The sequence below is a fragment of the Humulus lupulus genome, chromosome 4 (genome assembly GCF_963169125.1).
Source record: "Humulus lupulus chromosome 4, drHumLupu1.1, whole genome shotgun sequence".
Classification (NCBI taxonomy): Eukaryota; Viridiplantae; Streptophyta; class Magnoliopsida; order Rosales; family Cannabaceae; genus Humulus; species Humulus lupulus.
Window position 1 is genome coordinate 240,672,581 of NC_084796.1, and position 72,089 is coordinate 240,744,669.

The window sequence follows — 72,089 nt, forward strand, 5'->3', positions numbered from 1 at the left end:
AATAGAAATCTCTTCATTTCTAATAAGTCATTTATCCTTCAAGATAAATCTAGACCTATGATTCTCAAAGTTCATCGTGAGTCCTCTACGCCACATGATAAACTCTTAAGATAAAACCTCAATGTTTATCTTGATTTATTTACTTGCTAAAGCAAGGAATATTTCTTTCAAAGCAACTTTTACTTTTAGTTCTCTAAATAATCTCAAAATCACTTAAACAACTTTTGTGTATTTTCTAAGATTCTCTTTGAGATTCTTTTGAAAACATCAAGTTGACATCCATTGATTTTCTCATCAAAATCAAAATGAAAATGTCAATTTTCTAAACACTTTAAATCAAAGAAAATAAACCCTCATTGATTTATTTAAACACTTTGATTTCTTATGTTTTGTTTAAAATTATCTCCTCATTGAGATTAAATTAAACATATCACCATCTTTAACCAAAATGAATAAAGTTCTCTTTTAGTCACCATTGGTGTAAAGATTCAAAATTGCTTCTCCAATTTTGTAATGTCTCCTCATTGAGATATTCAATATTTAAGAATTATTGTCACTAAATAATTCTCAAATATTTTCTCTTTTGACCATTCTTTAGACTATAAGTCTATTGAGTCAATATGTCATCCCATAATTATTATTATTATTATTTTTTAATCCACTTTGATCCATTTTTCTTGCAATGGCAAGACACAACCATTAAAAGATGTAACCCCCCTTAGTTTCATCTTTTCTTATCTCATAAAATGAGATGGTCAACACTTAAATGAGAAATTTAATTTCTCAAATAATTCTCTTTATTTACCAAATAAATGGTAACTCATCACATTTCAATAATATATGATAAACATATTTATATTATTATCACCTTAATAATCATATTATATGGCACACCATAATAATCATGATAATTCTCATGTATATATCAAAATACATTTGTATATTAACATAATTATGTCTCAAAGAAATTTCACACAATTTGTCAACATATATCCATCATATTAGCATACATTGTTAATCTCATAATAATATTGTAAATATATCACAAATATCATACAATAATTCACATATCCACATATTGATATATTCTATTGATTCACGAAATCAATATATAGGCATGTCAAAAACTACCTAATTATCATGATTTATAAAAAATAATTTTCATGTCAAATGTATGTCTTACTATCTCACATATAACATACACATAAGATTAAAAATCACTAGATTATGTAGAGCTTCTCAAAAGTTCACTTCTAAAGATTTAACTTTCATAAAAAGATGTGTAACATATGTTACAAAGTATCTCATATTGTATGTTATCATTTACACAATTATTTATATTAATCACATATAACAAAAACTCAACATATTGAATTATCTTCTAATCTAACCACTAAAAACAAAGGAGATTAGAAAACAATGAACCTCATTTATAAAATTTTCTTCTTCTCATATATATCACTATATGAAAACTACTAGATCTTCTAAGAAAACCAAAGAAGAACATTACCTTATCTTACCATCTTTTCAAGGTTGAATCCTCACAAGATCTCTATGGCTTCTCCTTCCATTGAAAAGGAACTTAAGCTTTTGATTGTTAGAGAATATTATTTTATTGCTCAATGGAAAAGGTGGAAAAACCAAAAAATACAACTCTATGCAAAAAATACAATAGACAAGGTAATTGATTAAATAAATATTACAACTCAATTGCTCAAAATACAAGTAAATCCAAGGATGTAGAAGAAGAAGATTACAAACTCAATACTATAACAATACATGTAAATAAGAAGAACAAGAAGAACAAAAGAATAAAAAACACAAACAAACTCTCACACAACCAAAGTGTAGAGTAGTGGGGATCACCAACTTGAACAAGGTTCAAGACCTTTGTCCAAAAGCTTATTTCCCCCTATTCTCTAAGCACTAAGGGATCTCTCTAGGAAATAGCTCTCTGGAATTATCAAGCCTTTTGGTGTATTTTTCAGCCAAGTGCTTTGTGGATGAAAAATGGTGTGTCTTACAAGTGAGCATTAGGCTCCTATTTATAGAGTTTGAGATACCCCTTTGAATTTCAAATTCCACCAACCCCATGGCTGTTACCAATGATAAATTGGGTGTTTTATGGAATTAAAATAGAGATTTGGGAGTTACTTGGCTGTTGGAAACGTTCAAAATTGGATAAAAACCGACTTAGTATGAATCTGTCAGCCACTAGCGCCGCGGCGCTAGTTTCAAGCGCCGCGGCCCTTGGTCAGTTTCAGCAACCAATTTTTTGAGTTTTTTTCAAAACGTTCCAATTTATTCCCACTTGATTTTGTAACTTCCATACACAATATGGGAGTTAAAATCACATCTCTATCAGCCATTTCTCATATGGCTTTATGAAATCCAATCTCAAATGTGTAACATATAATATACACATTATTGGGTAATATTTGGGAGTTACAAATTTGTAACTGATTTTGTAACTCCAAAATATGTCACATTTGGACACACACATGTGTCCAATTTTGTGACTCTCAATAATATGTTACAAGGTGTGACAAATCACATTTGTGTGACAAATCACATTTTGTCACATTATTTAATCTAATATTATATTATATGAAATAATATAACATTCCCCCACTAGATTAAATAATCACTTTATGTAACACTTATTTAATCAATCAAACATTATATTAAAATATAATAGCTTGCGAGACCTGAAGACGTTCATATTGTACGCGAATTTATGGAAGTATTTCCAGAAGATCTTTCGGGAATTCCTCCTGATCGTGAAATTGAGTTTGAGATTGAGTTGTTACCTGGTACAACTCCGATTTCAAAGGCCTCTTACCGCATGGCACCTGCCGAACTGAAGGAACTAAAGACTCAACTGGAGGAACTTTTGGAAAAGAAGTTTATAAGACCCAGTCATTCACCGTGGGGAGCCCCAGTACTATTCGTGAAGAAGAAGGATGGCACAATGAGAATGTGCATTGATTATAGGGAACTCAACAAAGTGACAATTAAAAATAAGTACCCGCTACCCAGGATTGATGATTTATTCGACCAACTACAAGGAACGACAGTATTTTCAAAGATAGACCTTCGTTTGGGATATCACCAGCTCAAGATGAAGGAACAAGATATTCCCAAAATGGCGTTTCGAACTCGTTATGGACATTACGAATTCCTGGTGATGCCATTTGGACTAACTAATTCTCCTGCAGCTTCCATGGACCTCATGAATAGAGTATTTAAGGATTTCTTGGATAAATTTGTTGTTGTTTTTATCGATGATATCCTTATATACTCAAAGTCAGAAAAAGAACATGAGGAACATCTAAGATGTACACTGGAAACTCTCAAAAAGGAACAACTGTATGCCAAATTCAAGAAGTGTGAATTTTGGCTCGATAAAATTAACTTTTTGGGACATGTTGTGTAAAAAAGTAGGATTTTGGTGGATCCAGCTAAGGTAGAAGCAGTAAAAGGATGGTCCCAGCCAAGGAATGCAACTGAAGTAAGAAGTTTTCTGGGCTTAGCTGGATATTATCGACGACTCATAGAAGGGTTTTCCAAAATTGCAACCCCACTTACGGCGCTCACTAGAATGAATAGTCGATTTATATGGACGGAAGCTTGTGAGGAGAGCTTTATGGAATTAAAGAATCGACTCACTAATTCTCTAATCCTCACCATCCCAAATAGAACAGACGAGATTGAAATTTTCTGTGACGCTTCAAAGATGGGATTAGGAGCGGTGTTGAGGCAAGAAGGGAGAGTAGTAGCTTACGCCTCCAGACAATTAAAGGATTACGAGAAGAACTACCCCACACATGATCTAGAGTTAGCTGCGGTAGTTTTTGCCTTGAAAATTAGGAGACATTATCTCTACGGAGTAAGATGTAAAATTTTTACTGATCACAAAAGTCTGAAGTACTTCTTTACCTAGAAGGAACTTAATATGAGACAAAGAAGGTGGTTAGAATTAGTCAAAGACTACAACTGTGAAATTTTATACCACCCTGGTAAAGCTAACAAAGTAGCGGATGCATTAAGTAGAAAGATGTCGACAAGCTTGATGTTCCTTCAAGCCTTGTCCAAACCGCTGCAACAAGAAGTAGTAGGATCGGGCATAGAAGTAGTAGTCGGAGGATTATCCAATCTGACGTTGGAGTCGAATCTGCTGGAGGAAATAAAAGAAGGTCAAGAATCAAATCCTCACCTAGCCGAGGTCAAAGCAGAAGTCAAAGAAGAAAAAGTGAAGAATTTTAATGTTTCCGACTCAGGAATATTAAAATTTAACGGAATAATTTGCGTACCTGCAAGAGAGGGCATTAAGAATAAGATTATGAATGAAGCTCATAACACTCCATACACGGTACACCCAGGCTCAACACAGATGTATAGAAGTTTGAAGGAACACTTTTGGTGCTCTGGCATGAAGAAAGTGTTGGTTTTTATTGATCAAATCAGAGATTATACGAAGCGGAACAACAATCAAATTGTTAGTTTAATCCCATAAGATTTCTAGATCTACTTCTTCACATGCATATATATATTAAATCAAAGACATGAATAGAAAAATTACCTCAGGTCCTTCCTTGCTGCTATCTTTTTGTATGACTAAATCCTTGAGATCTCACACCAAGATCTTCCAAAATGTTCTCAGCACACAAAGAACGAGTGTGGGCTCGCTATACAAACAATAGGCAAAAAACTATTTATCAGATGTTCTCAACACATGAGATCTGATAAAGTTTGGACCTAGGTTTTGTGAAGAACAGTGACTTTTGTTTGTATCACTGTTCTCTTTCTCTGAGAGAGATTCCTATATATTTTTCTATCCCTGAAAAGTTACGTTCTGTAAAACTGATATCATATATTTAATAAATCCAATATATTAAAATATTTGTTATTTAAAACAATTTAAAATAACTGATCAGTCATCAGATTTTTGTTTAAATAATAATATTTTAATCATATTAAAATATCTCATTATTTATTTAATATTTAAATAACTAAAATTGTGGAACCATGAAACTGAACATAGTCTCTTATGTGTGTAGCACAGTGACTGTGCACTGTGCTACACGTGTACCACATGCCAGTGATGGCATGTGATTTTTCCAATTTTTATTATTATTTAAATACCAAAAATCCCAAAAATTAAATTAATTCAAAATTAATTATATTTTTGTTAAATCAAATAATTAATTAATTCTTAATTAATTAATTACACATAATTAAACAATAATTATGTTTGATACATAGAAAAATATTTTACTTATCACATAAGTCCTTTTTGCCCATTTTTGTGTTTACCTTTGTCAGTGATTGTTTGAGCCATTTCGGGGACTATGGACCTATAACATTAAGCTCCAATAAATAAACTAAATAATTAATCTCTTTAATTATAATAGTTAATTTATTATTTATGATATTACTCCACTATAAATTCATAATTGCACTCTTTATGTTATAGATATACTTTTACAGAAATCTTTTCTTAAGTCGTCCATTGATATAACCATATTACAATAGTTTAACCCTCTAATTAATTAGTTCATAAATTAGAATGGAAGAATTACCATTTTACATTTCTAATTTACTTCTTATTCCTTAAGTACCATTAATTCACTAGTGAATAATTAATCTATAATCTAATTATAGATTTGAGCTCAAAATCATTCAGTTCCAGAATTAACCCTTAAGGGAACTAATATACGATCCGTTCGGAAATATTAGATTCTGTATTGTTGATACATGTTCCCAGCCATCCATGATATTAAATCTCCAAAACAAAAGTCATTAACCTCATTCTTTGAAGAGACCTTAACGAATGAATTAAAAGATTTAATAAACATGAACAGGAGTTCATGAACACTCAGGATTTAGGTTGATCTATAAATGATCATCAGTTGTGATATGAATTACAAGTCTTTATTGTTAAATGGTTTTTGGATAAAGACTTTAATTCATATCGGTCCATGTCATATATAATCATATTATATAAAGCACCTTTACCGAGATGTCTTTCCACATCAATAATACGAATCTAGATTATTTGTATCATTATGATATTCAGTAAACCGTACTTACAACTCTAATTAAAGAATTCCATAACTTTAATTTGTTGTTGTTGACTATTTTTATTCATTCATGTGATCTTAATTCTCTCGTACTAATACAAGATCACATCCTCAATAATGAATATGGAATTTTTCTAATATTTACAAAATTATTCAAACAATAATTTAACAATCTAAATATAACAATAATAATAAACCGTTGTATTTATTTATTCACAGAAAAAAAAATGTCTTTACATGCTTTAAGGACACACTCCTAACAGAAAGATGTAGCCCAATATGTAACTCAGTATCTTACTTGTCAAAGGATTAAGGCAGAACATCAACAACCTGGAGGATAACTGCAGCCTTTGGAAATACCAGTTTGGAAATGGGAGCAGATTGCAATGGACTTCGTTATTGGACTTCCACAAACAAGCAAAGGATATGATTCGATATGGGTCATCATCGATCGATTAACAAAGTCTGCTCATTTCCTTCCGGTAAAGGTGACGTACACAGGGGACCAATTAGCGGAAGTTTATGTGTACGATTGCATGGAATTCCAATTTCTATAGTGTCAGATAGAGACTCAAAATTTACTTCAAAGTTCTGGCAAAGCTTACACAAGGCTATGGGGACAAGATTGAAATTTAGTACATCTTTCCACCCGCAAACAGATGGTCAAACATAAAGGACTATACAGACTCTTGAAGATATGCTAAGAGCGTGTGTCCTGGACTTTGAAGGATCATGGAGTAAATATTTACCGCTGATTGAATTTGCCTATAACAACAGTTATCAGGAAACCATAGGGATGGCACCCTATGAAGCGTTATATGGGCGGAAATGTCGATCCCCTATCCATTGGCATGAGGTGGGTGAAAGAAAGTACATAGAGCAACAAACTGGACCAGATATTGTGACGTCGACAACGGAAGTCGTTCGAAAAATTCAACAGAGGATAGCAGCAGCCCAAAGTCGACAAAAGTGCTATGCTGACAAACGAAGAAGACCATTAGAGTTCTAAGTTGGAGAAAAAGTATTTCTACGGACAACACCAATGAAAGGTGTTATGAGATTTGGACAAAAAGGAAAGTTGAATCCAAGGTTCATTGGACCTTTTGAAATATTAGACCGAATTGGAAAAGTGGCCTATAAATTAGCCCTACCACCAGAGTTGTCGGATGTGCATGATGTCTTCCATGTGTCTATGTTGAAGAAATATATTCCTGATTCCAGTCACGTGTTGCAACATGAAGTTATCCAAGTTGACAAAGACCTTACCTATGAGGAAAAACCTATCCAAATCTTGGATTGAAAGAATAAGGTCTTAAGAAATAAAGAAATACCTTTGGTCAAGGTATTGTGGAGAAGCCAGACAATAGAAGAGGCTACGTGGGAGCGTGAAGATGAGATGAAAGCTAAATATCCCGATTTACTCTAGATTTTCGTGGACGAAAATTTGTAAGGAGGGTAGATTGTAACTCCCATTTCTTTCTACAAATGCATTATAAAAATTATGAAAAATAAGAGAAGATGTTTTTATTCATACTTTTGAGTGCATTACAATGTGTTGACCCAGGATTTGGTCAACTGACACGGAGTCAGAATATGCTTGATATGAATGAGTGTGTTGAGAAGAATGTAATGACAAAAAGTAATAAAAACACGATATTTTTATAGTGGTTCGACCCTAGGATCTGGTAATAACCTACGTCCACTTAGATTGTTATTGATATAGGAATCAAAGGAGTGATCAGAGAACAAGGGTTCAATGAGTTTCACTAACCTCTGAAGAACAATATAATATTCCAAGGAGAATTACTCTAATCTCAAATAATTCAAAAGCCAAAAGTCCCTTCCTTGAGCTATCTTTTGCTATATATAGGCTCAAGGGGGATTACAAAAGATTGTTACAGATATTCTCTCCTGAATAATCGGATACTCAGGAGATTGTGTTAATTAAATTCGGGATCTACAAAGATCTTTACAGTAATGTTACTTTGTATGCGGAACCATCGACCAGAATGGTCGCAGGTAAGACTGGGCTGCTTACTGCTTCTAGTGTGTCCTCTGGTCGATACCCTAGCAGAGTTCCTCCAGGCATCAGCCACATGTCCAAGGATCACTTGCCATGTCATCAATGCTAATTTTTTGGATAACATTTGCCCCCCAAGTTTATTTATCACGAGCAATAAATAAAATTTTGAGCGAACGACTCTTCGGTAACCCCACCATACGTGTCAGAATCCTTCGTGTGTTCTTGGAAAAAGTAACCTACTTCTGTCTAATCATGACTTTTCGGTTCCCCAGTAATAATTCGACGGACATTCCGCTTCCCCATACTTTGAAAAAGGGAAACTGATGATTACACCTTTTTAATGCCACAGACAAACTTATATAATACCTTCGAAATCTTCCTTTTCTTTTTACGCACGCCATTGTTTTCTCAAGAAACCCTAAAAACCAGAGTTTTAACCTTCTCCAGAGACCGTTCTTCTGCATTTTCAAGACTTAGTCCGAGAGTTCCTTGACCTCCGAAGACCCTTTTTCCATCTCCACGATCATTTTCTTGGTAAGTTTTCAAATACTTATGCTTCAAATTTTCATGATGCATGCTCCTGTATGTTGACTGTTTGAGTTCATCTGCTTCTAGTTTGAAACGCTTGTGAGTAGAATGTTTTACGAGTTAGTTTGATAGTTAGGATCGTACTTTTAGGACGTAAAATCGAAGTAAAAATTCGATCTTTAGGCTAGTTGGAAAATAAGTTTTTCCCGTCCTAAGGGGAGTTGAAAAAGCTTTCTTGAAAAACTTTTTACTTTCACCCTTTAATTCGTCTTTCAAACTGTTCGTGCGGAAAATTTAGCTTTTTGTTAGAATGCTGTTGTATAAAAGCTTGTCTTTTATACTCAACCAGCGTTATTCTAAAAAGCCTTTAAAGATTCTTCATCCTCACCTCCCCATTTTTCTGTTTGCAGACATTGATGCCAGATTTGTGGGGAGGTGAATGGCCCATCGACGACAATCTTCTCGCCCAGCTGCTCGAAGGTGAAGAACAACCGGCCGCCCGAATCCACGAGATTCCCTTTTCTCGATCCTCATCCAGACCTCGTCTTTCTCCTCCTCAAATGGCCCGTTCCAAATCCGTAGGCAAGAAAAGACCTGAGTCTGAAGATAGTCCAAACCTTCCTGCCCAGCCTGATTCGCAGGCTAGGGCTCCCTCGACCAGTGGTCGAGACACTCCTGTTCCTGACCCTAACATCCAAATTAGAGCCCGCCCTCTCCATCAGAATCTGCCTGATGTCGAGTGGTATATTTCCCCGACCAGCGTAGTGACCCTTCGGATGGTTGCTAACTATTTCAGGAAGTATCCCCTCACAGGGGTCACCATCAAACTTCCTGCTGCAGACCAAAGGGCTAACCTTCCCGGAGGTATATACAGCGCCTGGTCTCGGTATCACATAGAGGCGGGGGCTTTCCTCCATCTTCATCCCTTTTATCAGGGGGTGGCGAATTATTTCGACGTCGCCCCCTTCAAAATTACTCCAAACAGATATAGAATGCTGGCCGCACTCTATATCTTGTACAAACTTAAAAAATGGCCAGAACCTACTCCCCACGAGGTCAATTATCTTTTCGACCTTAAATCCAACCCGCAACAATATGGAACGGGTTTCTTCCACTTCTGTCACCAGGAGATAAACCGAACATTTCTGAGTGACACTACGCACATATCTAACGTGGGGCAGTACAGTAAGGAGTACTTCCTTACTCCGGACATAACCAGCAACAACCTTGCCTTCGCCCGAGGAGGTAAGTACCGTCTTTGACTAGTCGATTCTTTTAATCAAGGAGTTTCCTTTCATTTTTCTCAAACTGCACTTTGTTTTTTAGGCCCATGGTTACGTCCGGCCCCAACACCAGACATGGTGTTGAGGTCCAATAGACTGGCCAGGATGACAGACGCAGAAAAAAGCGTCAAGTCCCTGGTTACTGATGAAAACTTGAGGCTGTCTGGCCTCCTGGCTCCTCGCCATGAAACAAGAGGGTCTGTGGTAGATGATGCCACTGCCGAGGGGGTTCTCGAGCAGCAACCTCCTGTGTCTCCTCCTCGAAGGAGGCCAACGGGGGTTACAATCAGGGAGCCCATGGGCAATCCTTCCGTAGAAAGGCCTTCTGCTCCCCAAGGCAAGAGGAAACAAAAGGCCAAAGAGCCAGTTGTGGATATGGGGGAATCCTCTGATGAGAACGGTAAAATTATTTTGCTTTTAAATAGTTTGCCAATTCCCTGTCATTTGTTTGACGGGGAGGGAAAATTTACATATACTCCAAATCTAGGGCCAGACTTCTTCATGCCAGATAGTGAGTGTGTGACGAATAGAGTCAATAGTATAGCGACCAGTAGTTGTAGCTCGGGTACTAACTTTGTGACCTTCTTTTTCGTTTTGATAAAGAGTCTTCATCTGCTTTTATCTTTACCCTTTGCATGTTTTTACTTGTGTGCAGATATGGCCACTCCCAACGTCTTCGACTTATACCAGGCTGAGGAGGAAGAGGAAGTTCCTCAGCTTCGGAGAAAGTCGTCACGGAGACACACTGGCGAGACGAGCCAGGGACCTGCAAAAAAGAGTCGAATAGAAGACCCTCCTAGGGACGTGCCTACTGGGCAAACTTCTGCTCATCCTCCGGCCCCTGTTGAGAAGGAGACTCCCCCTGCTCCAATGAACCCTCCTCCGGCCGTGCCCAGAAGGGAACAAGACAAGCGGGAAGAAACTCTTGGGGCCAAACTCTCGAGCCGTGCCGTACGAGCAGCCAAAGACTGTATTGCACACATCAGGAAAAATGACCGTGTCAAGGACGCAATGGTTGAGGCAGAGAGTATGACGGTCGACCTGATTCTGAACAGGACCCTGAACGAAATAACCAGCGTAAGTACTTCTTTATCTTTTTGGCTTCAGTCTTTTAGTCTTTGCCACAGGTTCTAACTTCTATCCTCTGTTCTCAGGCGTTGCTGTCTGCCACCACTGCTCGTACCCGCACCCAAGCCACCATCGAGCAGGTTAGGGCAAAGGCCATTGAGAGGTATCAGGTGAAGGCAGCCGAGGAGCTTTCGGCTACAGAGGCCAGGCATACAAAGGAGTTGGAGGCGATGGCTCAGCAGAGGGATGCCGCGGTGACAAAGTTATCAGAGGCTGAAGCTACAAAGGCAGCTGCGATAAAGTCGAGGCAGGAGTATCAAGATGCCAGCCGAACCCATCTTCGCGAAGTCAAGAGATTGGAAGAGGTGCTTAAGTCCAAGGACGAGGCCATCGCTACTCTTGAGGGCCAAGTGGAGTAGCTGAAGCTCGACAACTCCAAAAATCTGGAAAGGTATAAGAAGACGACGCTCTGGTGTTTTTACAACTTCTGGAAACACAATCAGGGTGCCGACTTCAGCTATCTTTCAGAGGATGTCCGGACTGCTGAGCTGGCTCGCTGCACTGCTCAACTGGCCGAAGAGGAGGCAAGAGCAAGGATTCCTGCTTCCCCAAGCCTGGCTAGTGCTGAAGAAGAAGGGGTCGTTGAGGACGGGACCAATCAGAATGCTGATAAAGACCCTCCTGCTCCCAGTGCTTCTTGAGATTTTTTACTATTTTCTTCTTTCTTTTGATTACACGACCCACGGGTCGTGATGTAAAGACAATATCTTTTATTTTAAACTTTGCTGCATGGGCAGCAAACTTTTCCTTTTATTTGAATAGTTACATCCAATCAGTGATGCTTGCGGTGTAAAAGATTGCTTCATGATGCTATAATATTTATATTTATTATAACACTTGTCCGTATGACCGAACTTAGCATAGTACTTTGGTCTGATTTGACAAAATATAAAATTTGAAAAATACTCTAAGTACCTTAGCATGCTTTCACTCATTTTGTTCATGTGTTTACATACCTCGTGGTACGCTTTGCTATCGATGTGCCTTATATGCCCCCCAAGTGATCAAGGAGCTTTAGGTCCTTGGTCACTTGCCTTGACCACGACCTGTTCGAACATTTCTGCTCGGGTGAAAAAGTAATACTTGTAATACAGCAAAAAAACACACGTAATGAACAAATACTTGTAAATATAAATTCACAAAGGTTGGCAAGAATGACTGGCTGCGCACAGTCCCTTATAATCTCGTATTAAAAATGGACTAAACATGTCTTTACGAGCAATTCTGAAATAGAATCTTACATATACGAGCGATTAGCCGTACAGCGTGGCTAACCCTCTTTGCTAAACTTGTAAAAAGAAAAATTAATACAAGCCAGTCCTTTAAAAAGGACTGTTCACTGATAATACTTGCGCAGGTGTTCTCCATTCCAATAACGTGGAACGAGATCTCCGTTTAAGGGCGCAAGTTTATAGGTGCCCGGATGAAGGACTTCTTTAATCTGGTAAGGTCCTTCCCAATTAGGTCCGAGCACTCCAGTAGTAGGGTTGCGGGTATTTAAGAAAACTCGTCATAGCACCAAGTCTCCGACGTTGAATTTTCTTTCTTTAACTTTGGAGTTAAAGTACCGGGCGACTTTTTGTTGGTATGCAGCAACTCGGAGTTAGGCCTTCTCCCGTTTCTTGTCAATCGAGTCTAGGGATTCCATCATCAGTTGGTTGTTCTGGTCTTGGTCGTATGTTAGGCGTCGATGTGAGGGGGGATCTAATTCGACAGGCAACATCGCCTCATATCCATAGGCTAAGGAAAATGGGGTATGTCCTGTCGCTGTTCGGTGAGACGTTCTATACGACCAGAGGACTTCAGGCAGTTGCTCTGGCCACGCTCCCTTAGCTTCTTCAAGTCTCTTCTTCAGGGTATCTTTAAGAGTTTTATTAACGGCTTCGACCTGCCCATTCTCTTGGGGGTGTGCAACTGAAGAAAAGCTTTTAATAACTCCATGTTTTTCGCAGAAATCGATGAATAAGTCACTGTCAAATTGGGTTTCGTTGTCTGAAACTATCTTTCTAGGCAAACCATATCGACAGACAATGTTCTTGATAACAAAGTCAAGGGTTTTCTTGGTCGTGATTGTAGCGAGCGGTTCAGCTTCGACCCATTTGGTGAAGTAATCGACTGCTACGACTGCGTACTTTACTCCGCCTTTCCCTGTAGGTAGGGATCCAATCAAATCTATCCCCCAAACTGCAAAAGGCCACAGACTTTGCATCTGTTTTAATTCATTTGGAGCCGCTCGTGGAATCTTGGAGAATCTTTGACATTTATCACATCTTCGTACAAACTCCATCGAATCCTCGTTCATAGTTGGCCAGAAGTAGCCTTGCCTTAGAATCTTTTTTGCCAAACTCTGCCCCCCAGCATGATCCCCACAGAAGCCTTCATGCACTTCTTTCATGAGTTCCTTAGCTTTTTCTGGTGTAACGCATCTGAGTAGCGGCAAGGAATATCCTCTTCGGTACATAACTCCATCGACCAGTATGTACCTAGCAGCTCGCCTTTGTAGAGTTCTGGCTTTGTTTCTATCCGTTGGTAGCGTACCGTTTTTTAGATACTCCAAATAAGGTGCCATCCACGTATCTTCCATTCGAATCTCCATATTGGATTCGACCGCTTGTATGCTTGGCTTACTCAGTCTTTCCATCGGCACAATGTTCAAAGTGTCAGCATCCTTCGCGCTCGCGAGTTTGGCTAAGGCATCTGCGTTTGAATTCAGATATCGCGGAATTTGCTGGAGGGTGTACTTAGTGAACTGGGCTAGCAGGTCTTTTGTTTTATTCAAGTAGGCCACCATTCTTAACCCTCGCGCCTGGTATTCCCCTAGAATTTGATTCACCACCAGCTGTGAATCACTATAGATATCAAGCGTCTTTATGCTCATATCTTTCGCCATTCTCAACCCAGCGAGGAGTGCTTCGTATTCCGCTTCATTATTTGACGTGGTGAAGTCGAACCTGATGGCGTAGTGAAATCGATGCCCTTCCGGCGTTATCAATATCACTCCCGCTCCAGCGTGGGATTTATTGGATGACCCATCCGTGAATAACTTCCACGAAGGAGCTTTGTCTTGGGGCTCAGGCGCTTTAGACTGTTCGCACTGTTCGCTGTCTGGGAGTTCGGTGAATTATGCAATAAGGTCAGCCAAGACTTGTCCCTTGACTATTGCTCGCGGTGAATAAGTTATGTCAAACTGCCCTAATTCGACTGCCCATTTTAATAATCGCCCAGCCGCCTCTGGTTTTTGGAGGACTTGCCGAAGGGGCTGGTCAGTTAGAACTGTAATAGGATGGGCTTGAAAGTAGGGGTGCAACTTTCTAGAGGCCAGGATTAAGCAATATGCTAACCTCTCGATTGGTGGATATCTCAATTCTGCCCCGATCAGTCTCTTGCTGACATAGTACACTGCTTTTTGTACACCTTCTTCCTCTCGTACTAGTACCGCGCTAGCAGCAACTTCAGTAATCGCCAGGTAAATAAACAAAGTTTCTCCTTCAATTGGCTTTGATAAGATGGGAAGTTGTGCCATATGGGCTTTTAAGGCTTGGAACGCTTGTTCGCAGTCTACTGTCCATTCAAACTTCTTATTTCCCCTAAGTAGATTGAAAAAAGGGACACACTTGTCCGTTGATTTCGAAATAAATCTACTTAGGGTTGCGATCCTCCCGGTTAAGCTTTGTACATCTTTGATTCTTTCTGGCGACTTCATGTCGATCAGGGCTTTTATCTTGTCGGGGTTGGCCTTGATTCCTCTTGAATTTACAATAAACCCCAAAAACTTCCCTGATCCAACTCCGAAGGAACATTTAAGGGGATTTAACTTCATCTGGTATTTATTCAATACATCAAAGCACTTCTGTAAATCCCTTGCATGTCCTTCTGCCTTCTTAGACTTTACCAGCATGTCGTCCACGTATACCTCCATGTTTACTCCGATCAGCTCCTTAAACATGTGGTTGACTAGCCGTTGGTAAGTTGCACCTGCGTTTTTCAGTCTGAAGGGCATTACTTTGTAATAGTATAAGCCCGTATCGGTCCGAAAGCTGGTGTGATCCTCGTCAGGGGGGTGCATGCTAATCTGGTTGTAGCCCGAATATGCATCCATGAACGAGAGGATCTCGTGCCCTGCAGTTGCATCGACCAGTTGGTCGATTCTTGGGAGTGGGAAACAGTCTTTTGGGCAGGCTTTATTGAGGTCTGTAAAATCCACGCAGATCTGCCACTTGCCGTTAGGCTTGGGAACCAGCACTGGATTGGAGACCCACGACGGATAAAATGCCACCCTGATGAACCCATTCTCCTTTAGTCTTTCAACTTCTTCTTTTAAGGCTCTGGATCTATCTTTATCGAGCAGCCTTCTTTTTTGTTGCACGGGTGGAAAGGTCTTGTCTATATTCAGGACATGGCTGATAACTGCAGGATCTATCCCAGTCATGTCTTTATGCAACCAGGCAAAAACCTTCTGGTTTCTTCGCAAAAATTCCACCAGTGCGTGTTTCGTGGTAGGCTCCAAGTTTTTCCCAACCTTTACGACTCTGGTCGGGTCTTCTTCGTCGAGTCGGACCTCCTCCAGGTCCTCGACGGGTCCAACATTTTCTTCAAAATCCCCAAAGCGAGGATCTAAGTCTCTATCCTCTTTGGGCAACACCCTATTTGGCGACTTCATCACCTGATTGGGCTTGTGTATCAACTGCCATTTGCAACCTATCTAAGGTAGTGCTTTTCGACGCTCCATTCTTCGCCTTTGTGATTGAGGCGTTGTAGCACTCCCTGGCTTCCCTCTAGTTTCCCAACACGCGTCCTACCCCCACGTCTGTTAGGAACTTCATGGCCAAGTGCCACATAGAGATGAAGACCCGTAGATCAACCAGTATAGGCCTTCCAATAACGGCATTGTACGCCGAGGGACAATCGACCACTACAAAAGTGGCGAGTAATGTCCTTGTTGCAGGCGTTGTACCTGTCGTTACTGGCAGTTTGATCAATCCGGCTAGGGCGAGTCCTTCTCCAGAGAAGTCATATATCGTTTGGTTGCAGGGCTCCAAGTCCTTAACAGACAATTTCATGTGTTCCAGTGTTGATTTATACAGGATATTCACTGAACTTCCTGTATCTACCAGTACCCTCTTCACCATCATGTTGGCCATCTGGATGTCCATGACCAGCGGATCGGAATGCGGGAACCGGACGTGTTGGGCATCGCCATCAGAGAAGGTTATCTCACCTTCCTCTGACCGAGCCTTTTTTGGTGCACGGTCCTCCACAGTCATCATCTCGATGTCCTGGTCATGGCGCAGAGTCCAAGCATATCGTTCCCTGGCCTTTCCACTATTTCCCGCGAGGTGCGGGCCTTCACAGATGGTTAATAGTGTGCCAGTCACGGGGGCAGGCTGTAAGGGTGGCGAGCGTTGGCGCGTGGGCTCCTGCTCGTTGCTACCCGGAGCTTCTCGTTGGGAATTTCCTGAGGCCTGTACGTATCTTCTCAAGTGTCCTTGTCTAATAAGGAACTCGATTTCATCTTTTAACTGGTTGCATTCATTGGTATCATGTCCGTAGTCGTTATGATAACGACAGAACTTGGTAGTGTCTCTTTTCGAAATATCCTTTCGAATGGGGCCAGGTTTTTTATAAGGCACACTAGAACTTGTGGCCTGATAAACCTCTCCCCGAGACTCAATGAGGGCAGTGTAGTTAGTGAACCGAGGTTCATAATGATTACCCTTGGCTTGTTTATTGTCGGAGGTGGAAGGCTCGTTGTACGGCCGTTTCCCACCATTCTTGCCATTGCCATTGACGTTGCCTTTGCCGTTGCCATTAGGTTTGGACCCATTGGCGGCTTTGGTGGGTTCGAAAGCCTTTTTATCCTTGCCTGAGGGCTTCCCATCATTGGCAATGGCTTCTTCGAGCTTGATGTAGCGATCAGCCCGGTCTAAAAATTCTTGGGTAGTTCTCACTCCTTCCTTTCGGAGACTTTTCCAGAGGGGAGAACGACGTTTAACTCCTGCGGTAATAACCATCATTTTTCCTTCGTCCCCCACCGTTTTCGCTCCAGCTGCCGCTCGCATAAAGCGCTGGATGTAGTCCTTTACTGATTCTCCATCCTGCTGGAGAATTTCAACCAGCTGGTTTGCTTCGGTCGGATGCACACGACCTGCATAGAACTGTCCGTAAAAATCCCTTACGAACATTTCCCAAGAAACTATGCTTGCGGGAGGGAACTTAAAAAACCATTCCTGCGCGGCTTCAGAAAGTGTTGCAGGGAAGATCCTGCACCGAGCGTCTTCGGACACTTTCTGAATGTCCATCTGAATTTCAAACTTATTGACATGAGACAATGGGTCTCCATACCCGTCAAAGTTTGGAAGTATAGGCATTTTGAACTTGCTTGGAGTTTCGGCGTTAGCTATTCGTTGTACGAAAGGAGTGTCTTTCCTCCTATCGTGGTCGATATAAGATGTCCTTCCCCCGACCAGTTGTTGCACTGCTTGCTTGAGGGCGTCTATCTGGGCCTGTACAGCGGCAGGAATCGATGTGGCATCTGTTGCTGGGGGGACGTTCTCGCCATGCCGCTCACGGCGATCGTTGAGTACGTCACGCAAATCTTCGTCTCTTCTCCGCTGCTCGCTACCCCCGAGCCGGTTGAAGACATTATTTTGCCTGGGTTGCCCTCCAGCATCCCGTCTATCGGGTTGGTCATCTTGAGGTACCTGGCTCCTGCCTTTACCTCTTTCTTCATTCCTTCGGCCAGCGTTTCCCTTGCCTGAGTCGGCCTCATTATACCCATGCCCATCCCTAAACCTTGATTGGCTATGGTGGGACTGACTGTTCCCCCGATTTCCGTCCATGGCTGAAACGTTTCAAACGTTAGAGGGTGGCATGCACTGGTCTTGGTGTCCCCGTGCATTATCATGTCGTGGGGGACCCCGGACCGCAGAGCCTAACTCTGAGTCCCTCTTGTTACCAGGGGATATTGACCTCTGTTCGGTAGGTTTGGCTCATCGCCCCTATGGCGTCTAGGACTACGAGGCTGATGCTTGGCCCTATTCTGCCTCTGTTGCAGGGGATTGCCGCAACCAGCTTGGGATGGTGGCTGCGTCTTAGGGTCCTGCGGGACATCGTCATGGGGCACTTGAGGCTGCTCGGGCCTTTTTGGACTCGAAGGCTGGATCGATGGGCTTGGATTAAGACCCCTCTAGGGTGGCCCATTGACAGGTTGATCAGGCTGTGAAACAGGTGCGGCCTGATTCCTTGCCAGCTGCAAGGCCGCCTCAAGGGCTGCCATGGCTTCACTCTGGCGGCGGTCCATCTCCGCCTGCCTTTCGCTTAATTCCACGCGCTGCCGTTCAATCTCCTGCTGCTGCCGCGCCACAACTTCGGCAGCAATCTCTTGACTGGCTTTCAAACTAGCCAGCTCCTCCTGCAACGCCCCCAGGGTACTCTTCAGCGTTGCATCATCCATTTCTTCCTCCTCAAAGTCTAGATGTGGCTCATCCTCCACCACGCTTGCAGGGGGAGGAGGAGGTGGCTTTGATGGCGCAGCAGCGGTCGCATGTCCAGCTTTCCTTCCAGTTTTCGCCATTAGTTTTCTCAGCGATGATAAATCAAGCTCTCAATGAAAGCACCAGAATGTTGACCCAGGATTTGGTCAACTGACACGGAGTCAGAATATGCTTGATATGAATGAGTGTGTTGAGAAGAATGTAATGACAAAAAGTAATAAAAACACGATATTTTTATAGTGGTTCGGCCCCAGGATCTGGAAATAACCTACGTCCACTTAGACTGTTATTGATATAGGAATCAAAGGAGTGATCAGAGAATAAGGGTTCAATGAGTTTCACTAACCTCTGAAGAACAATATAATATTCCAAGGAGAATTACTCTAATCTCAAATAATTCAAAAGCCAAAAGTCCCTTCCTTGAGCTATCTTTTGCTATATATAGGCTCAAGGGGGATTACAAAAGATTGTTACAGATATTCTCTCCTGAATAATCAGATACTCAGGAGATTGTGTGAATTAAATTAGGGATCTACAAAGATCTTTACAGTAATGTTACTTTGTATGCGGAACCATCGACCAGACTGGTCGCAGGTAAGACTGGGCTGCTTACTGCTTCTAGTGCGTCCTCTGGTCGATACCCTAGCAGAGTTCCTCCAGGAGTCAGCCACGTGCCCAGGGATCACTTGCCATGTCATCAATGCTAATTTTTTGGATAACACAATGTTAATCGAATGCTAGAGCTATTAAGTAAAGTGAAAGAATAACTAATGCATATGCAACTATAATATTCATGGGCATTTCATTAGTATAATACCCATAGAATGATGCTAAATACAAGCAAACAGTCATTAAAGTTATGAACAATAAAGAGAAATTCATGATTTGATGATGAATTTTATTTAGAAGGTTAGGAGATGAACAAGTTATGCAAGTAAATGGTTGAAGGAACAAGTATTTATAGGACAAAAACTAGCCGATATAACCGTTGGAAACAGTAACCTGATCGTTGGGGATATAGTTGTATTTTATTATGGAATTTTAACAATTCTAAGTTGTTGAAGTAACTAATAGGTGGGAATAATTAATTTATGGATGTTAGAGAAACTTTTTTAGAAAAGTTTGTGAGCCAAAAATGCTGGACTAAGTAATATTGGGAAATTTTCATTTTTTTACTATTCACCCAGTACTATTCATAGTGGGTCCCACAGTAGGGTCCACATGGGTCCCACAGCGGGGTCCACCCCATGGTTCCCACATGATGATGCAGTAGTGATACAATGATGACTTTAGCAAACCACCATGCTTAATATTTTGAATATTTTATTATTCCACTATGCTTGATATTTTAAATATTTTATTAGCATAGTATCCCAAGTTTTTCCCATAAATAGCTCTTCCAAATTAAACTCATTTTGAATCACAAAACCTCATTTTCTTTCTCTCACTCTACCCAAAAATATTCTTAACACCCTTCTAAATTTCTAAACCTCGAAGATCTAGGCGAAGTTCTTTCCGTAACGCTAGCCTACGAAAACCTTTTAGGTAAGCTCTTTCCCGAGCCTTTCATTTCAGTTATTTAGTTGTTATATATATAGATTATTTTACTATGCTGTTATAATGCGAAAATGCATATATAGATTATTTTACTATGCCGTTATAATGCAAAAATTTATATATAGATTATTTTACTATGTCATTATAATGCCAAAATATATATAGATTATGTTACCATGCCGTTAAAATGCCAAAATTTATATATAGATTATTTTACCATGACGTCATAACTTACAATGCCAAAATTGAAATATAAACTAATTTTTTTTATAATACTAAATTCATATAGGCTATGGTCACACTTTTGACTATTATGGATTTTTATTATATGACCTTATTCCCTATTATTATGGATTGATACTATGACCTAGACATTTCCGTATGACCATGACCATGACCACGACTTTTAGACCGGGATCTTGCCATGGACAATTATAGTATGACCATACGCCTGGACATAAAATAAACAATAAAATAAGAAAAAACAGAATAACAACAATTATAAACTAAAATTACATCATGTAGATTTTATGTAAGTTAATAGTTTGTGTTTTTATCAAGAAGCTAACAATTTCGGTTGTTTTATCAAGACACAAGGTAAGTAGAATCCTCATCTACAATACAAGTCTTTTATGTGTCTTATGTGCATTTATATGCTTTATATGTTATCCTGCCATGTTGTTATGCATAAGTTATTTTTAAGAATGTTATATTTCTTATGCATAAGCACGCTTAATGTTCACAAACAAGTTATTGAAAGCGTTAAAGTAGAGGTGCTTCTTGGGAGACCTACGTCCCAAAATGTAAGGAGGGAGATGTACTTCCCTATATAATGAATGTTTATGAGGGAGAAATCCCCTATTATCATGTTTATGTTCAGGTGGGAATGTGATTCCCTAAGTAATGCCGCCAGTAGCATCCTCTAGGGCCCAAAAGAAAGGAAAGTGAAAGAAAGAAAATACATAACATGTTGCACGCTTATTTTAATGCATATGAGGTAGTTATTCTGCTTATTGAGCCTTAGCTCATCAGATAATGTTTTGTATTGTAGGTAAGAGGCCCCAAATATAAATCGTTGATGAGTATATGTGGAGCCAACATGATTGTACATATGGGGCTGACGTGAAGGGAGCGGAGTTATGCTATGCTATTTTATAAATAAACAAGAAACTTGATTTTATATTTATATTTCATAAAAAGTATTTTGTGAACTTTATAATTTACACAAAGCTTTAAAAGTATTTCATGAACGTTGTAATTTACATAAAGCTTTTAAATTTATTGGTTGGATACATCCCTAATTCTACATTAAGGTGTAGTAACGCCACGAAAAATTATTTATAAAAGTGTTAAGATTTGTATAAAGATAAAGTTTTTATTTAGTTTGTGGGTATTGTATGGTTTGAAGTTATGAACATTAGTTTATGTATTGTTTAATAAATTTTTTTGTAAATTCAGAATTTCAGTATTTTCGTATTCAAGTTAAACTTTGTTTTTACACTATATATGTATGTTAAGAAATGAGTTCATAATAATTATAATTTAAACAAAGAAATGTATTTGGATTGATGGTAAATCTATTGATTGTTAAAAAGATAGTGGAGGGTTAAATTCATTAATAATTTATTGGCTGGTTTGATTGCAATTAATTAAAAATGTTACATTATTTAATGCACCTCCAAATTAACATAACTATACCTATAGACTTACAAATTAACATTAAATGCACCTCCAAAACAGATCATTATCAAGGCCATCCTCATCATATTCACAAATAAAATAATAATTTTTCCTTATATAATACCTTATTCGTTTAGCTCTCTTTCCCATTTATAATTTTTATTATTCGCTCATTACTACAAAAACATGCTTTCAGGATACTTTTCTTTAAAGAATTTCTTTTAGGGCACATAATGCGAGCTCTAAAAACTTATGTATATTCTAAAAGTTTGAACAATTTTTTTAACTAAAATTTTAATCTATATTAAATCACAAAAGAAAAAAAAAACAATAGTCCATTCTCTTTCTCTCTCTTCCCCCATTTCTCTTTCTCTCTCTCTCCCACGCAAGCTCGTTGCCCAGCCACAAACGACAACTCTCCAGCCACCCGCCGCTACACGCGTCGGCCCACCATCTTTCCCGGCCCCCAAAACCCCCAGCCCCGCGAGCCAATGGCCTCACGCACCCCTTATCCCTCTCGACGGAGCCTCCAAAGTTTGGCGACCATGTGGGTTTTTGAAATGTTTTGGGCATTTTCCGATAACCTCGAGCCAAATGACAACCACCACTGCATTCTTTGTGCTTTGGGCTTTGAAACCCACTAAAGGATCGGGCTGAACCACCACCGTGGGGTGGTGGCACTACCGTCATCATCGGAGCTCCGACGAGAACTTTGACTACCAATTATTTTTTTTAAAATTAAAATAAAACTTTTCTGTAACGCCCTACTTCCTTAGAGCCGTTACTAAGTGAGTTTGAAAACGTGCTTTCATCTCGCTAATCGAGGTTTTAGGTCAAATAGTGTAATTAAGCTATAAACAGAGAGAAAACCTTAGAAATATTAATTCCCATAGAAAATCATAAAAGGTTTACACTTGGGATCCCAAAATACACTTTAGAAATGTTTACAACATATTAATTAAACCAGGTCAACTAGACGACAAAATCAGAGTTTTATCTTCAAGCATCTCCCAAAATCCTCTGGCCGTGGCGGCCAGGCTGGCCGAACATGTACACGACGCCTCACACCTGCTGTACTCATGGTTGGTTGATCATCTCTGTACCCTTGAACTGCACCACAGAGCACCTGTGAGCCGAAGCCCAGCAAGAGAACCCACAAGCAGATAACATATGCAGCACATATATATCAAACCTACCAACATGCCACCAATGGCTAAACACGTACGGCCTAGCCGTTCCAGGCATTTACCAAGCCCCGGGGTCGCAGACCATGCCGTAAGGATATCCCAGGTATCCTCTGGGGACTCGCCCTGGCAACTCGCACTCCACATGCTCAGTGCTGCTCCCGGCCCCTTTGCCGTTCTCGGCCTTGCACTCAATGTGCCCAACGCCGTTCCCGGCCCTTCGCCGTTCTCGGTCTACACCATTCCCGGCCCAAGCCGACCATTCACATCATAATTCACAAAGCATAACAAGCATACATAGAATTCTAGCATAATCAGATAAAGGGCTACGCCCCGCAGTTCTAACATATTGGGCTCGGCCCTGCATATTAATCCATTCAATCACACTGGGCTCAGTCCTGCATATCAGTTCGTTCAAACACATTGGGCTCAGCCCTGCACACAAGCTCTATGGGAACAAGGGTTCTCCTACCTGAGTTCCGAGCTTTCTGAGCAACGATACCCTGAGCACAATCCTCCAACGTGAGCCTCGCCGAGACCCTAGTCACAACACATTAACCATGTTCAATCATCAAGTTCTAATCTAGTGAATAACTTCAAGCCACAACCCTAACCTCCGGAACCTTGAATTCTATCAATCCGGATGATAAAATCCATCCCAAGCCTTAACCATTGAATTCCCAGGCCTAAACACACTTAAAAATGCAAGCTTGCACTAAGGGTCGCGGCCCCACCCGCAAGAGTCGCGGCTAGCCTCAAAACAGAGGCTAGCACACCCCTACAACACACACGGGCCACGGCGCGTGCATGAACTCTCGGCCATCCTCGGCTGCACAGGCCGCGACGCGCCCATCCTAGGGTCGCGGCCCTCCTCACCGAACCCAGAATTTCCACCATTTTTCCTCACCTTTCCCCAAGCTAACTCACCCAAAGTTCACCTATCAAACCCAGATTTTTAACACATACACTCCAGCTCAATAATAGCTCAGTAACAACATTAAAATCCATTAGAATTAACCCCAAAACTCAACTAAACCACACAAGAACAAATCAAACTTGCTAGCATGCATATTCTAATCACTAGCTGAAACTTTAGACTTATCCACCATAATCTAAACTTACCTCTTGCTGATTTGAGCCTTAGAACCAGTTCCCCCCATGCTTCAATCTTCAAGCTTCAAGTTCCCTTAGATTTCCCCAGCTGAAAACCCTTTAATCCCTAGCCAATTCCTTTAAGTTTCTTCTTGAGTTTTGTCTTAGGGTGAAAGAGAGAGAAAAGCAAGAGCTATCTTCAGTCCAAAGAAAGTGTGGGTCGGTTTCTCAAGTTTTCTAAACAGTTCCCCTTTTTGTTTTATTTAACTTAAGTCTAAAGGGTTACCTCAAGGCTCGGGGTACCGAAACGTCCCCGAGTGCAAAATGGTAAATTTCCCCAATATTCCCGCCTAGACATTCTATCGTTAAATATATCTCCAAATATTTATTTTCATGTCCGGATAATCCCATAACACCTAGTACCCAAATTACCCCTCGACTCGCTCCGAGTTGGAATCTCAACCCCGTTGTGACCCTCTGGCTAACCGCTCCCCAGGACTGTCTCGGATCGTGCTGCACAGACATTTCACATGTATACAACATATATCACATTCACGCCCCTAATATCCAGTGGGGGCCCACATGCACATTTAACTCACTAAACATGCATCACTATCATATATTCCCATTAATTCACCCATTAACGTATTAAGACATAATAAATCATTTATTGCCCTCCAGGCACGCTAATCAAGGTCCTAAGCCTGATTAGCAAATTCGTGTCGTTACATTTTCACTTTTTAAGGCTCTCAAATAAAAGACTCGTGCTAAAAACTCTTTTAGGCCTCAATTTTTGTAGTTTTGGCCAAATCCTACATACTAAATTATTTTATTTAAAAACAAAAAAGTTTTTACTGTGGTATCGCAAACTTTGAAGGAACCATACAAGAAATATATATACAAGATCATATTTGTTAGTATTGCTAATGCTATTATATATTGAAGAGTCGATTATTTTGTTTTATATGTACTTTAAATTTTTTTATTTATTATAATTTAAAAGAACAATGGATCAAATGTGATATGTATTTCACTTAAAATATATATATCTCTTTTATATAAAATATGTGGAGTTAACATAAATTTTTTGTTTTAACGATTTCTTTTGTTAATTTTATCAGAATATTCAAAATATTTAAAACTAATTAAGAATATAAATTTATTAATTATATTAATATAAATTTAAATATTATAAAATATCATTATTATAATAATATTTAATACTAGGTATTTATTAATTATATCCATATAAATTCAAATATTATAAAATATTATTATTATAATAATAATATATAACATATAATTTATATAATCCTAATTTTTAAAAAAATTTGCTAGAATAAATATTTAGTAATTACATTAATATAAATTCAAATATTATAAAATATGGGAGCGTCTACAACGCGTCCACTTTTTTGACAACACTGGTGTATCATTTTTCTATTTTCAGCATTTGGATAGATATAATCCCAAAAATTTTATATGACAATATCACTACTACGAAAAAAGTTTTTTAGGACTCACGGGATGCGAGTCCTCTATTTGAGAGCCTTAAAAACCGAGGTAAAAGAATGTCCGTGTGTCCTAAAAGATCCTGCTGAGTGCCTTTAAGTAAGGTTTTTAGGTGTCCTTAAAAGTTATATTTTTAATTTTTAAAAAACTTATTTATTGTTATTTTAAATTAAAAATTATGATTTAAATGAAACATTTATATACAAATTAATTAAAAAAATTATAGATTAAAATGACAAAACTTATACAGAGTATTTACAAATCTAATCAAACAAAATTTGGAACAAATATAACACTACTACTTGACTCAAAAATCATATAGCTTTGTCTATAAACATAATCGTCTTGACCTTAAACAAATATATAACTAGATTTACAAAGTAAATAATTAACCACTCAAACAATAATCATTTACTCTAATAAAAATTACAAATAAAATAAAACACTAAATTCATTGTCAAACAACATATCTTTCTTCTTCTTGTCCTTGTACTCACCCTCGTCACTGTATTTCCAAAGTAAGGATTGGCTGCCATGAATTTCTTTATAAAATCATCCCTGAAACATGAAAAATCACATTATAATACACCAAACATGAAAAATTATAACTAGATTTTTATTATAGTGTAAATAAATAAGTTTACTCACAATTGTTACACAACTCTCTTGCTACCAATGTCTCGGTCCAAGTGTGACAACATATTCATTGCGATATCATTTATAGGAGTATTGTCATTAAAATTTTGAAGAGAAAACATTGAAGTATAAAAGTAAATCAATCAGAAATCGGACAACATATCCTCTAATTTACTAGCCTAGTCATTTGTCACAATCAACACAAACAATTCAAACAAATCAAACAACATACATGTTTTCATCTTATCACCACAAGCACACAAAATTCTCAAAACCTACTTCACTAATACATGCAAGTTTTCAACCTTCCGTTATCACCGCAACACACATAATTCTCATAACCTACTTCACTACGGATGGATATCTAAGATATCCAAACTCCACTAAAGTTATACAATTTATATTAAAAAAATTTAAAAATCAAATATAACATACCTCTCGCAAGCCAACTACTAATCCAATGCTTTAAGACCAATCAAAATATTAACCTACACATTAATACCAACATTATATTTAATTTTGTAAAATTTCACATAAATATAATTATCCCCACATAATATTTCAAAATAATGAAATATTTAATATGAAATTGGTAATCTAAATCCTAAAAACATAAAACATAATACCCAAAATTAAATTCAATACAATATACATAATTTAAATAGAAAATAAATATAAATAATTATTAATAAAAAATGTTTAATGAAAAAAATACCTTCACGACGCCCCTACCGCCATCGCCCACCACCTGAGCCGTCGTCCCTGCTGTCGTCACCCAGCAGCCAACCCCCAGCTAGCCCCGAGCCCAGCCCAGCCGCATCAACCCCCACCCGAGCCCACACACTGCGCCGTCGACCCTCACCCGAGCCCACACCTTGCGCTCTCGACCACCACCCGACCCCCAGCCCAGCCTAGCCCTGAGCCCCCTAGCCGTCGACCCAGCCCCCGAGCTCTGCCCCTGCGCCATCGACCACCACCCGACTCCCAAACCGTGCCCCTCCCTGCCCGAGCCCCTCCCTGCACCGTCGACCTAGACCCAGCCTAGCTCCGAACCCCTCCCTGCGCCGTCAACCGAGCCCCCTAGCCACCCCCATCGCCCACCCCCTGACCCCTAGTCCCCTTCTTTTCTTTTTCTTTGAGGTTGTTAGATCTGAAAAAATAAACCCTAAACTACTTAATTCTAGCTTAAAGCTCCAATTAATTAAGTGTGTATATTATGATAGAAGTATTTTTACAGTCATTTATTTATCAATAAGATGTGTTGGTGAAATGGTAAAGACTTAACTTATAGGGTGAGGGTTCGAAACTTGGTAACAAAAAAAAAATCAAAATTGTAAAGATGGGATTAGAACCCTGGACCTTCAGTAAGTTAAATGGGTAGCAAACCACCACACTAAACTATATTTCATGATATATAAGTACTATTCAAAATTTTATTATTACAAAAAATTCTTTAAGCGAGCCCTAAAAAGTCCAAGATGTGTTTATTAAAAAAACAAAATAAAACTTTTAGGACACGCATCAGTTTTTTGGACTCGCTCCGCGAGCCTTCAAAGAATTCTTTTAGGGGCCGTTTGGTATGCAGGAATCTGGACACGGGAATGAGAATCTGAATATTTTCTCATGTTTGGTACTGGGTTTGAGTTTTTCTAACTTGGGGATCTGTGACAGTCAGAATCCCGTGATCCGTAAGGGGAAAGATCGGGTAAGCTGTGCAATCCCACACCACCTGGGGAAGGTCAAGTGTAATGATTCTAAGACTGTGTAGGTATGAGACTACACAGTTGAAGAGGGCTTAAATGGATTGATGGGTACTACCTATATCAGGAAGGTGCATCTTCTTTTCGGTAGCCCATCACTTAAGAACTCCATGGTTAAGCGTGCTTGGCTTGGAGTAATCTAGGGATTGGTGACCTCCTGGGAAGTTTTCCCAAGAAGTGTGCGAGTGAGGACAAAGCACGCTGGAAAGACTTGTCTTGGTTTGTAGGGCCAGTCGTCATTCCAGAAAGCAGCCATAGTGACGTGGGGCGTCACATAATGGTATCAGAGCCTTGACCCAGCCGGAAGTGTGGCCGACGGGGACGTCGGGCCCGTAAGGGGGGGTGATTGTGACAGTCAGAATCCCGTGATCCGTAAGGGGAAAGATCGGGTAAGCTGTGCAATCCCACACCACCTGGGGAAGGTCAAGTGTAATGATTCTAAGACTGTGTATGTATGAGACTACACATTTGAAGATGGCTTAAATGGATTGATGGGTACTACCTATATCAGGAAGGTGCATCTTCTTTTCGGTAGCCCATCACTTGAGAACTCCATGGTTAAGCGTGCTTGGCTTGGAGTAATCTAGGGATGGGTGACCTCCTGGGAAGTTTTCCCAAGAAGTGTGCGAGTGAGGACAAAGCACGCTGGAAAGACTTGTCTTGGTTTGTAGGGCCAGTCGTCATTCCAGAAAGCAGCCATAGTGACATGGGGCGTCACAGAATCTGTACTCCAGGGGTTTTAATTTTCCTTATTCTAGGTTCAAGTGAAACTCATTTGACAAGTGGTTTTCAGATACCCAGGAATGTGAAACACTTCAAAATTATTATTATTTAAAAAAAAAAAAAATCTTAAACCAATAATTTTTTAGTTAATAATGACTTATTTTATTTTTGAAGGTTATAATATAAAAACAAATATACATATATCAAACTATAAAATGATAAATAATAATTGTTTATTTAAAGAAATTGATTTGTAAAGCCTTTATATCATTACTTTAGTTTAAAATAACAAATGAAATATTATTAAAAATAAAATAAGGGTTTTTTGTAATTTTAAAAATTATACGTGATTCTAGTATTCAATAGATGTATTTTTTTAATTCTGTTAAAAAAAAATTCATGAGTAAAATTGTTTATAAATTATTTTGATGAAATATATTATTAAATTCATGAGTAAGTTTAATTTTATGAAAATATGAAAACTTAATATATTCCTATGCACAACCAAACACAGAAAGTGATATTCCCAGGAATCACAGATAAGATTACAGTGCACAACCAAACACAATGATGTAAGTTTCCAGACTATCAGATTACCCTCTTCAATTTTTCCAGTAATATGAAAATTATGAACTCCTCATACCAAACGGCCCCTTCGGACTCGCAACGCGAGCCTTAAAAAGTCTAAGAGGGGTACATTAAAAAAACAAATCAAACTTTTAGGACACACATCAGTTTTTAGGTCTCGCAACGCGAGCCCTAAAAAGTTCAGGAGATGTTTTTAGGACTCGCATCTAGGTGAGTGCCCTAAAAAATTGTCCTAAAAGCATGTTTTTGTAGTAGTGTATACATTGAAGTTATTTAAGAATATACTGCAAAATTTCAAGAAATTCAGAATAGTTTAAGAAGCCGAAAACAAGAGGTTCAAACTGTCAAATTTTATACGCGTACACAAAAAATAAGCACACGCGCAGCAGACAGTTTAAACCCTATTTTTGGTACCATAATTTATTCATAATTTCTTAAAAAATTGTATGATTTTCTAAATAGCTACAATGTCCACCGTCATATAAAAAAATTGAAATTATATCTATCCAGGTGCCGAAAATAGAAAAATGATGCATCGGTGTTGTAAAAAAAGTGGATGTGTTGTAGTCGCTCCCATTTATTTATTATTATAATAATATTTAATACAAAACTAGATATTTAATAATTATATTAATATAAATTCACATGTTATCAAATATTATTATTACAATAATATATAATTCATAAATACATTATATATAAGTGTCGTGTGTGTACAAATAATATAACTGTGTAACTAAATAGGAGATTAAAATAACATTTATTTTTTATCAAGAATAAATAAGTTTATTCTCCAATCATTGAGGTGTGATTTGAATAATATCATGAATGTTTTGTACCTTAAATATGGTAGTTTGTGATTTAAACTGTTATCGTATTATTTAAAAAAATATATAAATAATATTTTTGTTTAATTTTTCTTTTAATATGTCTATATGTCATTCTTTTACATATGATATTATTTATTTATTTAAAATTTATATGACAATCATAAAAACTTAATAAAAATAATTAATAAATTTTCTAAATAAAACTAAGATATGCATTGCACGTTATTTGCACCTAGTATGTATATATATAATTATGATTATAATATATATTCTTTATTTATTTCAGTAATGATAAGGACATAAATTTTCATTCTATTTTTTATTATATTTGGTATATTCTCTATTTTACACTGTAATTTATCTTATTTTAATTTTCTTCTATCTTTGCTATTCATATTCATAGTTACTTAATTTATAAATTAATGTATAAAAGCACTATATTAAATATTTTGTCTTTATATACATAGCCTTTTTTTTAGTCTTTCTGTCAATTTTTTTTGTTCTTCTCATTTGTTTATTATTATTATTTTTACTGATAAATACTGTTATGTTGTCACCTAAAGTTTTAATTATCTATATTTTTGTACCTTCTTTCAAGTAATTTAAGTTGTATTATATTTTCATACTATTCATTTAATGTAAAATCCTAATGAGAAGTATACTTAAGTATTTTTTCATTATTTCTTTGATCCTCATTTTTTTTAATATTTTTTTTCCATACTCCATTAAGCTACAAAGAGAGGAAAAAGATAGATTAAAAATAAAAAAATGAGTAACGATATTGAGGCCTTGAGAATAAACCACACAAACACACTACACTAACATTAAATATATATATATATTTACATATTACATTTCGTTTAATAATATGAAATTGAATTTAAATAAAAATATATAAGTATTTACAAAATGTAATAATAATAATAATAAGAAAAGTCATTTAATCTAATCCATCTAATCTTTCAATCATTAATATAAGTGGTGAAATTTGTATGTATATACATATTTTACAACTATAGATATTTTAAGTAGAACCACATCAATTTCAATGGTATAGTTGAAATTAAATATAATTATTATGTGTAAAAATATATATATATATATACAATTTATGTGTGTTTTAATTATTAGTTTATTTAAATATAATATCATTTATACTTTAATAGATATATATCACATGCAAAATGAGTGTGTGTGAAATTGGACACAAAAAGCTAATATGAATGGAATATTATAAATATATCTAACAATATTAATTAGAAAAAGCATAATAATTAAAAATTCTCAAATAAAGTGAATAGTAATTAGTAAAGTCAAAATAGATTTATAAATAAAAAATTACTTATTTATATAATCAGAATAAATAATATTTTATTCTACATTTTAGAAGGTATTAGTGTCAAATAATTTATTAATAATTTGAATTTCATCATTTTTTTAATGGAACTATTGATATATAAAATTTATTGTTGAATCCATGATTTTGTGGCTAGCCACGAATCATAATAAATTTATATATATATATATATATTTATAGAAATTTGAGCTTCTATACATATTAGTATGTTCTATTAATAAAATAATATGATGTTATGTCAATTTATATAAATGGATAATATTTATATATACATATACATATTGTTTTTATTTTCTCATCTTATTGCGCTTTTCATCAGTAAGAAACCGTGTTTTCTTTTTTCTTCAAAGTCCAGTTGTTCCTCTCAGTATCGCCATTGCTGATAAACATTCAGAGAATCATTTACTGCACTTGCAATTGAACAAGTGAGGAGAATCATGGCTGCAGAGTTGGTGGTTGGACCTGTTATCTCTGCTTCCGTTGAGTTTCTGCTGAAGAAGATCGTTTCTTCGGAAGTGGCAACCTTCTTAAGGGGAAAGAAAGATTCTTGTTTCGATAGGCTTCTTGACAAGCTGAAGACAACATTCCTCTCTCTTGCTGAGGTACTTGGTGATGCGGAGCAGAAGCAGATGAGAAACCCGAGAGTCGAGGAGTGGCTGGACAAGCTTCAAGATGCTTTGGAAGATGCAGAGGATCTGTTTGACGAAATTGAATATGATGCTCTCAAACGCAAGGTGGGAGCAGAGTACAAAAGCAAGGTAAGAAAGTTTTTCTCTAGTTTCAATTCAACTGATAAAGATAGGGAGAAAGATATGGGGGAGCTTGTTGAGAGGTTGGAAACTTTTGAAAAACAAAGGTACATCCTTAATCTGCAAAAGGGTGTGGAGAGAATCCAATCAAAGAGGCCACTTTCAATATCATCCATAGATGATTATGAATTTTATGGCAGAGATGATGAAAAGAAAATTTTGAAAGAAACACTGATGTCAGATGAGGTGGGTAGTGAAAAGATTTGTGTGATTCCAATAGTGGGTTTGGGTGGCATCGGTAAAACTACTCTTGCTCAAGCTGCTTATAATGATGATGAAGTTAACAAACATTTTGAACTCAAGGCATGGGTTTGTGTGTCAGATGAGTTTGATGTTTGTAAGGTAACTAAAATTGTCCATGAAGCAATAACTAGAGATGCTTGTGATGTTGAGAGCTTAAATGTGATGCAAGAGAAGATACAACAAAGGTTGAAGGAAAAGAAGTTCTTGGTAATTTTGGATGATGTTTGGTGTGAACAATATGATTTTTGGGATAAGATGAGGATGGTTTTCAAAGTGGGGGCTCAAGGTAGCAAAATAATCGTCACAACAAGGAGTCGTAAAGTTGCGTCTATCATGGGAACTACTAAAGTTCGCCATCTGAATGAGTTGAATGAAGAAGCTTGCTTGAAGTTATTTGTAAAAGTTGTGTCTCGCAATGAAGAATTTACTACGGAGTCAGACTTGGAGAGAATTGGCAAAGAAATTGTTAAGAAATGCAAAGGCTTGCCATTAGCTGTGAAAGCACTTGCAAGCCTCTTGTGTTTTACGGACGTCAAACAGTGGGAGAGAATAGCTAAGAGTGATATATTTGATTTGCCAGTTGGAGGAGAAAATATTCTTCCAGCTTTGACATTGAGTTACTATTATCTTCCATTATACTTGAAACGATGCTTTGTTTATTGTTCCATGTTTCCCAAAGATTATGCATTTACAAAGGATGAGTTGGTCTCGCTATGGATGGTGGATAATCTATTGGAACATTCTAGTGGAAATATGACAAGAAAAGAAGTGGGATATGAGTATTTCAATGATTTAGTTTCTCGATCATTTTTTCAACCTTTAAGTAGTACTTATAAGAGTGAACATTTTGTGATGCATGATCTTATGGTTGACTTGGCTAATTTCGTTTCGAGAAAAAAGTTTATTCACATAGAGAGAAACAAGTCGTGTGAAATTGGATTGATAAAGCATACACGACACATTGCCATAGATGGGAAGAATGATTTCCATGAGTTATTCAAGTCAATTTCTGAAACAATTTCTTTGCGTACATTTTTGCCTCTTGTCTCATCGTTGTACGAAATGAACAAAATAGAGCAGTATGTGTTGGAAGATTTGTCCAAGTTGAAGCGTTTGAGATTTTTATCTCTTAAGGGTTATATACACGTCAATGAATTGCCTAATTCAATTGGTGAATTAAGGCATCTCCGCTACTTGGATGTGTCTTACACTTCAATCAAAGAGTTGCCCAAATCTTTCTGCTTGTTGTACAATTTACAGACAATAAAGATACTTGGGTGTAAGGATCTCACCAAGCTCCCTAAAACATTTCATCATCTAGTTAATTTGAGATATCTCGACATCGACTGTCCTAAACTTTCTACTTTCCCACCACTCGGGCAGTTACCCGCTCTCGAAACTCTTTGGATTGAAAACTGTGATGCAATAGAGACAGTGGGTCTTGAGTTTTATGGGACTACTTCCACACCATTTGTATCATTGGAAACCTTGGAATTTAGAGGAATGTCAAACTGGAAGGAGTGGTCAATGCCGAAACCAAATGCTGAAGCTTTTCCAAAGCTAAAATCACTTGTTATAAGCGTGTGTCCAAGCCTCGGAGGAGATTTGCCATACCTCTTACCCTCTTTGACAGAGCTTCGAATTTTTAAATGTCCGGAGCTTGGTTCTTCGCTTCCAATGATGCCCAATGTTAATGAAGTAAGCATCCACCAGTGCGCGAAGCTTGCAGGATTCAAATCATGCAATGGTGTTCAGAATTTTGATCAAAGGTGTGTTCCTGCCAACTTGAGAAACCTATTCATCAGCCATTGCGACAATATAGAGTTCTTACCGCCCTACGAATACGAATCCCTTCAACAGCTTTCAATTGAGAATTTTTCAAGCTCCTTCGAATTGCTTCATATAGGTTCCTTTCCCAACATTAGGAAGGTAGAAATTCAAAATTGTGAATATGTGGAGTCTTTCTCGCAATTTAATAGCCCCATCAACTCTATATCTACTCTCTCTATCCATAGATGTCCTAACTTCACATTATTACCAGATAGCAACCTCCATTGCCCAATTCTGACTCAAATGGAGCTCTCTGATTGCAGCAAATTAAGGTTTCTCCCTGAGAAATTGCCTACTCTCCTCCCTTCTCTACAAGAACTAGTTATCTACGATTGTCCAGAGTTGGAGTCACTTCCGAGATTTGGGTTGCCTCTCAGTTTGCGTGAGCTCACCATTAAAGACTGCGACAAGGTGATTGCGTCTCGAAAGAATTGGAATTTGCGAGCACTTCCCAATCTGATAAGCTTTGATTTTGGATGGTATAAAGGTGAAGATATGGTGTCCTTTCTAGAGCAAGGGTTGCTGCCGACTAGTCTTACCTCCCTTAAAATTGATGGCGTTGCTTGTCTTAAAACCTTAGACGACAAGGGGTTTCAAGAGCTCACATCCTTGAAAGAACTACACATCTATGGCTGCCCCAACTTGCAGTCACTTCCAGTGAAAGGGGTGCCGCCGTCTTTCGAAAGTTCACTGCCACCCTCTTTCGAAAGTTTCATCTTGTGTGGTTGTTCTTTGCTTGAAGCAAACTATGAATGGAAGGAAGAAGAGTACTATAAGAAGATTTCTTGCATCCCTCAGTCTCAAGTTCCCATCAGCAGTCAGCCTCAGCCTCAAGTGCCCATCAGTCCGCAGAAGCAATCCTTTAGCTGGTTTGGGCCAAAAGCACTATTGTTTCAAATCGCTCTAACTCTCTTATGTATATATTTATATATGTACTTCAATCTGTGACAGCCGCATGTGTGAACTGTGAAGTGAAAGAAAGTCCAGCCTTCAATCTATTTTTACATACATGTATTGCTAGCAAAAATACTTCTATTATTATGTGTAAAGATACAAAAATTAATATAATCGACACTTCAGGACACTCTGATTTTGGAGGTCATGGTGGAAGGGACTCTTTTAGAGGTACGTCTTTGCATCTTTTATTGCTATGAATTCAGCATTTTTCAATTTTTGTAAAATGTATTTCATTTTTTTTTCCATGCATAATCTTTGATCTACATTATTTGAAGTAGTTGATATTTATGGTGGTGACAAAAATGCATTAGTAGATGATAATTTCTATGTCACGGTCCCTTTTTAAAATTTTGTATGCACTGTTAATGTGCTCCAATTCCAAGATGGATTTTCTTATGTCTATTCTTTTGTGGTTTGGATTGTATCGAAAACTAGCTTGTTCTTCTTTTGATCAATTATTAAAGTAGAAGAGCTTTTCCTTTTGTAGGTAGATTATGTTGAGGGTCTAATGCCACAAACAAGAGTTGTTTTGAAGAAAACTTTACATGCTGTTGTGGTTGTTGTCCACAAGACTGATGGACCTTCAGCTCGCCCAGATTTTGTCATTAATCTTTTGAAATTTTCTTTGAACTTATGTGACAGATGAACAGGTATTTATCTGTTAGGTCCCAAATAAATTCACACACAACACAGAGAATGCTACCAGAACAGTGAACACATAATAGAAGAGTATAGCTAAGAAACTCCCTTAGTATACACAAAGAACCTGGTGGTATTCGAGAGACCATCCCTCTCCCCAAGAGCAGCAGCTCCTAATCAAAATTCATACAATAGATGCCCCTTTTTCAATTACTCGCACTATTTGAATATACTAGAAAGACTCTTACACTTCTCAAAACCACCTACACTCTTTAATTACAAAATATAACTGACCTTCTAGAAAATCTTTGGCACTCCCCATTACTTAATTTATTTCTATTTCTTTGACTCTCGGGTGCCTAACAATATCCTTGTTCCTTCTTTTTTTCTTTCAGATATTTCTAGGAGTGGCATTGTTGCATTTCAAATATTAGAATTAGTGCAGAAGATTAAAGGAAGGCATTTTTTGAGACTATATAAAAAGATGCATCCCTGGATAAGGTATTAAAGATGGTTTCCTGCAAATGCTTGTTAACTTGTTCCCTTTTATAGCAAAATTTTTGTATCTCTTTTTTTTTGGTGCTTGGCTCTGTTTCTAAATTTGAGTAATGTTAAATTACTAGAATATATCAGCAAATAGTTGGAATAATTTTTTAACTATAAAGCTTTGATTTACAAACAAAGACTTTTAGCAACAAACTAACTAGGACTCTTAATTAGTATGAGGAACAAGACAATGAAACATTAATTTTTGATGTGGTTACAGGGTCTAAACCTGATAATCAGAATTGAGAGTAGACAAAGGTTGACACGATTACAAAGACTTCTAAGCTTGATTTTTATAATACCTGAATTTATTTGAGTAAGGAAGGTTCTATAAAATGTTTTGCGATGGAGCAGACCAAGGTTGATACAGCATCATCTTGTATCTCTTCATTGATTCATTTTCTATATGTATTCCTCTGGAATCTAAGTTTTTAGCTTGCAGGACTTTTATTTTGGCTATTGGATGTTAGATAGTAATCACACGACATTTTTGAGTTGCCCAGTACATCTTACAATGAGGCTTTGAGAAATATGTTCCTATGAACTTGCTTAATCTTGTAATCATTTGAAACCATAGTTATTTGCTTTAGAATGTTTAGCATATTATAGTCCAAAAACACTATCTAACTTCCATGGATGGATAACATTTCCTTTCTACTGATTTGTGAAGTTTGATTTTACTCTTGCTTAACCATATCTTGTTAGAAATATGTAAGTAGTGCAACTTTTGGGAATTTTCCAATTGAACTCTTGAATTGTATTGCTTTCCTAAGATTCATTAGCAAAATCACCTAAAAATGCAATGTTTGAGGACTGGCTATGAAAGTTGAAGATGGCGAAACAACAGAACAGATACATTCATTGTTAGTAGAATAGTAGATGTGGTACCTTAAATATTACAATATTGATAAAAAAACATATAAGTATATATATTGTTGACAGTTAGAGAAATAGAGTATTAATGATTTGATCTTTTGGGTTTCCTAGGGGCTTAGGAATCGTTTCCTATTCTGTATTTAATGGAGTGATACTTGTATAGCCTATATATAGTGCTAGCCATAAGGTGTATAAAAATATATCAGAAAATAAAAAGATAGTGGAGGTGATTAGTTCTCACCATTTTTCACATGGTAGCTCTTCTCCGACCCTCTCTGTCCATTCCAGCAACTGCCATTTTTTCCGGCGAATCCGTCTCAGTCACCGATCTCGGCAAGAACCAGTCCGACGTCCGATCACACGGCCAGCCCAACTGCTGAAGCCCTCGGACGGCCAGCCATGACGCAACCCGACCCCTGTCGCTCTACTCCGGCGTCGTCTCTAGTCAATACTCCGGCATCGCACAACCCCAGGCAGCTCTCCAAAGGTCTCGGGCAATCCAGTCCGGCGTTGCGACACTCTGGCAATTTTTTTTTTTTAACACTTGGCCCCCCGTATCCCTCAGAGTCTCTCTCCAGCTACTGTTCCTCCAGACTAAAGCCCAGTAGCCCAAGGTACTCTTCCAGGCCCAAGTTGTTGTTCCAAGCCCAAGCTTTTTCCCAACTGTTCCAGGCCCAATTTTTTGTTTTGTTTTGCTTACTGTTCAATTGCTCAGAGTAGTGCTGAGGCTTTCAAAGCAATAGCAAACAGACTATTGTGATAACAAGGCTGCCATCAGAATTCCTAATAATCTCGTCTAACATGATTGAACAAAGCATGTGGAGATTGATCGTCATTTCATCAAGGAAAAGCTTGAGGCAGGATCTATTTGTTTGCCCTTTATGCCAACGTCTTTATTGATCGCTGACATTTTTACGAAGGGATTGTTCAAACCAAGTTTTGAATCTTGTATTAGCAAGTTGGGATTGATTGATAACTTCAATCGAACTTGTAATGTCCCACGTCACATTGGCTGCTTCCTAGAATGACGACTAACCCTACAAACCAACACGAGTCTTTCCAGCGTGTTTTGTCCTCAGTCGCACGTTTTCTGGAAAAACTTCCCAGGAGGTCACCCATCATAAGATTGCTCCAGGTCAAGCACGCTTAACTTTAGAGTTCTCAAGTGATGGGCTACCGAAAAAAAGATGCATCTTGTTGGCATAGGTAGTACTCATCAATCTATTTAAGCCTTATTCAACTGTGTAGTTTCATACCTACACAGTATTAGAATCATCACACTTCACCTTCCCTGGGCGATGTGGTATTGTACAGTTTTTTACCCAGTCTTTCCCCCTGTGGATTACGGGATTCTAACCGTCACAATCACCCCCTTTAGGAGTCTGCCGTCTCTGTCGGCCACACTTCTGGCTGGGTCAAGTCTCTGATACCAACTTGTAACACCCTCGCTTATTTTAGCTAAAACCATATCTAAGGTGTTACGTTTTAAAACTATATCATAATTACTTTCAGAGGAAGTCTGAATTTTTTTTTAAAGAAAACTTATTTCACATTATTTATAATAAACATAACTCCACACTTTATTACAAACATACACACTAATAAACTGAAATAACCTACAAAAGGTCGATATGTTCATATGTGCAAATCAGGGTTAGGACCATGCTTCAGTTCTCCTTTGTCATTCACTCATTTCTTTCTCTACCTGCAACACAAGACAACTGTGACCTTAAAGCTCAGTAAGTAAAGTAATGCATGCAATGCTAATGATTACCCAATGTCAATGAACATACACAACTTTTTAAATTTTGGGCCCCTTAATATTGTGCACACTGTTTGATTAGGCCAATGCCTGCAGGACTTGTTACACATACAATATAAAATCCCATGGGTTCTCCTCCGGCTAGCCATCACCACAGTAGGGCGCATTAAAAACCTTATTCCATCGTTGCCTCATCGGGCTCAAGAGTTAAGGCGGCCACACACTGTGATGTCAATACATATAACAATAATTCGTATGGAGGAGAAATAAAAACGGGAACATAGCAAACAATATAATTGGTTCACTGAAACCTAGCCCAAATTATTGGGCTGCCACTATGAGCCTAACTATAGATCTATGTTTACACTTACAATCTCATTTGCCTTTTCAAAACAGTGGCACTGAACTTAAACTTCTTATTACAACTTACTTTTATGTTGCATAAAACTTGCCAATGCATCACATAATATCATGCATGGTCTTTTATCATACAATAATTCACCATATTACTATTATGTCATGCATACAAATTTATGATGAAGTGTCAATGTATGTTAATACCACTTACTCACAACATATTCATATAATGCATACTTTCACATAACATGGAATTCTTCTGTTGCAGTTGAGTACTTCACTTACCTTCTGTCCAAAACATATTTCATTGTGTAACAAGTGGTGTCTTAGGTGTTGATGTGCTTATCCTGCAAATGGCAAGAATTTCACATCATAATGATGGCAGTAAGGTATTGAACTATCATTTAAAAATATCCATAAAACATCATATCTAAATCATGCCTAAATTGCCTTAAACCACTTGGATCGAGCGTTAGATTTATCTTAGACACTTGGAGAAATTTTGACAGAGTTTCTCCTTAATTTTAGCTATCCCCAAATATCAAAATCAATCATTAGTCAACATCAAATAACTTTCCATAACCACATATCCCAAATACCAACATAATTCATCACAAATTTATCATATACCGATTTTGATAAAATTCTAAATTTCCAAGATCATCACCCAAATTAAATGAGTCAAAGTCTATTCAAACATTTCTAAACATATATATTCTCTTATAAACTCAATCAAATAATAAAAAATCAGTTTGTACTCCAAGAACCACAAAAACCTCATAATACACAAAATTTCACTTACCGAGCAACTTTTTGGCGAAAGCAATCTATTCTAGCTTTTCTAAACCTCAAACCACTTGGAAACCATTAAGAAATGTCTTTAAAAAAAATAAAACACCATCGATAAGCTCCCAGCAAAATTCAAAAACGTGGTTTAACTTCCAAGTACAAGAACTTACCATAAAAAGGCCAAAACTAAGCTTAATCCACTTCTTTGGCTTTGATTTAACTTGGATCTTCTTAGAATCTCTTCAAGCAAGCCAATAAATGTTTTTGGTTTTCTTTTCTCTCTATTTTTCAGAGTCTTTGGTCGTGGAAAGTGATAAGGTTGATGACAATCCTTTACTTTCAATGATTTGGCCTTATTGTATCAAAATTTGATACTTTTCACCTTGTCATTTCACTTTTTGACTTATGAAAATCTTATCACTTCAATAATTTCGACATAGTCATCTGCTAGGCCTATTTTCCTTATGCGTGAAACACTCACACCAAACCTTAGGTCCATATGAGTTCATACACAATAGTTATGATTACTCGATTGAGCGTAGTACACTTATGCTAAGCTCGTTTTGACTTTGCGTCAACACCACTGATTATGTATACCTCCCATCAAAACTTGATCTAATGGTTCTAAAACCATTTTTACTTAATCAATGAGACCTTAATCATACCTCAATTTTATGTAGTATATCCACTAATACTCAATTTTACACCGAAATACTAGTAATCAACATTGTACTATTTTTCACCGCTTAACATCTTTTGCCTTCTATATCTCACTTTTCTCACTTGATTTCATGTCTTGTCCATATTTGTCATCATTTCTTATATCTTAAGCACATAAAACACCTATAGAAACAACTCAAACGCCACAAGGTTAATAATATTAAACATACACATAGACATCATTTACACAACTTTTATACTTATACATGAAAATATTTATAAGAATAAGCATATGCTCAAATTACACATATTGTATGATATATAATGAAATGCAATCATGTGATTATTGGCTATATTATATCAAAATAATGTGGGTGCTACAATCCTCCACACCTTATAAAAATTTCGTCCTCGAAATTCTCTTACCCAAATAACTCTGGGTATTTGGATCTCATTTCATCTTCTCGTTCCCATGTCATTTCCTCAATATTTGAACTTCTGCACAAGACCTTAACCAGTGAAATCTTCTTATTTCTCAACTTTTTCTCTTTTCCGTCAAGATTTTTCACTGGTTTTTCTTCATATGTTAGGTCCTTTTCAACTTCTATTGGCTCGTAATTTAGCACATGTGAGAGATCTGGAAAATATTTTCTCAATAATGATACATAAAAAACATTGTGGACATTCGACAATGATGGTGGTAATGCCAGTCTATAGGCCACCTTTCCCACCTTTTCTAATACTTCAAAAGGTCCAATAAATCTCGGGCTTAACTTTCCTTTCTTTCAAAACCTCATTGCTCCCTTCACAGGGGCAATTTTCAGAATATCTTGTCCTCAACATTGAGCTCCACATCTCTTCGCTTTCGATCAGCATAACTCTTTTGTCTACTCTGAGCAGTTAACATTCTTTTTCTTATTTTCTCTACTGCTTCAGTTGTCCTTCTGACAAGATCTGGACCAAGATACTTTCTTTCTCCCATTTCATCCCAATGAATTGGTGACCTGCATTTTCTACCGTGTAACATTTCATATGGTGCTACACCAATCGTTGTATGAAAGCTATTGTTATAAGAAAACTCTATCAAACACAAATACTTCTCCCATGATTCTTGAAAATCTAAGACACAAGCTCGGAGCATATCTTTAAGAGTTTGAATGTTCCTTTCAGATTGTCCATCAGATTGGGGGTGATATGCTGCAGTAAACTTTAATCTTGTGCCCAATGCTCTTTGCAAACTTTCCCAAAACAATGAAGTAAATAGAGCATCCTGATATGAAATTATAGATACTGACACTCCATGTAATCTAACAATCTCCTGAACATATAATTCAGCCTACCGATCCATAATATAAGTCATGCATACTGGAAGAAAGTGTGCTGATTTGGTATATCGGTCTACTATAACCCAAATAGCATCATGTTGTTTAGAAGTCTTTGACAATCCAACTACAAAATCCATGGTAATCTCTTCCCATTTCGACTCTGGTATCTGTATTGATTGTAGTAATAGCCTGCTAATCTAAAAAAACTCCTTACTTCTGAAACCTTTGTTGGTCTATTCCATTTACCATCAGCTTCAATCTTTGATGGATCCACCAAAATACCATCTTTTGAGACTATATGGCCCAAAAATGCCACCTTCTCTAGCCAAAATTCATATTTCTTAAATTTGGCATATAGTTGTTTTTCTTTTAATTTCTCCAACGTGAGTCAGCCTCCGGGTTTTGAAGAATCTTTCTATACAACCAAAGTCTAAGCTAAACAATTCACTCTATGGCTTCAAACAATCTCCTCAAGCATGGTTCAATCATTTTCTGAAAGCAGTCAAAGGGTTTGGATACATGCAATATCAAACTGATCACACTTTCTTTATTAAGTAAACACTCAAGAAAGGGGAAAATGTCAGTGTTGATTGTGTATGTTGATGACATGATTGTCAATAGTAACTACACTAAATAAATGACTTCAAACTCCTTTGCCAACATTTCTTTTCAAGGATCTCGGTGCACTTGAGTATTTTTTTGGTAATGAAATTTGCTAGAAGCAAAAGAGGTAATAATGTGTCCCAAAGAAAATATATTCTTGACCTGCTGGTTTACTACAATCAATACAGATATCAGAGTGGAAATGGGAAGAGATTACCATGGATTTTGTAGTTGGATTGCCAAAGACTTCTAAACAACATGATGCTATTTGGGTAATAGTAGACCGATATACCCAATCAGCACATTTTCTTCCAATACGCATGACTTATACTATGGATCAGTGGGCTGAATTATATGTTCATGAGATTGTTAGATTACATGGGGTGCCAGTATCTATAATTTCATATCAGGATGCTCGATTTACTTCATTGTTTTGGGAAAGTTTGCAAAGAGCATTGGGCACAAGATTGAAGTTTACTACGACATATCACTCCCAATCTGAAAGGACCATTCAAACTCTTGAAGATATGCTCCGAGCTTGTGTCTTAGATTTTCAAGGATTATGGGAGAAGTATTTGTGTCTGATAGAGTTTTCTTATAACAATAGCTTTCATGCAACGATTGGTGTAGCACCATATGAAATGTTATACGGCAGAAAATGCAGGTCACCAATTCATTGGGATGAAATGAGAGAAAGAAAGTATCTTGGTCTAGATCTTGTCAGAAGGACAACTGAAGCAGTAGAGAAAATAAGAAAAAGAATGTTAACTGTTCAGAGTAGACAAAAGAGTTATCCTGATCGAAAGTGAAGAGATGTGGAGTTCAATATTGGGGACAAGGTATTTATGAAAATTGCCCCTATGAAGGGAGCAATGAGGTTTTGAAAAAAAGGAAAGTTAAGCCCGAGATTTATTGGACCTTTTGAATTATTAGAAAATGTGGGAAATGTGGCCTATAGACTGGCATCACCGCCATCATTGTCGAATGTCCACGATGTTTTTCATGTATCATTATTGAGAAAATACTTTCTAGATCTCTCACGTGTGCTAAATTACGAGCCAATAGAAGTTGAAAAAGACCTAACATATGAAGAAAAATCAATGAAAATTCTTGACAGAAAAGAGAAAGAGTTGAGAAATAAGAAGATTTCACTGGTTAAGGTCTTGTGCAGAAGTTCAAATATTGAGGAAATGACATGAGAACGGGAAGATGAAATGATATCCAAATACCCAGAATTATTTGGGTAAGAGAATTTCGATGACAAAATTTTTATAAGGTATGGAGGATTATAGCACCCACATTATTTTGATATAATATAGTCAATAATCACATGATTGTATTTCATTACATATCATACAATATGTATAATTTGAGCATATGCATATTCTTATAAATATTTTCATGTATAAGTATAAAAGTTGTGTATATGATGTCTATGTGTATGTTCAATATTATTAACCTTGTGGCGTTTGAGTTGTCTTTTATGGGTGTTTTATGTGCTCAAGATATAAGAAATGATGAAAAATATGGACAAGGCATGAAATCAAGTGAGAAAAGTGAGATATAGAAGACAAAAGATGTTAAGCGGTGAAAAATAATACAATGTCGATTACTAGTATTTCAATGTAAAATTGACTATTAGTGGATATACCACATATAATTGAGGTATGATTAAGGTCTCATTGATTAAGTAAAAATGGTTTTAGAACCATTAGATCAAGTTTTGATGGGAGGTATACATAATCAGCGGTGTTGACGCAAAGTCAAAACGAGCATAGCATAAGTGCGCTACGCTCAATCGGGCAAGCATAACTATTGTGTATGAACTCAAACGGACCTAAGGTTTGGTGTGGGTATTTCACACATAATGATAATAGGTCTAACAGATGACTAAGTCAAAATTATTGAAGTGATAAAGTTTTCATAAGTCAAAAAGTGAAATGATAAGATGAAAAGTGTCAAATTTTGATACAATAAGGCCAAATCATTGAAAATAAAGGATTGTCATCAACCTTATCACTTTCCATGACCAAAGACTTTGAAAAACAGAGAAAAGAAAACTAAAAACATTTCTTGGCTGGCTTGAAGAGATTCTAAGGAGATTCAAGTTAAATTAAAGCTAAAGAAGTGGATTAAGCTTAGTTTTGACTTTTTTATGGTAAGTTCTTGTACTTGGAAGTTAAATTGTGTTTTTGAATTTTGCTGAGAGCTTATCTATGGTGTTTTTTTTAAAGATATTTCTTGGTGGTTTCCAAGTGGTTTGAGGTTTAGAAAAGCTAGAAGAGATTGTTTTCGCCGAAAAATTGCTTGGTAAGTGAAATTTTGTATTTTATGAGGTTTTTGTGGTTCTTGGAGTACAAACTGATTTTTGGTTATTTGATTGAGTTTATAAGAGAGTATATATGATTAGAAATGTTTGAATGGACATGGACTCATTTAATTTGGGTGATGATCTTGGAAATTAGAATTTTATCAAAATCGGTACATGATAAGTTTGTGATGAATTATGTTGGTATTTGAGATATGTGGTTATGACAGGTTATTTGATGTTGACTAATGATTGATTTTGATATTTGGGGATAGCTAAAATTAAGGGGAATTTTGTCAAAATTTCTCCAAGTATCTAAGATAAATCTAACGATCGATCTAAGTGGTTTAATGCAATTTATGCATGATTTATATATGATGTTTTATGAATATTTTTAAATGATAATTCAATGCCTTATTGCCATCATTATGATGTGAAATTCATGTCATTGTCAGGATAAGCACATCAACACCTATGACACCACTTGTTACACGGTGAAATATATTTTGGACAGAAGGTAAGTAAAATACTCAACTGCAACACAGGAATTACATGTTATGTCAAAGTATGCATTATATGAATATGTTGTGAGTAAGTGGTATTGACACTTCATCATAAATTTGTATACATGACATAATAGTAATATGGTGAATTATTTTATGATAGAAGACCATGCATGATATTATGTGATGCCTTGGCAAGTTTTATGCAACATAAAAGTAAGTTGTAATAAGAAGTTTAAGTTCAGTGCCACTGTTTTGAAAAGATAAATCAGAATGTAAGTAAGTGTAAACGGAGGCCTATAGTTAGGCTCATAGTGGCAGCCCAATAATTTGGGCTAGGTTTCAGTGAACCAATTATATTGTTTGTTATGTTCCCATTTTTATTTCTACTCCATATAAGTTATTATTATATATATTGACATCACAGTGTGTGGCCGCCTTAACTCTTGAGCCCGGCGGGGCAACAATGGAATAAGATTTTTAATGCACCCTACTGTGGTGATGGCTAGCCAGAGGAGATCCCATGAGATTTTATATTATATGTGTAACAAGCTCTGCAGGCATTAGCCTAATCAAACAGTGTGCACAATATTAAGGGGCCCAAATTTTTAAAAGTTGTGTATGTACATTGGCATTGGGTAATCATTAGCATTGCATGCATTACTTTGCTTAGTGAGCTTTAGACTACCAGCTGTCTTGTGTTGCAAGAAGAGAAAGAAATGGGTGAATGATAAAGGAGAACTAAAGCATGGTCCTGACTCTGATTTGTACATATGAACATATCGACCTTTTGTGGGTTATTTCAGTTTATCAGTGTGTATGTTTGTAATAAAGTGTGGAGTTATGTTTTGAAAACAAATTGAGTTATTTAATACTTATGTATCATATTTTTGAGACACACTTTATGTTTAATGTGAAATAAGTTTTCTTTTAAAATAAAAATTCATACTTCTTCTGAAAGTAATTATGATATAGTTTTAAAATGTAACAACTCAGATATGGTTTTAACTAAAATAAGTGAGGGTGTTACAGAATTTCTGGTGGAGTGTAGAAAAATGTAAATTAATTAGAGATTATCTTCTCCTTATATTTTTTAGAAACTTTCTAGGAATAAATTGTACAACGATTTCCTTCCCAGTATAGTGCTGATTTTCCATAGCTATTAGTCAACTATGTATTCTTTAAATACCTATGTATTTTCTCAGTTTTAGAATCAATAAAAAGAATATATTTTTTCGTCCAAACTTATACCACATTACCCTATACTATTGTACAATACTCAGATGTAGACTTTCTATCATCAAATGACGCAACTCGGTTTGCATCTGTGAACACTTCAACCTTTCTTTCAGTTGTCTTTCTAAAGAAAATGCATTCTCTTAGGTGTTTGCTTAGAATACCTCAATGTAGAGTCCAAGAACTTTACTTAGCTAGTTAGATAGTAGTATAATAGTAATAGTAGTAGTATTTTTATGACTATGGACTTTGGTTCAGATCGGGATTTATTTGGACACTCATAGTAACACTTGTAGATTTTCTAAGTTTAACCTATAGTTAATATTAGTTTTAACCTAAGGTTTGATTAATATGACTGATATTGATGGTAATATTCATTATATTATAAGGTTTAGATAGACCCAATAAGAAAGTAACACTTGTCATGTGTATGTTTAATGATAATTAAGTATTTTTGAGGAATACGTTTATTAAGAGTAATATTTGAATATCCTAGGGTTTGTCAGCAGCTTTGAAAACGTTAGAGGACTTAGTCAAGGTTGTTTACTCAATTCAAATTAAGCTAAAATTGTGTAATTTCGTGTTTAAATATTCAGCGTATGCCGATATATCGCATCTATAGGGGGCGATATATCGCAGTACGGGGATACGAAAAACACGTAACTTCACACGAGCACCTCGACGAGCCTCGGGCATGCTGGCCCAGGCGATATATCGCCTACAGGGGGCGATATATCGACTCCTTCAGTGCATTTTGAAAGTTTTTGAAAACGTTCTTATTTTAAATCTTTAACCTCTTGATAAGTCCAGCATCTTTCTGAACGAGTCTTCAACCTCTGCTGAACGATAATTCAAATATTTTTCACTTAAAAAGCCATTATTTTTATTCAAGTTAATGAAAATCTTTTCATTCTTGAACTCTATAAATAGGACCTAGTACCCAGCCATTTATTCATTCATCAAGCTAAGTTCAGAGGCTGCAAGTTGCTAGGTTATTGTGAGAGTGTAAACACTTGGGTTGGGAATTATAAGCTTAATCATTATAAGCTTACCAAACACTTGGGAAGTAAGGCTTATAACAGATTTCGGTTCAAGGTTTAGATTTGTCATAAAAGCATTCAAGGTATTCCAAAACTCTAGTTCATTTGGTATTATTTTCTTCAAGTTCTTATAGTTTTCTACTCAGCACCCTAACCTTATTCTTTATTCTTGGATAGGAAATCTAAGATCTTGAACATAAGGATTTTGGTAAGTATAGTTCTTGATGGTATAGTTGTCCATTCTTTTCATCTCATTCTCTTTAGTATACTCACCTTTCCATTTATAGTTTTTAGGAGTGTTCCAAACTCCCAAATCTGTTCTCATATCCCGGTATTTTTGGTAAGGAAAATAGGATAGGATTCTATATGTTATGTTATGTGTTATCTTATAATATATGTGTTATGATTAACCTATGATTTATGTGATTTTATGTATGTTTGTAGACTTGGGCATATGACCTGTATAACTAACAAACCCCAATAAATTTATGGGCATATGACTTGCTTAGCTAGTAAGCCCCACAAATCTAATGGGCATATGACTTGTTTGTTTATGGGACCCCAAGTAATAATGGCCATTATAGTATGTATATGACATATGTTTATGATATGTTTTATGTTACATTATGAATTTTATGTATATGGTTTATGTGTTAGATTTTCCTTGCTGGGCATTAGGCTCACTCCTTTTATGTTTATATGTGCAAGAAAATAGCTTTGGTGGCGGGAAAGGTTCTTGGTAGTTTGGGCATGTGTATTGAGGCGGAATGGAATCGAAGGGCCGAGAGTTCGATTCGAGGATGAAGTTTCTTTATTTATGGTTTTTATGTATTTTTCTGCATTTTACTATGTAATCAATTATGTTATGTTTTTCTTTTTAAAACAATGGGATCACATATCCTACTTTGAGTTTTATGTAGTTTAACATCTGTTTTTACAAGTTTTTAATGAAGTAATATTTATTTTCCTTGTAAGTTTTATTAAGGATTAGTGTCTATGTATAGTTATCGTTAATGGTCCAAAGTCTAGAGTAGTTGGGGCATTACACTCAAAATTCTATATACTGCATTAAGACATCCTTGACATAGATCATGCATATATTGACTGACTAGACTTACTGCAAAGGCAATGTTGGGTCTAGTATGTGAGAGATAGATTAGCTTTCCTACTAGCTGTTGGTACCTCTCTTTGTCAATCAGACTTACTTCAAACATTATTCTCTTGTCTCCAAGCTCGATTGGAGTCTTGCTAGGCTGCTTCCGAGCATTCCTATCTCTTATAAAAGGTTAAGAGTGTATTTTCTTTAGAACACAAAAATACCTCTTTTGCTTCTACCAAATTCCATTACCAAAAAAAATACCCAAGTGCACCGAGATCCTTGAAAAGAAATGTTGGCAAAGGAGTTTGAAGTCATATCTTCAGTGTAGTTACTAGTGACAATCATGTCATCAACATACACAATCAATACTGACATTTTCCCCTTTCTTGAGTGTTTAATAAAGAGAGTGTGATCAGTTTGATATTGCATATATCCAAACCCTTTGATTGCTTTCAGAAAATGATTGAACCATGCTTGAGGAGATTGTTTTAAGCCATAGAGTGATTTTTTTAGCTTGGACTTTGGTTGTATTGAAAGATTCTTCAAAATCCAGAGGCTGACTCATGTACACTTCTTCTTCTAGTTCACAATTCAAGAATGTATTTTTTTACATCAAGTTGATGCAACTCCCAATCTAGGTTAACTGCTAGCGAGAGTAATACTCTGATAGTGTTGAGTTTGGCAACCGGAGCAAAATTTTCAATGTAGTCAATTCCATATTTTTGAGTAAAACTATTGGCAACTAACCAAGCTCTATACCTCTTAATAGATTCATTTTCATTATATTTGACTGTGAACACCCACTTGCATCCTATTAACTTCTTGTCTAGTGGTAACTCCACTAATCTCCAAGTTCTATTTTGTTCAAGTTCTCTTATCTCTTCGAGAATTGTTGTTTTCCATTGAGGAGTACCAAGTGCTTCGTTGATATTTGTGAGAATCACAACATCTAATAAACTAGAGGAAAAATCTTCGAATGGAGATGAAAATTTTGAATAAGAAATGAACTTTGAAATGGGATGTTGAGTGCAACTAGTTCCTTTCCTTGATGAAATATTAATATCTAGATCTAACCAAGTGTCTGAGGGAAGAATACTTGGATCTTTTGAGGAAGTGGTTCTATCATCGAATTGGACTCTTGACTGTGATGAGGATCCACAACTTGTTTTTTTCTTTCTCTTTTGGAATATACCTGGATCTCATACTAGAAGTTTTGGTCTTGAGGATGTTCTTCTATTTCAGTGATTTCCTTAGAGGATAGATGCTCTAAGGATTGATCGATTCCTGTCTCAGGAGATGTTGGAGGGTTTTTTGGCTTAGGAGAAGAGAAAGAATTGATTTTTGGGTCATAAGAGAATGGAATGGCTAGGGGTAATTCTAACCGCCACGACCATTGAGCTTCTTGCTCGTGATGGTTGTGCTCCCCCTGAAGCGAGGTGGAAGTGAAGTAAGGAGTATTTTCAACAAAGGTGGCATCACTTGAGATAGATGATTTTTTGGTGAGGTGACAATAACACCGATAGAATAACCAAAAAAACTATCTTAATGTCTTTAGGATCAAGTTTACTCCAATGTTTGGAATGAACGTGCGCAAAAGCGGTATAACCAAAGACTTTTGCTGGCAAAGTATTTGTAGAGATGTTAGGATATAAAGATTGAAGAACAAAATACGATGTCTTGAATTGAAGGGGCCGGCTGGGAAGGCGATTAATGAGATAAGTAGCATTGAGGACATCATCACCCCAAATATATTTTGGAACATGCATAGTGAACATAAGAGCACGAGCTACTGCTAAGAGATGATTTTTTTTTTCTCGGCGACCCCATTCTTTTGCGGAGTATCCACACATGAGCTTTGATGAACAATAACATTTTGTAGAAGATAGGGACCGAGAGTGGTAATGAAATATTCAATACTGTTGAGTAATTCAAAAGTAATAAATCAGTCAACTTTAGTTAGAGTTTTTATTCCTAGAAAATAGGAGTTTGTTATTTTTTCTCTTAGTGTCTTCCTAGATATATATATATATACATACGTGTGAATTGTAAATCTCAAATAGACGATGAATACAAATTAATAACACTTTCAAGAGTGAATATAATTTATTCCTGGATTGAATGCCTTTATGGTATCAGATTATTAGAAGCCTTTTTTTTTCATTGAAGAAATTTTATGGATCCTCCCTCCGATGATTTCTATGGTTCGAGCAGAGGTGTAGGCTCTGATGTTTCTCGAGATGCAACCTGTTAGGAAACTTATACATGATCTTTATTTATTTTCATATAAATACAATATTAAACAAATTAATATGAGATAACCTAGAACATGTTTCTAAAATTGAATTCAAAGAGAAACAATGATAATAATACATACAGTTTATGCAGCGGAATGAAAGAGTCATTCCTTCAGTTTTTCTAACTCTTGTATCATTTTTGTCGCAGAGTATTATAAAGGAACTGAACCATTCTTCTATAATCTTCACAGTCTTCCAAAGTATCCTTAAAATCACCTAGACTAGAGTGAGAAATTCTCAACACATGACATAGATACAGAGAGAAAAAAAGAAAATAACAAATAGGCTTAGAAAATGACTTGTGTTTAGAGAGAATCTAAAACTATCAGAAAACCAGTGATTAAACTTCTGAACTTATGTTTTTGATTTCTCTCTAAGCACACCTTTTATAGACCCAATTAGGTCATTTAATTTAATTAAAAAATTAATAAAATAATAGCCAATTTGAAACCCTAGGTCGAAATTATCATGGGCTTTAGACCCGTGAAATTTCCCATTTGATTATAAGTCAATTGGACTTAAAATCAAGGCCTGAATTATTTTCTATTGATTTAATTAATTAATTAATTATTTAAATTCTTTATCAAATTAATTATTTATAATTTGAACCTTAATTTAAACTTATTTATTAATTTAGATACTAATTTATCTTAATTAATAAATCTGCCCTAATTTCTCTTTTATTCTCAAAATTACATAACTCTGTGAAACTATCCAAAATTGACCTGGTCAACTTTGATAATTCTAATTGACAATTAAAACAATTAATTGAGACTACCTAAATGATTTTATCCAAGGTACAATGGATACCATGGGCCTATGAAATCAAGCTTCAATAAGTTATCATAAATCTAACAAATAAGTTTATCAACTTATTAATTCATCGTGACTCCACTACAGACTCAGAATTGCATTATTGAATTCATAGAACGCTCTATAACAAATATAGATATGCTATTAATTATTCATTGCTTCAACCACAATTGTCACTCAATCCACTATAAATGGTCTACAATGAGATAGGACTAAAATACTGTTTTACCCCTTATTGTATTTTATCCTTAAAACACTTAGTTCCTCGTAAATGATATTTCAGTAAACTAATTTATTTATTGAAATGAGATCTCTATCATTTAACATCTTGAACCAAACTAAAAAGAAACCATCATTTCACTTCTTCATCAGAAGCTATAGATGTTCATATCTATGATTAACACTCCCACTCAATTATACTACCGAGTTCCCAAGATGTAAGTATGGGCTAGTCCGTAAGGTAAGCTGGTAACGAACAAGTCAAAAAACTCAAATAATAAAATCAATTAGAATACTAACCACTCAGAATTGAGATTGAATTGACCTATGGTCAACTATATGATATGACTAGAATAGATAATAACGGTATGTTTACTTATTTTATCAACTGTCAATATCGATCCTGTCCGATGTAACAAATACATCCGATCTTATCTACTTTGCTAATGTTCTGGAAAGAACATAACACTGTAATGTGTAAGTAGATCATATCACAGATTGACAAGTCAATGTAAATCCTGTGTACTGACTAGTCTTAGGACTAACTTGTTTTGAATATATAATCATATTTATATTCCACTGTGATTACGTCACTATAAATAAGATTAGCTATATACTCGGGATTTAATAGAAGTTTATATTAAACAAATAATCATGAAAATAAAATAAGTGAGCAAAGTGATTGACCAAGTCAAAAAATATGATTTCTATTCTTTTATTGATAATAAAATGAGATTACAAAGAATTTGAGTTTTAATTAGGGCATAAAACCCAACATAACCTCCCCCTAAAATCATTCCCACGGCTTATTTTGAAAACAACATTTCCCTTTGTACGCCCTAAATATCCACGGGCTATTAGCGAGCTGAGAAATGACATAATTATATCAGCCACGTGGATGTCACGTACCCGGAGCTATTGTTACCAGGTCCTACTTCCCTAGCTCGAGGTAACTAAAGGCTTGACGAGATTACTAAGGAGTCGGGTCAGAAGTATGGACACCACGGGCTAAGAGTACACCAAGCTTGAGGTACGAGCTTGAGTTGGCACCTTTGACCCCTTATAAAGTCAACCACGCAATGTAAACGTGCATATATCAGACATCACGTGTCTGATATATCCCTGAATTCTTGGACACGCAGCATAAACGTGCTTGTTCAGGCACCCACAACTGGGTTGGGCCATGCGGCCCATTATCCCCCTTACATATTGATTAGACCACACTTCATTTGTCAGGTTTTAGGAATTAATCATGAATGTCACAGAAGTGACATGATGGGTAAGAAGGTCACGGGATGACCCCCCTTGCCAACCCCCAGGTGCCCTCTCCCTATAAATATGGAGACCCTGGGATTTGCAAAGGGTTGGATTCTATTTTGTAGAGAAATACCCTGTAAAGAATATCAGAAAGATAGCAATAATATTAGCTGGTGGACTAGAAGGATTTTAACCTTTGAACCACCTAAAAGAGAATTCGTGTTACTATTTTACTTTAAGATCATTCATCTATTACGGTTCATTATTTAGCACTAATCGCACTCTTTATTCTATTAATTATCTGTTGTCGAAGAACCGGGTCAACATTTTGGTGCTTTCATTGAGAGGCTGTTAGATTGGTGCTATCGCAAATACCCAACCATGGTAATCACTCGCTCAAGACATGGTAACGAGGCGGACCAACGTGATGGGCAGGAGGCCCATTATGCCACCATTTCCGATGACCAGAACCCTGAGGTTCAGCAGCGGCTGGGCAAGCAGCCAATAGGCCAAGATGACACTGGAAGTTCGGCTCCCTGGCCGCCCAATCCGAACCCAGATTTTTGCACGGCGGTGGAAATGAAGAATGCACAGCTGAGGAGTCAGCTGGCAAAAGCTAACCAGCAGATTCAAGAGGTTTTGGCCCGACTACCCCCTCTTGCAACCGACGCTAACGTCGGAAAGAGGCAAGGCGAGACTCATAACTCCACTCCCACATCGCACCACCAGGAAACCACTTTTGAAGAACTACCTAGGGCCGAGCAACAGTACAGCCGATCGGTCCGGACCTCAACTCCTAGCTCACTTTCGCCCTCGAGCGCCCCCAAGAGGGCTCGAGGGAGCTCGCGAAGGAGATCCGGGGAAGGCTCACAGTGACAGCCCGCCCCGGCCAGCCGTCCTGCACCCCGCTCAGACCGCCGAGCACAGGACGCGGAGGATGGTAGAGCGGAGCGGCCCCGACCTAACCTGATCCGTCCTAACGGGACTAGGATTGCATCTTCGGTCAGGCATCCTCCTTCACCAATAAGATACCCATCTCCTCCCCGGCCAGTCCGAGACATTCCAGCTCATGGGAGCAGTAGGAGAAATCCTCCTTCCGTCGGGCCTTCCCATCGTAGCCGGGCACCCAGAGAAGTCCCGGATCCTCATCCCCAGAGGCGGGCTCCAAGCTTCTCAAATGGGAGCTATTGGACCGGAAGCCGTCGAAGTGACCTCTCCAGCAGAGACCTGTGCCAACGCTTGAGCTCGGCGCAAAGTCCCCAGGCCGCCTCGAGTCGCGACCTCCGAGATCGTCTAAACTTTCAAAGGGGAGACCCAGTGGGAAACGGCAGCCGTGCTCGCCAAAGGGAAGACCTGTCCGAAGTACGCGACAGCGGGAACATCCCATATAACCTATCTCAAGATAGTAGGGACAATAACCCGCCAAACGCATACAATGGATCCGGAGCTGTTGAACAGCCCCGGAACAACCAAGGAAATCAGGAGAAATCCCTTGAGCGTCTGGCTCAGATGTAGGAGCTGATGAGGAAACTCTTATCAGAAAAAGAAAAAGATGAATATGATTCAGGGGAAGAACTTGAGCTCTTCGCCCCCAGCATAGCAGCAACGACATATCCACCCGATTTCCGTATGCCGCACTTGTCCAAATTCAACAGAGACGGGGATCCATCAGATCATCTGGGTATGTTCAATACTTTGATGATGGCCCACAACATTGGTCCCGAGCAGAGGTGTCTAATATTTCCTTCCACCTTGACTGGGCCGGGCAGACAATGGTTCAAACAGAGTAAGAAGCAGTCAATCAGTTCGTAGAAAACTTTCTCTACTGACTTCAAGAGAGCATTCCGAGCTTCCCAGGCTGCCCGCGTCAAGGCCTACAACCTGGCAAACGTAAGGCAGCAACCCGACGAGCCTCTGAAGGCTTACTTGAGCAGATTCGCGAACGTCGCTGCTCGGGCCAGAGACGCAGATGACAGCTCTAAGCTCATGGCTTTGAGGACTGGGATCCTCGTCGGAGGGGGACTCTGGAAATATATACAAAGGAAGGGAGTCAGCACTGTAAATGAATTCCTAAATAGGGCCCAAGGATGGATTAACCTGGAGGAGGCGCAAGCCTCAGCCGCAGGAACCAGCCAGGCTCCTGAACAACCCGATGGAGTGGGAACGGAGGTCGTGACAGCGACCCAGACCGTTACACAGAATAACCAGTTTGGTGGAGGCAAGAGAAAGGGGAGCAGCGAGGGAACCCAGCACGGCCCAAAGAAAAACAAGTCTGTAGAAAAATTCAAGCCGGTCTACGCGACTTATACCGAGCTCACCCACTCTAGGGAGAACATCTAGCTAGCAAATTCTGTTCGCCTCCCCTGGAAGAAGCTGGAACCGTTAAAGCACCAGAATGGTAAGCGAGACCCTTCCAAGTTTTTTCGGTTCCATAACGACATTGGCCACAATACCGATGATTGTAGACACCTGAAGGATGAGATCGAAACTCTCATCAGAGCCGGACCCTTGGCTCAGTATGCGCAGAATAGAGTTCCTGCAGGCCATCCAGCTCTGGAAGTCCCGACCAGTCAGCCCAGGTCTCGGGTAGATCAGGACGTCCCTCCTCCCGTGATAGGAGTAGAGATCTCCATGATCTCTAGAGATCCCCATTTGGCTGGCACTGTAACGACCCAATTTCGCTAATAAGGCTTAAGGGCCTTGATTAGTGTGCCAGGAGGGCAGGTTGGGATTTATTTGTGATTTTATGAGTTAAATGCATGGTTATGATTTAAAGCATGTTATTTGGCTATTTGTTTAACTGAGATGCATGGCTATGTTTACTAGTATGCATGTAGGCCCGGATCGTGTTAGAAGGGCGTAATTGTAATTTTGGCCATGTTGGGCATAACTGTACTGATATGTGATAATTGTATTCTGTGAATTGTACCACGTGGGTGTGGTTGTATTATTGTGATGCACGTGCCGAGACGGTCCTAGAGAGCTAGTTAACTTAAGAGTCACAACGAGATTTCTATACCCGGCTCGGGAGGAGCCTAGGGGTATCTCGGGAATTTTATGGCTAAGTTGAGATTTAGCGGGTAATGGTTATTGGAGATTTAGTAACCTGGGTAACCATTAGTTACTGCTGTGGGTAACAAGTTTTAAGGTAAAAAGTGGTAGAAATGAAAAGACTTAAGTGTCCTTTGAGGTTTAGCTAAGGAGGATTAGTAGGAAAGGGTAAAATGGTCATTTGGCAAGGGTTATAGGCAATTCTCAGCTGGGTTTTTAGTGGGTCACGGTTTGGGCATTTAGGATATATGTTGGCTTTGCTAAAATGAAGAGGAGGAGAGTTAGGGCAAGGAAGAGAAGAAGAAGAAGAGGAAAATGGGCTGAAGTGGGAACTTAGGAGATGAATCAAGGGAGCTTGGGGAAGGGATTCTCTACTTGAGGTAAGGAGTTTATTCACATTTAAGACTTGATTATGTTATGGGTTAAGAGATTTGAGCATGGTTTAAGTTTGAACTTTGAGTTTTTAATTTTCTGAAATTTAAATCAAGGATGTGGATTTTGGGGATTTGATTGTGTGTTTGATTGCTTTGATGATGTTTATGGGTTGTTAGATGGGTCATATGAAGTTTGGATTTGATTTTGGGGTTTGGGTATTGGTTTGGTATGAATTGGGAAGGTTTTAGCTCGGAGAAAACGCAGGAGAAAACCCAGAATTCTGGGTCTGCGAAGGCGTGCCGCGACACAGCTTTTTCGTGCCGCGGCAAGGAGCCCCTGTCTGATGGGTGCCGCGGCACAACTTTCTTGTGCCGCGGCACAAGGCCATTTTCAGGGCACCAAAAGTTGCATTTTTGAGCTTTTGCTCCGGGGGTTCGGGGGATGTTTCCGGTGAATTGTTTTAGGGATTTGGGAGTCCCGAGAGTGCGGGATTGGTCCCGGGAAGTGGTTTTGGGTTGATTAGTATTGAGGGATGTTTCTTGCGTGTTGTGACTAGGTTGTTGGTGAGGCTCGTGCTTGAGGACCGTGCTCGCGGCTTTAGTGCATCAGGAAGCTCGGAATACAGGTAAGAAAACTATAACACCCGTAGGATAGGGCGTGGGCCCGTAGTGTGATGGTCGGGCATGGCCCTTTATTGCATGTTGCATGATGAGATGATTGTAAGGCGTGGCCCCGGATTGTATTATGTGTAAATGTTTAACCTGAAATGAACCGTGATGTGTGTGAATGTTTATTTCGAATGTACTATATATGTGATTATGATGAAATGTACGGCGTAAGCCGGGGCGGCCGTGGGCCGAGTACGGCGTAAGCCGGGGCGGCCGTGGGCCGAGTACGGCGTAGGCCGGGGCGGCCGTGGGCCGAAAGTAACACCTAGCACATGGGATGCTATATTCAGGGTGGGACCCAAGGGATACATGAGTTATCCTCGCGGTGAGAACCGATACCCCAGGGCTTTGGTAAGGGTCCTGGGGCGGCATGGCCGTGTTTGCTTAGTCTAATGATTGACTTGTTTATTGTGGATTATCTGTTATGATAAACTGTATACATTGCATATGTTATGTTCTGCATGAGTTTTCTTGCTGGGCTTCGGCTCACGGGTGCTCTGTGTTGCAGGTAAGGGCAATGACTGAGTCAACCAACCATGAGTACGGAGAGCGTGAAGCGACGCGTACATGTTTGGCCTGCCCGACTGCTTTGGTTGGGGGTTTATTTGAAAATGGCTGTAATAATCTATGATTTTTATGATTTATCAACTGTGAACTCATTTTTTTAGATGTAAATAGTTTTCAAACCTTATTTTGGGATCTCAATGTTTAATATTATGAGTTTTATTGAAACAACGCATTTTTCTAATATTACAGCCTTAACTTTTAATTAGTCACACTTTCGTTTCAAAACCTCGGTTAGCGGGATCTTTGCACACTGATTTGTCTTAAAACTCACTAAGTAACGGCTCTAAGGAAGTAGGGCGTTACAGGCACGAGCAAAGGTGCCCAAAAGAGATACGTCAACGAACTTAAGGCTCATAATGGAGTGGAGTTCGTCCCTAAGTAGCATCTTCCAAAGCAGCAACGATTGGAGAGGCAACCAATCATATTTACTGAAGAAGATGCCAGCCACATCCAGTTCCCTCATAACAACCCTCTGGTCGTAGCCGTGCAGCTCGCCAATTGGAGGGTTAGGAGAGTACTGGTCGACAATGGGAGCTCGGTAAACCTACTGTTCCGGTCCACACTGGAAAAGATGGGTTTGTCTGTCACCGAGCTGAAAGCCACCTCCATGATGCTTTACGGATTCTCTGGAGAAGGATCGGCGGCAATAGGAACGATCGAGCTAGTAATCACCTTGGGAGAGGGACCTCGGACAGTCTCGAAACTCCTCGAATTTGTGGTCATCGATTGTCCCGCCGCGTACAATGCCATTTTGGGTCGACCTACACTAATAGCGTTTGAAGCCGTTACCTCCATCCGCCACCTTGCGCTAAAACTCCCCTCTTCCACGGGGATATGCACGGTCCGTGGTGATAAACTTGCTGCCAAGGAATGCTACAACATTTCTATGAAGGGAAAATTAAAACCCAGGCAGTTAACGATGACCGTCCAAGGTGGAAATGAGGAATCTCAGGAACTCGTGCCTAATCCTGAGATTGAAAAACCTCAGAATGCCGAAGGGGAAAATATCATCTTAAGTGATGATATTGACCCCAGAATAGGCGAGGATAAATCCGAGCTCCAAGCTATCGAAGAGCTCGAGGACGTAAATATCGATCCACAGAATCCCTCGCGGATGGTAAAGCTCGGGAAAAATCTATGCGGCAAGAGGAAGGCGGAGCTGATTAAGTTCCTACAGGAGAACCTGGATGTGTTCGCATGGTCTCATGAGGACATGGTGGGGAACAGTCCGAGCGTCATCATGCACACCCTCCATTTGGATAAAAACGTGCCTGCGAAATCCCAGAAACAGAGGCGCCTAGGAACAACTCGAGCTGAAGCCTTAGAAGAGGAAGTAGCCCGGCTACTAAAGTGCGGCTTTATCTGTGAGGCTAAGTTCCCGGTCCGGGTCGCCAATCCTGTGTTGGTCCCGAAGCCCAATGGGAAATGGCGGACCTGTATCGACTTCTCCGATCTGAACAAAGCTTGCCCCAAAGACTGTTTCCCCTTGCTAAGGATCGACCAATTGGTAGACGCCACGACGGGGCACAAGCTCATGTCCTTTATGGATGCGTACTCGGGCTATAATCAGATCGCCATGAATCTAGCGGACCAAGAGAACACTAGCTTCATGACCCTAACTAACGTTTATTTTTACAAGGTCATACCGTTCGGGCTGAAGAACGCCGAAGCTACATACCAGAGATTGGTCAACAGGATGTTTGCCGACCAGATCGGGAAGAACATGGAAGTGTACGTTGACGACATGCTGGTCAAGTCAAAGACTGCCGATAGCCATGTTTCCGACCTGAAGGAATGCTTTAAGATACTGAGAGAATACTGTATGAGGCTTAATCCGCATAAGTGCACTTTCGGGGTCGCATAAGGGAAATTCCTGGGTTTCATTGTCAATACCAGAGGAATCGAGGCAAACCCCGATAAGATCAGGTCGTTGCTCGAGCTGTCCTCACCTCGGTCACGAAAGGACGTCCAAGGCCTGACAGGAAGGGTGGCGGCCCTTAATCAGTTTATCTCTAAGTCTACCAACAAGTGTCTGCCATTCTACAACCTACTCCGGGGGAATAAGAAGTTCGAATGGACTGAGGAGTGCGAACGTGCCTTCCTCGGCCTGAAAGCACATTTAGCCGCACCACCCGTATTTTCCACACCAACGGCGGGAGAGCCTCTCTTCCTTTACCTAGCTATCACAGAAGATGCAGCTAGTGCCGTATTAGTCCGAGAAGAAGATCGGTCTCAGAAGCCAGTCTATTACATCAGCAAGAGGCTTCTCGGAGCTGAGTCCAGGTATCCGTTGATGGAAAAGATGGCTTTCTGTCTCATTACAACCTCCCGAAAGCTCAGGCCTTATTTCCAGTCCCACTCAATACATGTCATAACTGATCAACCTTTAAGGCAGGTTTTGCAAAAACCTGAAGCATCGGGACGTCTGTTGAGGTGGGCTATTGAGCTCAGCCAGTTCGAGATTTTGTACACTCCGTGAACTGCAATAAAAAGCCTGGCCCTGGCTGACTTTGTGGCAGAATGCACAGGATTCCGAGAAGGTCCTGTGGAAGATTCACCCCAGGCCTCCTTAGTCCAGGCCTCATGGAAGGTCTTCGTAGATGGCTCATCTAACGAGAATGGCTCCGGGGCTGGAATCATTTTGATATCCCTAGAAGGACATAGATTCCACTCGACGTTGAGATTTGGATTCAAGGCATCCAACAATGAGGCTGAATACGAAGCTTTACTGGTCGGGCTAAGGGTTGCCCAAGAGCTGAAGGCTAGCTCTGTTCAGTGTTACAACGATTCCCAGCTCGTGGTAAACCAGGTGCTAGGTGAATACCAAGCATGGGGAACCAAGATGGCTGCTTACCTGGCCAAGGTAAAAGTCGAGCTGTCTGCATTTGAACGAGGCTCAATCGAGCAGATACCTCGGGAGCAGAATGCCAATGCGGACACCCTGGCAAAGCTCGCTACCTCCGGGGAGACGGACACTTTGGGGTTAGTACCGATAGAGTTCTTGGAGAAACCAAGTATAGAAGTCGGGGCGGAGGTCGAGATGATCAACGCCAGACCGACCTGGATGACCCCCATACTCGAATATCTCACAGATGGAAAGTTACCTGAAGAGCATAATGACGCAAGGCAGGTACTTTACCAGGCTCCAAGGTATATAGTGGTAGATGGGATATTATACTGGCGTGGGCACTCTCTACCTCTCCTGCGATGCGTTCTGCCAGGCGAAGCGAAGACCATTTTGCAAGAAGTGCACGAGGGATTTTGCAGAGATCACACTGGGGGGCAGAGCTTGGCCATGAAGATCTTAAGGCAAGGATATTACTGGCCCACTCTGTCAAAGGACTCGGTCTCCTACGTTAAAAAATGTCACAAGTGCCAGCGATTCGCCACAGTTGCCCGAGCTCCCCCAGTCGAGCTGAAGATGATCTCGTCCCTGTGGCCATTTGCGGTCTGGGGAATCGACTTGGTTGGCACCCTCCCTACTGGAAAGGGAGGAGTCTGTTATGCGGTAGTGGCTATCGACTACTTCACCAAGTGGGCAGAAGCAGAGCCCTTGGCAACAATCACTTCAAAAAGAGTCCTCGACTTTGTGGTCAAAAGAATTATCTGCCGATTCGGGCTACCAAAGAAGATCGTATCAGACAATGGAACGCAGTTCGACAGCGACCTCTTCACCGAATTCTGTGAGAGGCACGGTGTAACGCCCTGGATAGCCAAGACTGTTACACTGTGTACATATAAAGGTGCAAGACTCGTTAATCAAGTCAACATTTTAAAAACGTGTCACTAAACATGTAAGAGCTAGGGTTAAAACAGTTTTGGTCTCAAAAGACTCATTTCATATATTTAAGCTATATTGAACACGAGATCCCATAAGAAAGTGGCATTAAAATAAGTTTACAGACTCCAAAAAATACATGAGTATTCACTAGCCATACTAAGGCAAAACAAGGTTTCTCGTCCTTGCCTAGACCTCAACCGTGGCAGCCGAGCACCTGTCTATGTACATTTCGCTCGCTAAGCTCTCCAGTCAAGGCTGGTCCAATTTGCCCTTGCCTTTACCTGCACCATGTAGCACCCGTGAGCCAAGGCCCAACAAGAAAACATCTTAAACAACTCAATCAATGAGAACAGAAAATTAACTCATTATGCATGTATTCCCATCAAATAACCCCAAACAGATATTCAGTGCATATAATCAGATTCAAGATACATTCTATCACGTATAACACTCATATCACATAATATTCAGGGCCGACGACTTAGGCCGCACCCTCTGTTTAACCCACTGACTCTGGCCCACTTAAACCAAGCTCAGTGCATAATAAGCTGTCCTCGGCTACCAGTGGCCGAGCCGCGCCCTGTGCGCTAGTGAAACCCTTGGCACCCTTAGGCCGTTGGTTCACTAAATGGCTTGCATGGCATAATACCAACTTTTCAAGCATTTACAATAGGGAGCCCTTAGTCCCGTCACATATATTCAACCAGGTGCAGTTTTCTTACCTTTAGTCTGTGCGGTTATTGAATTACGAGCAACACCTCTCAAGCACGATCCGTTCTCGAGCCTAAGCCTTTATCACCTAGTCACAACCAAAGTATAAGGTTCCATTAATACTCCAATATAGGTTTCCAGATACAAAACTAACTCCCGGGATTCCAAATTCCACCAAGCACGGTGGTGAAACCAAACCCGAGCACACTATACCACTTTTCAGTGCCTAAAACCCTCAAAAACTCATGTGTGCAACCAAGGGCTGCGGCCCCTGAAGCCTAGCCGCGGTCCTTCCCCAAAACAGAACCAACACCCATGTTGAACCACACACGCACCCCGGCCCTTGCCTTGGGCGCCGCGGCGCCCTCCCATGGCCGAGCCTTCTTGGCTCTTTTGCATGCTAGGGCCGCAGCGCTCTAGAACAGAGCCGCGGCCCTCCCCTTCAAACCCATAATTTACACCATTTCAAGGCTCAAAACCTCAGCCACAACCACCCTTAAGCTCCCTACTCCAACACCCAACAAATCCAACACCTTTAACATGATCTAAACAACATAATTCCATAGAAAACTCAACCCAACACACACTAATTTTCTCCTTTCAATTTCTGAAACTCAAGAGCTATAAACATTCAAACCAGCCATTCAAACCCAATTTAAAACCTCTAAACCATGAGTTGTAACTTACCTCTTCTGTTGAATCACCTCACCAAGCCAAAGCCAAGCTAATCTCCAAGTTTCCTTCTTAATTCTGCCTTAAGACATCAAAACTATGTTTGCTTCAACACTTAACCAAAACCCAGCTAGAACTCAGAATTCAACCACAGAAAAGGAGATTAGATGCTTACCTTAATCCCTATTTTAGTTCTTGATTTACTCCTGAGCTAAACCTCCAAATCCTCACCACAAATCCCAAAAATTCCAGCTTGTTCCCCTTAGTTTTCTGTGTTTCCTTCCTTCCCCTTTGTTTTCCTTGAGCGTGAGAGAGAGCTGAGATAAGAGTGTTTAGTCGGTTTGTATTTTCTAAAGGCTTCCTTATGTCTATCTCACACATTAAGTTAATCCCGAGGTCGGGGTGCCGGAACCGTCCCCGAGGCCAAAATGGTAAAATCCCCCAATATTCCCGCCTAGACATCCTAACCTCAAATATATCTCCATATATTTATTTTCATGACCCGATAGTCCAAATCACTACCCGCTATCTAAATATACCCTCGACTTATCCAAAGTCATATCTTAAGCCCCGTTGTGACTTTCCCTGCTATCTGACCCTAGAATCGTCTTGAGTCGCGCTCTGCGAACCTGTCCACATAATAATGTGGTTCTCACATATATCACGTACTTATTTCATATCACTGATAACTCTACAAAATAGAGTTATTTTACCATATTTTATATGCTAATTGTTGCTTAGTTCTTGAGTTTTTAATTAATTTATTAATTTTTTAAGTAATTTTGAATTTATTTGGTTTATTTTGATTTTATATATTTTTGTGTGTTTTTATAGTTTTTTTGTTGTAAAATGTAGGAGTTAATTATTTAAATTATTGTGTCTAGTTAGAGGTAAAAAATTATTGTATTATTGAATTTAAATATAAAATAAATTAAGTTATAATTAATATTTTCAAAGTATTAACTTGATTCATTTTATAGTTGAAAATATTTTATTATGATTTATTTTATATTTATTTTGTAGGAAATTGTTCTATTGTTGGTGCTTAAAAATTAATAAGAGCAAAGAAAAGAAAGGTGTATTTTTGAAGGAAAAAGCTGAAAATTGGCATTTTTCCCCAGCTGCCTCCATCGTGGGCCTGCCCCTTTTGTTCGGCCCAGCCCATTTCCTCCCTGCCACCTTTGGCCCGCCTGCCAGCCCACATGCTCCAGCCGAAGACCCCAGCCTGCTGCCTTCAACATCTCCTTCAACAATTGCCAGCAGACCAAAGCCACGCCACCTGTCCCCACTTGGCACCACACTCCCATCACTTCCACCTTCACGTGCACCTCCAAGCAGCTTTCGGCCTTCACTTCAGCCAGCCCAATTGGGCCTCCTGCCCAGCGTGAAGCCCAACGCCCAACAGGCCCTAAAGCCCAGCCGAAACCACCTGCCACCAACACCATCAGCCACCTCTTGAGCCCATCATTTTGCATTTTGTCCCCTATGACAAAATTGCCAACTTTTTACCCTTTTGTCTACACATTTTCACCACAACATCATCATTACACCCTATATTTTACCTCTACATACCATATTTATTTTATTTAATTAATCTAATCAATTTAATTAATTTAAATTGATTATTTTAATAACCTCACTTTGGCTATAAATACGGAGTTTCAAGACCATTTTAGGGTGCTTAATTTTTGGTTACCATATTCTTTTCTCCCATTTTCTCTCTACCATTCTCTCTTCCATTTTGGGTTTTTCAAGAGCATTTTGCAAGTATGTATGTCATTTATTTTGTAATTTCTACTCTAGTTATGTGCTTCTAATCTTTTTCATAAGATTATTAAGATCATGATGAAGCAACTTGTAACTAGGTAATATTTATGTTGTATGTTGATTTCCCTTGTAATGCAACAAGTTTATGGATTCTTCTTCTTCATATATGTCTTTCATCTTTAATATCTCATATTTTGGATTGTTAGATAATATGCACTTTGTTCTTCATTTTGCAAAAAACATAATATTCTTTGTGTAAGATGTGTCATTAAATTGTACACATCCATGCTTAGAACAAAAATATTATGTTTTGCCTTATAAATAATTTTCATTGATTTATTTGTTATTTCATTAGATTGATTTACACTAAATGCTTTGAAATTATAATTTTGAAAAGTGAAGAAAAATCCTATCTTTTTAGAAGTAATTTGTGCTTAAAATTATAAATCTATTTAGAAAATGATAGTTTAAATTATTTTAACTATCACTAAAACTTGGAAATCAATATACTAATAAATATTATTAAACTTACACTTTGTGGATTCTAGTATCTTAATAATCTTTTCTTTTAACACTTATTTTCAAATCATTATTGGTTTATTTTTATTCTCTTAAATAACTTTATTTTTCAATCTTTTATTTTATGTTCATAATATTAAAACTCATCAATCTTTGGAGCTAGGTTAGAATTTATTAATTTTGATTTAAAATAGTTTTCTCTTTTCGATTTTAGACAACTCCTTTGGGTTCGACATCCTTGCTTACACGATCACTATTCTTTATGAACGATTCGTGCGCTTGGGATTTATAAATTTTTAAACATACCCGTTTTGGGTCTATCAATCACATTACCACATAATATCATCAATTATCATAATTACTCATTTAAATCACAATTATTCCATTAATGCCCTCCTGGCACACTAATCAAGGCCCTTAAGCCTTGTTAGCGATTTTGGGTCGTTACAACTATCCCCTCCTACTGAGAATTTCGTCCTCAAAATTTACCTGAATAGCTCGGGATACTGATCCCGCATCACCGTCTCTAACTCCCAGGTCGCTTCCTCGACCTTGCTATTCCTCCATAACACTTTCACTAGCGGAATCGTCTTATTCCGCAGAACTTTGTCCTTCCGGTCTAAGATCTGAACTGGTCTCTCCTCATAGGACAAGTCTGTCTGCAGCTCCAAGTCCTCATACCTCAACGCATGTGTTGTATCAGAAACATACTTCCGCAACATTGAGACATGGAACACGTTATGAACTCCTTATAGAGACGGTGGCAAGGCCAGCCTATACGCCACCTGCCCAACCCTCTCTAGAATCTCAAAGGGTCCAACAAACCGAGGGCTCAGCTTGCCCTTCACTCCAAATCTCCTCACACCCCTCAACGGTGAAACTCACAGAAATACGTGGTCCCCAACCTGGAACTCCACGTTCCTACGCTTAGGATCAGCGTAGCTTTTCTGTCTACTCTGCGAGGCAAGCATCCTAGCTCGAATATTTTCAATAGCCTCATTAGTCTTCTGAACCATCTCTTACCCATCTCATCCCAGTGAATAGGCGATCTACACTTCCTTCCATATAACATTTCATAAGGAGCCACTCCAATCGTGGACTGATAACTGTTGTTATATGAAAACTCAATCAATGGAAGGTACTTACTCCACGAACCCTCGAAGTCAATCACACATGCCCTAAGCATGTCCTCCAATACCTGGATCGTCCTCTCAGACTGTCCATCAGTTTGAGGATGAAAAGCTGTGCTAAACTTCAACTGAGTCCCCATGGCTTTCTGCAGAGCTCCCCAGAACTTAGAGGTAAAGATAGGGTCTCGATCAGACACAATAGACTTTGGAACCCCATGGAGACGAACTATCTCCCTCACATCACGTTCTCAGGGCTCCTTGTCTCGATCTCCTGCAGATCCCTCGCGGAGGCATTGTAACAATGGTCCACCATGTAGGTCGCGGTCTCGTAGACCGTTCCCCTGAAGACATCGGGGATTTTCTCTAAGGCCCGGGAGTTGACTGGAACACGCACCTCGGGGGTTGTAGTCGACAAGGTCCCAGTGGGCACCTTCGGTTCCCGAATAGAGATGGGAGCTCGCGGAGGAGGCGGGGGCATCTTCTCCAGTGCAGGAGGGGGTGGAGGCACTTTCTCCTAAGCAGCCGGGGCTTGGTTTTTCCCCTTTGCAGGAGACTTGCAGGTAGCCCCAATGGCTTTCTTCGCCATCCGAAGCTTTTTCACAATGGGCCCGGAAGCCCCGGAGGAAGGGTTCCCCCCAGTGAACATGGCTCGTAAATCGTTGTTCCTGGGCTGAGACATCTCCTCTGTTGAAGCAAAGACAACAAAGCATTAATATACATGTAAAAGTATTTGTGCAAAACAACAAAAGAAAAGAAAGCAGATCTTAAGTGTGTATTGAAAGGGGTCCTACCCTCCGAGCTAGAGGAGGAATCTATGGTCACGACCTCTGGCCCCGGAGCTTCGGCGGGGGAGTCTAAGATAACGACTTCTCAGGCTAGAATAGGCTCTGGGTCCGAATCTGCCTCGGGACTAGACTCTTCTACGTACTGCCTAAGACCCGAAGCTACTACACCCTCCCAGAGGGAGGGCCACGACCAAAGATTGGTCCCGTACTCCTTGAAAAAGGCCGACCTAAAGGCTAGGGTATTATCTACAACTACAGTACCCCTAGGGCAGCTCATGTCATAACCAAGCACGAGCTGGTCGACGCATTGGAGTAAGGTTATGTCGCGGTCTGAGTCATTTCGATGGCGATGAACGGGCTGGCTGGGATTGAACCTAGCAAGCCGAAGGTCTGCGGTGGCCCTATCTAAATCCCTAAACAGATAAGGACTACCTTGGCCAGAGGGGCCGACTGCTGCCCCGGACTGGGCCCGCTCCACGTTCACTTCTTGGGCGACCTCCAGAGCCCGCTTCCGCCGCACGAGGGGCACCTCCTCCTCCTCCTCGCCCGCGGCCTCCTCCTCGGGGATGGGCGCCATCTCGCGAGCAGGAGGGAGGTTCCACGGTCTCCTCAAGGCCAGAGTCTGGCCCGGAGAGATTAACTTGCACGCTAGCATCGTCTCGTCGAACACGAGCTGGTGATAATCCTTTTCACTTGGGGGGAGCCCCGCCAAGGTCTCATATTGACCCCCAAGGGTCATTGACTTGGCCGTCCTCGCGAAAATGGATGCATGATTGTTTCTAAGTCAGGAACGAATAAAAGAGGCTAATCAGCAAATTAACTTACGAGCTGAGAGTAGAGGGTACTTACGAGGACGATTGAAATAGTGGTGTTCGCAGTTGCGAAACCCCTTGGACATAAAGAACTGGTCTTTAAAGTCGTTGGGGTGGCTGGGCAGCTTGATGACCGTAGCCGAATTTGGAAAACGGGTCAGGTAGTAGAACCCGTCGCCTCACTCCCACTGCTTCGGGCTGGCCTTGAGGCAGAAAAAGTAGAGGATGTTCGCAGGCGTGGGGACCTCCCATTCCTGCTTCAGGAATAAATATTTCAGCCCCGCTAACAAACGATATGAATTAGGGGGGAGCTGGAAAGGAGCCAGCTTCACGTAATTTAGAAAATCCGCGAAGTACTGGTCCAGCGGAAGGAAGGCCCGAGCCTTGAGGTGCTCGTCACTCCAAGCGGCATACTCCTCATTGAGCGGTGCGCAGCTCCGCTCGCCTTCAAGGGGAGGTCAGGCGTCCAGGGCGCCCCTCCTTTTCTCAATGTTATGGGAAAGGAAGATTTTATTCACTTTCCCCTGGGTGGTGACCTTCAAGGCGATCCTCTCGGCCTCAAAGAAAACGTCGGGCCCCACCTCGAGCTCCTGCTCCATGGCTGGACCGAAGGCGGGATCGGGGAGTCCATGACCACCTCCTTTCCCTTGTTGGCTTGTTGGGAAGACGAACTGCCATCACTCTTCTTGGGTGCACTCTTCTTTGGTCCCATCTGGTCACCTAACGAACAAAAGAAGAAAATTTAGAAAGGGCGACCTAAGCATAAGAAAGAATCTAGCGCGAAGTGTTTCCTTTACACGGGCTAAGGTAATCTCAGCCCGTGGAGAGTGAGACCACGCGGTTCTGTGAACACGCGCCTGTGCTCCCCACGGGTCCCTGATTACTCGAAATCCGTGTGTCAGGAGGGTCAGAGTAAAAGTTTGCCTTGGAAGGAAAGTTTCAATAGGCAAACAGTGCAAAACCGCCTGTGAAGCATTTCCCCTGAGCTACCCGGTTTTTGCACCCTAAGAACTGGTTATTCCAAATAGGCATACAAAAAAATTTACCCAGAAAATCTCCCCAGAAAGTGTACCCTATGAGTCATGCTTCTAAATGGTTTTTCCTACGGCCGATGCCCCTAGGATAAAAGCCTACGCCTAAAATACCAACAAAAAACCAGTAACATACTGCATGTGATTACAGAGACAATTTACCTAAGCCACAGTGAAGGAAAAAATTTAAAACATGCACAAATAGAGGACTTACAGAAATGTTTTGCTGTGGTGAGACTGAAAGGGTCGTCTGGGTTAGAATCCTACTGGGATTGCTGGTACCGGAGTCTCGAAGGAGTTCTCGTGCCTGAATTTTTGGAACGCTGGGAACAGTGACCGGAAGAAAGAGAGGGTTTTGAGACTGAGAAGAAAGAAGAAGATGAGAAAATGAGAAAATTTTCAAATGAACGGGTAGCCCATGCGAAAGGTGGCCACCCCTTTTATATACGTAAAAGGCCAAAGGAGGAGGGCCGTCGGATCGCCTTGATGTAGGATACGAAGATCACTACTCGAAAGATGAAACGACAGCCGAGTATAGGCTAGGCCATTTAATGCGGTTCTCGGAAGACGTACCGTCACCAACCACGATGCTCCACATATTCGATGCCAGCGTAATGGGCGGAATGTGAAGAGTCCACACAGAAGCCTAGAAGCCCCCACTATGGCCCCAGGTGACGTCATATGCCACGAGCAGGGGCTTGGGGGGAAAATGTACGCCCTAAATATCCACGAGCTATTAGTGAGCTGAGAAATGGCATAATTATATCAGCCACGTGGATGTCACGTACCCGAAGACATCACGTGTCTGATATATCCCTGAATTCTCGGACACGCAGCATAAACGTGCGTGTTCAGGCACCCACGATTGGGTTGGGCCGTGCGGCCCATTATCCCCCTCGCCTATTGATTAGACCACACTTCATTTGTCAGGTTTTAGGAATTAATCATGAATGTCACAGAAGTGACATGATGGGTAAGAAGGTCACGGGATGATCTCCCTTGCCAACCCCCAGGTGCCCTCTCCCTATAAATATGGAGACCCTAGGATTTGCAAAGGGTTGGATTCTATTTTGTAGAGAAATACCCTGTAAAGAATATCAGAAAGATAGCAATAATATTGGCTGGTGGACTAGAAGGATTTTAACCTTTGAACCACCTAAAAAAGTATTCGTGTTACCATTTTACTTTAAGATCATTCATCTATTACGGTTCATTATTTAGCACTAATCCCACTCTTTATTCTATTAATTATCTGTTGTTGAAGAACTGCGTCAACACCCTTCAAATTACTAGCTTCAAACTTTATGGCCACAATTATCTTCAGTGGTCTCGTTATGTTCAACTTGTCATTCGTGGCAAGGGTAAATATGGTCTCATTGATGGCTCTGTTAATAAACCTTGGGCCACTGATTCCTCCTTTGCTGATTGGGATATTCAAAATTCCATGGTGATGACATGGCTCATCAATTCCATGCAAAATGGTATTGCTGATATCTATCTCATCTACCCTCTACCCGACTACAAAATCTTTTTGGGATGTTGTTGCCTTGGCATATTCAGATCTTGAAGACTCTTCGCAAATGTTTGAACTTCGAACAAGGTCACATAATCTGAAACAAGATACGGGTAATGTGATATGAACAACCTGCATAAATGGTAAGAACAGAGGCAAGAACCCAGAAAAAAAAATGGAATGATAATAGTCATTGTATAATGGAAATAATAGGATTTCGAGAGCCTATTTCTTTCCAAGAGTTACAACTCACACCAATTTCCTTCACACCCTCCAATGACTAACATTCCTCTAGATAACTAATTCCCACGGTACATCACAGCCTCCTACACCTCACCTTACTCACTTCACTCTCCTCTAACTAACTTTTACCATATTCCCATCGGTCACCCTTCTTCCCCTTCTCTCTCCTAGTGTAAACATAGGTGATTAGAGGCCTATCAATACCCCCTGCTCAAAGTTTCACCTTGTCCTCAAGGTGGAAGTGAGGATATTGCTCTTGAATGACCTTGAAATCTTCCCAAGTAGCCTCAAAGGCAGACAAGTTTTTCCATTTGATTAGAGCCTGTGGGGGAGTCTTTTGGGTGTCAGGTCGCACATCCAGGAGGTGTTCGGGCTCAAGTGTCCATTCCAACTCTGCAGACAAATCTGGTGGCAAGGCAGCAGCTTGCTAATGAGGACCTAAAGCAGTTTGCAACACTGAAACATGAAATAGTGGATGAATCAAGGACCCTGGTGATAACTGAAGTTTATAGGACTGGGAATGGCCCAAAAAATCTGGGGGACAACTTCTCATTCCGACGTTTAGCCACGGAGCGCTGGTGGTAAGGGCGCAGCTTGACATACGCCAAATCACCCTCTTGGAATTGGACATCTCTTTGTTTCTATCTGCTTGTATCTTCATCTCCAAAATCTCCAATATATCATCCCGGGCCTTCAAGTTCTCTTCTACAGTAGAGACGGAAGTACCAGAGTGTTCAAAATGAACCAATGGAGGGGGTTCTCTGTAGTATACAGCCACAAAAGGTGTCATTCTAGCTGAGGAGTGAAATGAAGTATTGTACCAATACTCTGCCCGTGGTAAC

At 39.2% G+C, this 72,089-nt stretch overlaps 1 protein-coding gene across 7 annotated transcripts; it reads left to right on the forward strand.

Moving 5' to 3' along the window:
• The first annotated feature begins 31,751 nt into the window (after window positions 1-31,751).
• On the forward strand, window positions 31,752-48,907 carry LOC133831417 (putative disease resistance RPP13-like protein 1). 7 transcript variants are annotated; one of them, XM_062261695.1, is made up of 5 exons: window positions 31,752-35,464; window positions 35,784-35,946; window positions 36,331-36,436; window positions 45,617-45,678; window positions 46,092-46,592. In XM_062261695.1, the coding sequence occupies exon 1, from the start codon at window positions 31,895-31,897 to the stop codon at window positions 35,285-35,287; it is 3,393 nt and encodes a 1,130-aa protein (XP_062117679.1). In that variant the 5' UTR covers window positions 31,752-31,894; the 3' UTR covers window positions 35,288-35,464; window positions 35,784-35,946; window positions 36,331-36,436; window positions 45,617-45,678; window positions 46,092-46,592. The 7 variants fall into 7 exon arrangements, with proteins under 7 accessions (XP_062117679.1, XP_062117676.1, XP_062117678.1 ...); XM_062261692.1 differs by lacking the exons at window positions 45,617-45,678; window positions 46,092-46,592 and adding an exon at window positions 48,649-48,907; XM_062261694.1 differs by lacking the exons at window positions 45,617-45,678; window positions 46,092-46,592 and adding an exon at window positions 48,656-48,907.
• Window positions 48,908-72,089: the final 23,182 nt, after the last annotated feature.

What these genes read in the sequence shown, in the direction of transcription:
- LOC133831417 (XM_062261692.1), top strand. Translation starts at nt 31,895, where the DNA reads ATGGCTGCAGAGTTGGTGGTTGGACCTGTTATCTCTGCTTCCGTTGAG.